The sequence below is a fragment of the Acipenser ruthenus genome, chromosome 3 (genome assembly GCF_902713425.1).
Source record: "Acipenser ruthenus chromosome 3, fAciRut3.2 maternal haplotype, whole genome shotgun sequence".
NCBI classification, from domain to species: domain Eukaryota; kingdom Metazoa; phylum Chordata; class Actinopteri; order Acipenseriformes; family Acipenseridae; genus Acipenser; species Acipenser ruthenus.
In genome coordinates this window covers 76560706-76632794 of record NC_081191.1, presented here as the reverse complement: position 1 = coordinate 76632794, position 72089 = coordinate 76560706, and the positions used below count along the sequence as shown (strand labels likewise).

Below are 72089 nucleotides of genomic sequence, written 5' to 3'. Positions count from 1 at the left end.
AATAATTGCTTGGTATGGCCTTTAGTTATAGTAGAAAGTTGTGTGAGGTCACAAATGGACATCTCGTGAACATAAGGTACAGCTTTCAGACATGTTTCCATGCAAAAAAAAGTTTTTTGTCAATTTGCACAGCTTTTTAACACAAAAATGCGATTTACCCACCCTTTTTTGGCCGTACCATGTTGTGTCCACGCACTTCCTATAGCGTGAGGAATATGTGTGATATGTGTGTTTGCTACGTCATAGAAACCCCGCCATAGTGTTTGTTGTGCTATATAGTGTCAGTATTAGAAAATAGTATACATTTTATTAACCATAGGAAGATGGTTTGGAGTGTGGCTAAGAAATGTATTATTATTATTATTATTATTATTATTATTATTATTATTATTATTATTATTATTATTATTATTATTATTATTACTACTACTACTACTACTACTACTACTACTACTACTAATAATATATATTTAAAATCTTGAATTTTATATAATTAATAAATCCCACTGCAGATTCATTGTTTTCTTCCTCTGTCATTTTGTTTTAAATATCTATAAATCATTCTAGTAATGTGGTTGAAACAGGTGAATTATTTTGTTGTGGAACTGTTTTCATGTGTTTATTTTTTTTTTTTTACTGCTCTCAGGGTTCTCAGAGCAAACTACAGGTTTTTGCTAATTAAAATTCTGATGACCCTACATGGAAATAGATTGGGGGCAGGTTTAATTTTAAAAAAAAACAACATACTGTACTTAAAAGGGAGCAAAAGACAGTGATGATGTGTCACTTGAATTGAAATTGACATTGAAGCTCATTCACTGTGTTAATTGAATGTGATTTTCATTTTCCTAATGTTTATTCCCAGTGAAAAAGTTAATTGAATTGGCCCCTAATGTATCTAATTGTAGTACTTTAATACACAATCTGTCTGAAGTAGCTTTCCTCCTTCTCACATTGATTGTCTTGTTCCTAGATTTGAGATTGACAGCCATCACTGCCAAATTGCAACTGGGATCTGATTTAATGCACTTTATATTCTCAGCAAAGGGACATAATCCTAATGGATTTTACTAGAACAAAATGAAAAGACCATGTTTTATTAAAGATAATACCTAGTGAACTTTATTTTACTTTTATCTTGAACCAGAGCAGGAGAATAAATACATCACTTAAAGATAAAAAGTGTGTTTGTGTTTGTTAGTCAATCACAGCAGCCACACATTCTTGTTGTCAACTGAAAAATCCTCAATGTTACAGCATGTGATAAAATTGACACCACATGTCGTTCTCAGCATGCAATGTAACAACCACATACAAGAACATAAGAACATAAGAAAGTTTACAAACGAGAGGAGGCCATTCGGCACATATTGCTCGTTTGGTTGTTAGTAGCTCATTGATCCCAGAATCTCATCAAGCAGCTTCTTGAAGGATCCCAGGGTGTTGGCTTCAACAACATTACAGGGGAGTTGATTCCAGACTCCAAGAATTCTCTGTGTAAAAAAGGGCCTCCTATTTTCTGTTCTGAATGTCCTTTATCTAATCTCCATTTGTGACCCCTGGTGCTTGTTTCTTTTTCCAGGTTGAAAAAGTCCCTTGGGTCGACAATGTCAATACCTTTTATAATTTTTAATGCTTGAATCAGATCACCGCGTAGTCTTCTTTGTTCATGATTGAACAGATTCAAGTCTTTTAGCCTGTCTGCATATGGCTTGCCTTTTAAACCCGGGATAATTCTGGTCGCTCTTCTTTGCACTCTTTCTAGAGCAGCAATATCTTTTTTGTAGCGAGGTGACCAGAACTGAACACAATATTCTAGATGAGGTCTTACTAATGCATTGTAAAGTTTTAACATTACTTCCCTTGATTTAAATTCCACACTTTTCACTATATATCCGAGCATTTTGTTGGCCTTTTTTATCGCTTCCCCACATTGTCTAAGTGAAGACATTTCTGAGTTAACATATACTTCTAGGTCTTTTTCATTGATTCCTTCTTCAATTTCAGTACCTCCTATATGGTATTTATAATGTACATTTTTATTGCCTGCATGCAGTATCTTATACTTTTCTCTATTAAAATGTAATTTGCCATGTGTCTGCCCGGTTCTGAATACTGTCTAGATCACTTTGAATGACCTTTGCTGCTGCAACAGTGTTTGCCACTCCTCCTATTTTTCTGCAAATATAACAAGTTTGCTTACTATACCAGAATCTAAATCATTAATGTAGATTAGGAACAGCCTCTAGACTTCTTAGTTTTAGCCACTAAAACAAGAAAGTTTAAATGGGGATTACATATGAACCACCAATCTAACTAACCACCAAGACTTTTCAGTTCTTGCCAAAACTGTAACATCAAACACAAACAATATTGTTCTGGGCCACTGTGGGGTTTCAATCTAGCAAGTGCTTACCTGACTACTTTCTCTCAGTTTAAAAATGATTCACATAATATAGTTATTACTGTTGATGAGCAAAATGTGGAAAGAGACAGAGGAGGGGTTATATGCACATAAAGTATAAGGTTGGTTGTACACATCTGTTGTCTTCTTAGTGATTTTACAAAATTTCTGACAAATGTAGTCATATAATAGACATACAGTGCTCCCCCTTTATAACACTGTAGTCGGGAGCCATAATTAAGAGACTGTGCTGTTTGTGTTCTGCCTTATAACAAGAATACTAGTTTAGTATAATGGAATTATGGGGCAAATGGGAGTATATAAAAAAACAGTCTATCAACTTATTATTTTTAGGTGTGTACTAATACTGTATGTGGTCTGGAATTTCTTTGTTGGGTTTCACTAAGCTCTTAGTAAAAAATATTCCCCTTATCTGAAGGACAAGTAAAGCACTTAAAATGGTGTGGGTTTTGATAATTTTATTTAATAATGGAAAATTATGTAAATATAAAATGTGACACCTTTCTAAATCCAGGTGTGGCAGGCCCTGCACATGAACAGTTTTGACAGGAATTAAGACACAGATGAAAATGCACTAGCAAATCAAGAACACACAATCACAGAGCAGGTACTATTGCCTCCAACCACAACAATATATTATAGTATGTGGCATAAACAGGAAATAAAATGTGTTTTCATGTGAAATGGTATTGACTCAACATGTTATTGAAGCCATACATTACTTTCTTGCAGAATTAGCAGGAAAATCTGGTTCCATCTAAGCAGGTGCACCCCCAGAACTCTTTCACATGGTACGCACAACTGAACCACCCCGACATCCCAGGCAGGATTTTCTAAAACCAGTGTTATTGTTTCGAACTCGTGGTATAGTAACGAGAGCTTTAGTAGCAAGTGATTTTCAAATGAAATGTGTTCATTAAATGAATCTGTTCATGCTTTGAAATTGAGTCGATGAAGTCATTGATGAAAGCATTTCTCATTCAAAAGCTTAATTGTCGCAGGTCACATACATCACTTCCTGTCTCAACGACTAGATAAGGGGAACTCGATAATCAAAATGCATGTTAAAGAGATCACGAAAAATGAATGGAAGCAGAATTCGCTGTTATAGAAACTACTAGCATACAGGGAGCCGGCTCTCTCGCCAGCAGCTCTTTTGTACAGCGGTATCGGTGTTATGCTTTAGTGCGAGAGGTCCCGGGTTCATGCCCGCCCTCTGCCTGTGTGTGGATTGCCTCGCCCTGTGTGATGCGCCTGCCTCCATTAACCGAGGTTCGCTACATTGGTGTCAGAGGTGGACGCAGGTACTCCGGCATGCACTCGTTGGATTGTAGCCTGGTGAGCAAGTCCGGGGGGGACTTGAGGCTGGCAGGGGAGAGTGTAGCGTGCACGGGGGAAGGCAGCATCAGGATTGTTAGGTGATGTAATCACACATGAAGACATGAGCTCAATATACACTTCTTGCAAAGGAGCTGGCTCTTTTGTACAGCGGTATCGGTGCTATGCTTTAGTGCGAGAGGTCCTGGGTTCGCACCCGCCCTCCGCCTGTATGTGGATTACCTCGCCCTGTGTGATGCGCCTGCCTGCGTTAACCAAAGTTCGCTACAATACGTTATAAAACATTTTTTTTAGCAGTTGCCTCAGACGATGGTTCCAGTTGGATTTGCAGGTGGACTGGGGTGTTTACACTACAACCTGTGCAGCTTCTAAATTTTCTTTTTCTTACTGTGATTGGCTGCAAAGACAACAGGGCTAGCCAGTGATTGAATAATGTTTTGTTGGGCGGGTTTTAATTGTGCACAGTTTCCTAGTAACTGAAGACATTGTATTCTGGGAGATGTAGTTGTTAGTGGAAGTTTTAGAGTAGGCAGACAAGCTATGCAGCAAAATTGCTATGCACATTTTTACACAAATTAAAATTGATTGCGTATTTGGGATTTTTTAATGCGTAAAAACGCCAGGTACGCAGCTTATCTGAGCAGCTGCATGTGAGTCCACCCTTATGAAGATGACATTTTGCAAATCAAAGGTACACACAGTGCGTAACATGCGTACGGCTGCAGGTGATAATGCATCATAAGTATTAAAAAAATGTTAATTTATTGAAACAGTAAACAGATAACTTTTTCTAATTTACTCAAGGTTCTTGGCAAATCCTTCAAACCACATGGCATACAAATAAAAATGAAACTATGTATGACAATAGCAATCATTATTAAAAGGTACAAAAAAAATTGTTGAGCAACAGTTCTGTTTTGTACTACAGCCAACTGTGAACAGTAGATAAGAAGCCTTAGACCAACAGGAAGATCAATAGTTGATAGTAAAAGCTAATAAATGTAATATTGTATTGAATAATGTGTTATGTCAGATCAGAGATTGTTCTTGTTTCTATCCTTTGTGTTTTTTGAGATGTTGTTTCTGTCTTTTAACTTTGTACACAACATTGGTGGTATTTTAGACACTGGTGTAGCTATTTAAATAGTCAACATAATAAAACCTCTGCTATGGTTAACCCATTGCTGAACCTGCTATTACAAGCTCAGAATGACATCTGAAGTGCCATTTCAAGCATTTCTACAGCATGTCTACCAAATGCATTTCTTGAAGTTAGGCCAGCGCAGTTTCTGGCAATAAACAATAAAGTGACACTTACTGTTTATGTCTATTTAAAATGTTAGTTCATACTTGCATATTATAAATGCATCCAATCAAGTGACAGTTCAGTGTATTGTATGCCACTATATGTCTCAAACAAATCCCATTCGTGATATCAACTGTACCATATTGAGTTGCTACCTTACTTAATTTTCAATATCACTGGGGTTTTGTCACCTGCATGAAAAAAATCATACCTTAGGCACATCTCGGAATTCCTTTCAACTGCAAAGTCAATTCAAAACTAGTAAAGGTTAAACAATTTAATAAAGGTTAAACAATTAAAACAATAATAGGTTTGTGTAACGTATACATTGCCAGTAAAGCTGCATATGAGTTACAGGATGACACTCAAGGCCTAACAGTTCACTTCTACTTCTACTTGAGATGACATTCTCTCTTACAAAGACATCAGTCATCCTAAAATGCTATAATACATCCAGCAAACAGTCTCCTAATTTCAAAATAACTGCCAGGACCTGGACCTGGTGCATCACAGGTGAATTTACGCTGAGTGGATGTGGATGCACTACAAATAATAAACAGCTTCACCAACCAAATACTGTATTTATTGGAAACAATAAAGGCAAGCTACTGTCCTCTTTTTAATTGCAGTATTACCTCTGTAGACCAACCAAGCCGTCATTCAGCTAAAAGTTCTTTTTTTTTTGGTTTTCGTTATCAATTTTCAAACATATTGCCTCAATAATTTGCCCTTTTAAATGCCTTCAAAACTTTATAATTCCAGATCAAGCATTTCTTCTACCAAATTGCACTTGGTAAGTATGTTCAATATGAAAGAAAGTAGGTCGTTTTGACAAAGATAAAATGGTGATTGGCAGGCATATATTCTAATAACATAGACCTTCCCAAAGTACCTTAATAAAAATATATTTTATAACTGTAACATACTGTAACATAGATTTTGTAAAAAGAAAGAAACAAAGTGCAAGATTTGCTTGAAAGACTGCAACTGTATTAAAAAAAAAAAAAAACTATTGATTTTCTAGTTTGTATAGTACACTGGAAACCAATGAAGTTATTAGTAGTGCAGTATGAAGTAACATACAGCTAAACATACAGCTACCAGTTTTATTTATATTTCCTTGTTTTAATAAGTATATAAGTATACCAACTATATATTAAAACTAAGAATAGCCTAACTTACATTTATACGTGTGTGAAGAGATTAGAAGCATTTCGACCTCAAGCTGCAACCCGATTCCTGCACATTCTGCACACTAGTTTTCCACGAGCCCTGCTTGTTTTTCTCCTACAAAAATAGATCCAGATTGACAATTTTCTTTATCTGCATAGCCTCCACTACCATCTGGCATTTAGTTTATTTGTTTATTTTAATTCTGAATTCAGCTCCCCAATGCGTTCTAGATTAAGTGGGTTGAAATACATTTTTTTTTTTTTTTAAACCAAGGTAAACTGTGAACCGTGGTATGTAAAAATGGTCATAGTATGAAAACCATTGCAATGTATATCATGGGATAGTGTGAAACTGGTATGCCATCCCTATGAAAAGGGAACAATATTCTGTATTTCTTTACTGTCTTACTGATATAAGTAAATGGTTAAACTACACATACTGTGGAATGTAGGCAAAAAAAGGTTTTGTAGTGTTTCAGTTGGTAAGCGTTCAGCAGAAGATATATATGCAAAGAGAGCTTAGAATTAGTTTGCAAAATATTGCAGTATTTATAGTGAATATACAATCTCCTTTCATCTGGTGAAATTGTTTAATCAACTTGAGGTGAATTGAAATCCATACATTTCAAACAAGACATTTCTAAAGAGTATGCCAAAGCAATATGTACAAAAGCTATATATTTCTTACACCGTACCATTGGAAATTCAATCTAAAATTGCATTTATATGTGAACTATGAGTATTTTGGGATGAGTGTACTATGTAGTAATAACATTGTTCTTTATCTCCCTAAAAATATACATTGCATTTCTTTACCACTACAACACAGTATGTCTTTCAGCAGTATAACTAACTGATAATAGCAAATAGGTTACCCCCCCTCCTCCCTCCCCCAACACCACTAGTTATCAACTACATGTGTCGCTCCATGTTTTAAGAAAAAGCTCTTGTAAGGTGACACTCATGACGGTGTCTGTGCTACACTTCTCACCCACTGAGGAATTGGCTTTTAACCAACTGAGAAATGGCCCTGAAAATAGCTGTTATATGACCTTAAAAAACAATACAACATTATTTTAAGAAATCAAACCTAAATTCATGGAACACACTGTGGATTTGCCTTGTTCCAATTTAAAATAATGTCATCCCAAGGATGCAAGACACTGTGGGAAAAATTGTTGAATAGACCGTCCTACTTGTATGGGTGCTCGGAAATGGACAGGATTGAAACCTGAAATGTTGTAAAACACTGAAAGTGATTTTCACCATCCTAGTGTGTATTTTTTTCACTGGAAATGGGAGGTGCTAAAAACCAAGTAAAACTTTACTCGTTATACTCGTTACCTGTTGGTTCAAAATGAAAACCATTCCATCCTCTTCATCATGGATTACTGTATTTATATGCCTCGTTTTATTTCGCTAGAACAAATAAATTTACTCCATAAGCATATCTATAAGGTTAAGTGACCTTTGAACCATACTGTTTGCCATGTTAGATGCTCCCTCAGCCGCTCCCTATGTAGCATCTCAGACCCAGCATTTTTAAATTACTTTGACATAATGCACAGCAAGGGTTTGGTGTGACTTGAGTGATGCTCATGGAACTCTCATGGCTAAATTGCAATGCTTTTCCCAATTGTTACAACTTTAATATGCCCTTTGTGGGATAACATGCAATTCCTTTCATTCATAAATAGTCATGCAGTCCACATTGCCATAAGAGTAAATGGATTTAAGTGCACAACATGCACCACTTTTGTTCTAGGACACCGTTTGTAATTACCATTAATTATTTTTTACTTACAAAATAAATACAAAAATGTTGATATGATTCAAGCCTTTCGAAGGACATTCACTCCTTCTCACTGTGATCACCAATTCAATACATTATCACCATCTGGTGTTCAATATGAGTATTTTATATGCAGTAAAATAAGTGAACGTGTTTGTTTTAGGAACAGGTGTGCAATCAAATATAATAGCAGGTGGTCTCAAGGTGAGTAACAGTGTTATGCAGGAAATTATTATTCTGCCAAAGTTTGGCTAATTTTATGATCATGTCTTTTAGTAGTGACAGTTTAAAGAAAGAATTATTAAAGAACTACATTTTCAGAACACAGATTACATATAGAAGGATAATCACCCAACTTCACAGAATAAATATGTATCATTGTTATTATTATTATTATTATTATTATTATTATTAGATGATGATTACAAATCCCACAGAAACGGGATTTCCCCTATACAGTTTAAAAACGGCTAAAACTTTTTTTTTCCACTCTACTAATTCAACCAACTGTGCAATGTCGATGTTTATATAACATCCACGTTGCATATGTATCTCATTGTGTGAATATAGTGGGTGTGTGTGAAAATAACCGTTAGGCAAATATGCCTGGGATTTTAATTGATAAACTAGGTGTTTTACAGGCACTCTCCATTAAGCCCTGGGTTTGGTATACATTTTTTTGTAGATTCTTTTAAATGTTCAGATGATGTTAGCAGATTTAGGTTTCATTTCTTTTTATTAGCCATCAGTGAGCCACAGTTTCATAGTGCTGCACCGGGTCTCATCATATTGGTAATGCTATTTTAGGAATTGTGTCAGGTGGCATTTTTGTGGAAATTTTAGATATAATTTTATTGTGACGCTGTTTGGAATCTAACAGCCTTAGGTTTGCCTACACAGTAGTTTGATTTTACCCATAGGTGTGGTTAATTGTGATAGTTTACATTGTCTGCAAAACACATGTAGGAAAAAAAAAACTGACCAAAGCCATTAGAGAACATCTGTTTCCTGTACAAACCATATCTTTCTTTGTACTCTACTCGGTCTGTAGTTACTTGATTTACAGCAGAGCAATTTACAACAGCATGGTTTTAGTGGTATGGGCTATTGTCAGAAAGGTGAGTGGTGTATGAAAGGAGTGAATGTCCAGTCAGAAGTACAGTTCCAAATACAAGCGCTCTTTAATCATATCCCAACCCCTCTACCAGCAATGCTACAAGGGGTGCACATATCCAGGGTTGCAGTCTGCAAATAAACAGTTAACACACAATAAACACCATTTCCAATTCTTGTAATCCACCCATGCTCCCAGTGCAGGGTACAGTGCTGGTGATGTGCAGGTGAAAGTGAATCAGGGGTTCATGTTGGCTCCACGGCTTCAGCTCCATTAACATCTGCGGAAGGGGCCATACTCACAGAGCTGCATCACCTTTGTACTGCAAAACTTCTCCCTGTAATCAGTGCGGGGGCACGCTTTATCCAATCACTGCACGCACCACAGTTGATCACAATGAGTTGTTCCGAGGTCACACAGCTACGCCCTTTCCCCAAGATGGCCAACTTCTGGTTTTGACCCACCATCGAGTTGACCCATCTTGGAGAAGGCGTACCACCAACCTTACCTAGTGCCCTTCCTGATGGAGAGGTAGACTTGCAGCTCAGATTCCTTCTCTCCCTGTCACAACCCACCCCTTAGAGTGGAGCCGAAGGAACACTCGGCCAACCCTAACTCCCCAGATTGTCCTCCCTCCCGAGAAAAAAATCCATATTTTGGTGCTTTTTCCCGCATAAATCTTCACTTGGAAGTCCAACTGTTGCAGCGCCAGATACCACGAGTAACCCGGGCGTTCAAGGCCCTCATCATATTCAACCACTTAAGAGGGACAATGTCCGTAACTAGAAGAAAGAAACCATCCAATAAATAATACCGAAGAGTGTGCATAGCCCATTTAATGTCCAAACACTCTGGTGTAATTAGGGTAGGGGCTTGGCACAGTTTCCTCTTTATCTTATCAAAGGCAGCCTGTCATCACCTCTCCAGTTCACTAACTTTGTGGCACATTTCCGTGTGAGATGGACCAAGGGGTTAATTATGGTAGAATAACCGGGGATAAAGCGGCGATAATAGCCTGCTAATCCCAGTAGTGATCTCACCTGAGATTTGGTCTTCGGGATAGCCGCCTCCACTAAAGCCTGGACTTTAGCAGTGACTGGGTTCACCTGTCCATTACCCATAATATTGCCCAAATATTGGGTTTCTTTCTTGGCGAATGCACACTTACCCAGATTAGACGTTAACCTTGCTTCCCTCAGAGACTGTAGGACGGCCAAAAGTCTAACAACATGCTCCCTCCAGGTAGAGCTAAAAACCACCATATCATAAATACAGATGGCTGCATATTTCTGATGGGGGTACAGGATCTGGTCCATCAGTCTCTGGAAGGTTGCAGGGGCACCATGCAGTCCGAATGGCATGGTCAGAAACTGGAACAAATCTGGGGTAGAGAAAGCAGTTTTCTCGTGCAAGCTGGGAGACCTGAAGTTGAGATGAACCTCACCTTTCCCAGTCAACGAGGAGCTCGTCCGCTCTGTGAATAGGGTATGCATCAAACTTGGAGGTTGCATTCACCTTATGAAAATCCACACAGAAACAAGTGGAGCCGTCCTTCTTAGGAACCATCACTATAGGACTGCACCACTCGTGCCGGGAAGGCTGAATGACTCCCAGCTCGAGCACTGCCCTCAGCTCCTTGCGGACTGCATCCCACTGACTCCGGGATCCGGTACGGTCTCTCCCATACTCTGACTCCTGGCGGAGTAATAATAGCATGTTCGATAACATTAGTTCTACTGGGCACATCAGAAAAAATTTCACCATACCTTTTCACCAACTCCTGCAACTCCTGTTTCTGGTTAAGGAGTAATTGTTCCCCCATCGGAATGTTACCTACCCCCTAAGTGGTTGACACCAGGGCCAAAATACTTTTCTGGTTCGTCTGTAGCTATGAACTCGTTCTTTATGGGGTTTCAATAAATTAATATGATAAATTTTAAGTTTATTTCCGTGATCGGGTGGCCTAATTTCATAATTTACCTTGCCAATGGCCCGAATCACCTCATAAGGACCCTGCCACTAGCAAATAACTTGGATTCCGATGTGGGAAGTAGCAACAGTACTTTGTCTCCAGGCTAAAAGGTCCTAAATAGTTTTTTTTTTATTGTACTCTTGCTCCTGGTTATGCTGATTTGGCAGCTTGGTGCCTGTGCTTTTTTGACTTTTCCTAAATATATGTATTAAACATCTCAAAGCATCAGTAGACCCAGGGTTGCAGAAACTTATGAAGATATAATATGTTATACCTTGAACTACCGGAGCTGTCATTTTGACCGTCATAGTAAAACCAGTGGGTATGGCTTAGTGTGCGTGATCAAGCTGTTGAACGTGAAAGCTTCATATTTATTTTGAATTGGTACAACAGGATACTTTTTCAGACAAGTGATTTATTTATCAACAACTGTAAAAATATATATTGTCTAGTGAAAACGAATAGACTGCACAGCAAGTCTTGCAGTACTTTCAGGAATTATTAGAAGATTAATCTGGATACGAAAATGCGCCAGACCAACAGACAGTGATGAAACTTACTGTGATCACAATGAGGTTACTAATAGTGACAGTGAAAGTGATAACAAAGTTGCAGAAATTTTGGGACAGAGACAAAAACAGCCACAGCTGCATACTCAAGTTAGATTTTTGTTACCACCCGGAAGGCAGCAATTACCTTCTTTAGATAGAGGTCGATCGACGGGCCGTGTATCAACTTGTGGATGCAGAAGGGCTGCACTCTAACAGTCTACAAGTGCAAACCAAGAAAACATGTAATTTTGCTGAGCACGCTTCATCCTTCCATTGCCATTGGGAATGATGCAAAGAAGATCCCAGAGACTGTACGGTTTTATAATTCCACGAAGTTTGGACACATGACAGCTGTGCCGTGTGCAATAAGGCCGTGTGTGGCAGGCACTGCACATGTCTGTGTTGATTGCACAAACTAGACTCCACAAGGTACTTTTTTTACATTCTATATTTTGAACAGTTATATGTTTCCTTTCTTTTTAACAGTTGTATGTTCCATCTTTTCAACATTTGAACAATGCACATTTTTAACAGTTTTACCTTCTACATCTTTTGAACAGTTGAACAATCCACATTTTAAACAGTTGTAAGTTACATCCTTTGTAGAGTTGTAAGTGCCATCCTTTGAGCTTTTGAACACTTTTTTAATGTAGTCATGTTGTGCATCTTGCCTGTGATATTTGCGCTCTAAATATCACAGGCAAGACGGGGGAATGTCTGATTATAGCAGTGCAGCAATATCCTGTTCTTTATGATAAGCAGCACAAGAAATACCTTGATAAAGAATACAAAGAAATCATGGAAAAATATAAGTCAGGAAATCACAATTCCAGGTAAGCACTATGTTTGATATGTTAAAATAAACACATTGTTTTGACTATAATAAAGTTTTTAACATGTAGTACTTTGTATTTAAACACATCCTGATGTAACTATCACTATTTAATCATATCCTGATGTAACTATCACTATTACCTGCTGTATTATTGAATTGTGGTTTGTCAAACTTGTACTTTACTTGAACAAAAGTTATTGTATTTCTTGCTCTTCTTGTATTACTTGTATTGTAACGCTTGAAATGTTTTTGCCTACGATTGTAAGTCGCCCTGGATAAGGGCGTCTGCTAAGAAATAAATAATAATAATAATAATAATAATAATGTAAAACTGTCTATGCTGTCTGATGTCTGATCTGCATTTACTGGGTTGTTTTAAAATAAATAAATAAATAAAACATCAGGATGCATCAAAATGATTGCGTTTGGTAGTCCTGTCTGTACTCCTAATTTTGTTTAACACAGGACAGTTTCGTAGCGTGCGACGCTGCTGTAGTTTTATACACATTTTAATATAGCAGTTAAAAAGGCTACTGTGGTAGTTCTAGGTATATATGTACGTCCAGTAGTTCTAGTGTTATAGGCTTGAAATGCAGTGTGACACATGCAGTTTTCCATTATTTTAAATGTATTTTACTTGCTTAGCAATGTTGCATTTATTATACTCTACTTCCACATTCAGGGTTGCACACTGGCTCCAGTTTCTATAGTAACTGTGTATAATGCTAGGGAACATTGGGGGGAGGTGAATACACATTAAATGACCCATCTGCTGCTGAAAAAATATGTAGGACTGTAAAGACTGTCATTTTAAGGACTGTTTTTAGAAGAGTAAACACTCACTTAGGTTAACCAGGGTTATGACAAATGAGAATGAACTTTTATCCCTTGCTAAAACTGTTGAAAAGGGTTTCATGTACTGATATAATTAACCATAATAGTCCTTAACAAAACATTCCTTAAAATAGTCCTTAACATTTTGTAAATAGGGTACAATATCCATAACAATTTATTGGACTTACATGGAAATCTTTGAGTGAACCATCCACTTTTTGCAGAACCATATTTTATTTTACATTTTTTTTCTGTTATTAATTCTGGGAATTTGAATTTAAACATAGTCAATCATGGAGGCAAATATTGATTTATTACCTCTTCACAGCACTCTAGTTTCCATTATCAAATGTCCTTTTCTATTTTGAGCACACTGTACAGTATATGCACAACACAACAGGAATGCAATTTAAACTGGTAGATAACAGGGATTATACAAGAACTGGCCAGTCCTGTATTTGGAAAATATATGCCAAGTCAAAGAAGTCAAATATACTGTATAATAATAATAATAATAATAATAATAATAATAATAATAATAATAATCTTGAAAAAAAGGGGATTATTTCAGTCATATGATATCATGTCTTCACATACATGGCTCAAGCCTGGTGCTGTCGGTAGCCTGCAGCAATAATACAGGAGACCACTGAATTTCAGGTTATGCTAATTTAATACATTTTTGTGGTACAAACGTGGCTTTTTTTGTCCTTGGTGGCAGGGGCGTCAGTAGGATTTTAAAAGTATGGGAGGCAAAGGGAGCACATGCACATCAGTGACTTTTGCCAAAGGAGGGGTCTGGGGGGATTTGCCCTCAGAATACATTTGTAAGAATTTGGTGGCAAACGGTGTATTTAAAAGCATTTTCTATTAAATCTGCAGCAGGACAAGCAGCACCCCGACCGGGACTGAAACACCGGAGCACAGCACTGAAGCACCAGCACCCTGACCGGGACTGAAACACCGGAGCACAGCACTGAAGCACCAGCACCCTGACCGGGACTGAAACACCGGAGCACAGCACTGAAGCACCAGCACCCCGACCAGGACTGAAACACCGGAGCACAGCACTGAAGCACCAGCACCCTGACCGGGACTGAAACACCGGAGCACAGCACTGAAGCACCAGCACCCCGACCAGGACTGAAACACCGGAGCACAGCACTGAAGCACCAGCACCCCGACCGGGACTGAAACACCGGAGCACAGCACTGAAGCACCAGCACCCCGACCGGAACTGAAACACCGGAGCACAGCACTGAAGCACCAGCACCCCGACCGGGACTGAAACACCGGAGCACAGCACTGAAGCACCAGCACCCCGACCGGGACTGAAACACCGGAGCACAGCACTGAAGCACCAGCACCCCGACCGGGACTGAAACACCAGAGCACAGCACTGAAGCACCAGCACCCCGACCGGGACTGAAACACCGGAGCACAGCAATGAAGCACCAGCACCCCGACTGGGACTGAAACACCGGAGCACAGCACTGAAGCACCAGCACCCTGACCGGGACTGAAACACCGGAGCACAGCACTGAAGCACCAGCACCCTGACCGGGACTGAAACACCGCAGCACAGCACTGAAGCACCAGCACCCCGACCGGGACTGAAACACCAGAGCACAACACTGAAGCACCAGCACCCTGACCGGGACTGAAACACCGGAGCACAGCACTGAAGCACCAGCACCCCGACCGGGACTGAAACACCGGAGCACAGCACTGAAGCACCAGCACCCCGACCGGGACTGAAACACCAGAGCACAACACTGAAGCACCAGCACCCCGACCGGGACTGAAACACCGGAGCACAGCACTGAAGCACCAGCACCCCGACCGGGACTGAAACACCAAAGCACAGCACTGACGCACCAGCACCCCGACCGGGACTGAAACACCGGAGCACAGCACTGAAGCACCAGCACCCCGACCGGGACTGAAACACTGGAGCACAGCACTGAAGCACCAGCACCCTGACCGGGACTGAAACACTGGAGCACAGCACTGAAGCACCAGCACCCTGACCGGGACTGAAACACCGGAGCACAGCACTGAAGCACTAGCACCCTGACCGGGACTGAAACACCGGAGCACAGCACTGAAGCACCAGCACCCTGACCGGGACTGAAACACCGGAGCACAGCACTGAAGCACCAGCACCCCGACCGGGACTGAAACACCGGAGCACAGCACTGAAGCACCAGCACCCCGACCGGGACTGAAACACCAGAGCACAACACTGAAGCACCAGCACCCCGACTGGGACTGAAACACCGGAGCACAGCACTGACGCACCAGCACCCCGACCGGGACTGAAACACCGGAGCACAGCACTGAAGCACCAGCACCCTGACCGGGACTGAAACACCGGAGCACAGCACTGAAGCACTTTTTCCCGGTGGACGGATTGTTCGGGATATTGTACATTTTGTTTATTTTGGGACATCAACCCACCGTTTTGAAAACCCCCATACCATTGCTGGTATAGGAGTTGGTTTCTTTATTTCATTGACAAATAAAAGAAGGGTTATTTAACCAAACTTGTGATATTGGACATTCAATTATTCCCCACACAACTCACATCCTGTCACATGGTGTCACATAATAAAAAAAAAAAAATACAGAATGAAGAGGTCTTTAAACCCCTCATTTGGTATGCTTATTTGTTTCCCATTTGGTAAAAGAAGTTTGCCAGGGCTACTTCCAGCAGATTTCAGTAGTTATAAGAATTACTTGGTACCATAGGTGCCCGCAGCCATACGCATGTTACGCACTGTGCATACCATTGGTTTACAAAATTCCGGCTTCATAAGTGCGGACTCGCATATAATCTTCTGCGATCGGCTGAAGCGAAACAGACATTGTACTGTTTATTTAGTGGTAGTAATGAGCAAAACGGAAGCAGATAAGCAGTTTGGTTGAAGCCTTGTTTCTGGCAATAATGGTGTTGGTTTTAAGCGCCAAAAATATGTTGGCTGCATTGAATGTTAGTACAGCATTATCTGAAACTCAGGAAGGAATATAAATGCAGCACTCTGAAAGACTTTACAGCATGTTGATGCAGAGTCATTATCAGCATGGTTCAGTTTTGCGTACCATGTGAAAGATTTCTGGGGGCGCTCCTGCTTGGTGCAACCTATAATATACTATAATTTAGTATAGTAGAAGGCTGTGTGCAAAACTAAACTAATCAGCATAGTTACAATAATCATATGGCACAGCAGCTACTAAAAATACAACACAGAGTAAATATGTGGCATGCAGTCTGTGTTACCCCGATCAGAACACAGGCAAGATTTTACCTTTTTTTTAAATTATTTTTAACTCACACATTGGAATCGGTCCTTAGCTGGCCCTTCCTAGTTTTATTCATTGACAAGTTGACTTAAGTGCTTAGTTCCAGCATTCTTATTGGCTAAACTTGGCAAGTCTCCAGTTGATGTCATTAAAAATCAAAAGTGGTTTGATACAGAAAAGTTGCCTCAAACTCGGTCTCCTGGTCCCCTGGAACCAGGTATCAAGCCACTGTTCCTGAGAAAGTGGCTTTGTGTTCCCAGGGCTTTAGATGCCTTGTGTTTGTTACCTATCAAGATGGCTAAACAGTGATGCCAGACCTGAAGTGCTGTGCTTAAATAGAGATGAGCGAAATAATTCACTTTTGGGCACATCAGCAGGCCTAAGCTGTTCAATGGCACTTGGCTTTGCTTTGTGCAGAACAACACCTCAAGGCATGCGGATATTGGACTAATCTGTAGTGTTCTATTACTTTCATAATGGGTAATGGGTTTCAAATGTGTTAAGGGCTCTATAGAAGGCCCACAGGAACTCCTTCAATGCCTTGTGAGATCTGTCCAGAAAAATGCAAAAAAAAAAAACAACAAAAAAAAACACAACAGCAAATAAACATTCAAGAATATTAAAAACCTTAAGACTAAAATTACAATATACTGTATGTCAATATATTTACAAAATATATATTTTCCTTCCATAAGGGCTACCATATGGCTATTCTTTGTATTGCGTTAAGTGCTTACGATTCTTTGTATTTACTAAAACCTTTTCACATGTTTTCTTAAAACAGCACGGTACCTCAGAGTTTTAAATTACTGGAACTGTGTGTTGTTACTGTATATATAAAAATAAGAGACTCCATATTCATACAGCATGAGACCTGTTACGTAATCTTTTCACTTGCAGTTTGCGGTCCTGCCTGTGTCACACACACTGCCTATTTCCTTGTTTATATTGCACATCCTGCAATTACCTCAATGCAACGCGTTGTATGCAATGGCTTTTGTAAAGAAGAAAGAACGATCCAAGGAAAGGTTTGTTTTTGTTTATATTACATTCTTTCTCTCTCGGTATTGTCATATTGATAATCTGTTCAAAATCACTTCAGAGTATCTAAATAAGTTAATCTCCTTACGAGAACCAGCGGATACATCTTCACAGTACTTCCTCAGTCTGGGTGCTTTCAATTCAGACTCATATCAACTCAGCCTCCTGGATTCCGTCTAATGTAGGCCACACAGGGTTCTATAATGAAGCATTTATGACCGAGGGGACTTACCTATTCCCGTGTATTCACTCTTTTCTGCATTAGTTGCAGTTACCTCCATATCAATTGGCTGGCATTGCAGGTGTCTTATCATAATGCATACCAATAATACATCAAAAAGGGGAGAGAAACCAATTTGTTGTGGAAGTCATCTTATTGTTTATTAGACTAGTAAACAATTATTTCACCAGATAGTATATCCGTGATGGAATAAATAAATACAAACCGTGTCTTTGCATTGCAATGTCAAATTCCGGTGGAGTTTATCACAATGCCTGTTACAGAAATTCCAGCAGACCATGAATATGACCAATTTTAGATCATGACAATCCACCACAGAATGTATATCTGTCAATATCGATCTTTCTCACAGGGATAGGAATATAATATGCATTGTTACAGTACAGCACTTCCATTTTCGTAATAATATGCGGCAGTTATTTTCCCTGGCTTTTTTGTTATGATTTTCACCGTGGCCTCTGTCCAAACTCTGTCGACAGCTTTCTCGTACCTTACATTAATTGTGTGCATGGTGCATATTAATTTAGTTGGAATCTGCGCAGACAGCATGCATATAAGAGCCCATGACTGGCTGGACCTTATGTGGCAAGCCAAATGTTCATTTAGTGTATCTCAAATTGCATTTTAAGATATCTGTAAATATACGGTTTTGAAGATATCTTAATTTCATTACGATTTAAAGATATCTGAAATGCATTTAGTTATTTCATGTAAAGCTCCATTTAAATATATCTGAAAATCATTTTCAGATTCATACTTACCAACATTTGGAAACTGTTCAGCGGGACGCTTGTCCCGTGGGCATGACAGTAAACAGACACAATGATGCGTTCTTACCTTTGTATACCGGTAAGTTAGTGATCAGCAGATGTGTCAGCCGCACGAAGAGCACTAACTCTACTGTGCAGAATAAATGATTTTTTTCTATGTGTAAATATCGCGACTTTCTTCCTATGCATCGGGACTGTGCCGACCATAGGGACTGTTGGCATGTATGGATATTTCTAAGTGTATTTTAGGTATCTTAAAATTATTTAGAGATGTCTTCAAATATTTTGAGATATCTGGCAATGATTTAGAGATATCTTTAAATATTTGAAGATATCTTCGCATAGTTTGAGATACTTGAAAATGATTTAGAGATATCTAAATGATCATTTGCCTTGCCATAGGCCCTACACTTGTCAATAAAAAAGTAAGCAAGTTTTGCTGAGCAAGCAAGATGTATGTACAAATAATAATAATAATAATAATAATAATAATAATAATAATAATAACATAAAGGCAGTTTACATTGTACGTTGTGACTAAAATTAACAGTATTTTCAGCACTGCCAGACAAAACATAGATTTACTGTTCATGTGATTGGAACATAGGTTCAAATTCAGGTCAGTTCTTTTTACCACTGCATGAACCTTCCTTAGTTAAAACAATAATAGCCAGGCTTCACAGTGCACTGAAACACATATTCAAAATATTTTAAAATAATTCAAACCTGATCTTCTAGTACTGTAGTTTCACTACAAATAAGGATGCCTCTTTTGTTCAGGAAGCAGGGCATACATGCTGTTTGATACACACAAATAAATAAAGACAAGCTGTTTCTGCTGCGGTGGCATTGTATTTTTGCACAGGTGTTTGTATCAGCATTTGGGGGCTTGTGTGGCATCTTCCATTTTGGGTGTGTCGTAAAAATGTATTTACTTTATGCAGGTTTTCTCTGTTACTACTTGACCTTGAGGAGTATTATTTTGAGCAGCACACAGCCTATCGGGTGATCCACAATAATGAAGCAGAGAAAAGGTACTGTAAATAAAAATGTAAACAGCAGTCATCTGAGATGACATTTCTGCATTTCTGTGGGTATTAGTCTGTAACTTCCTCTAGACATTACAGTTAACAGTTTTGCTCCTGATGATGTAATTATAATAAATAGATGTATGATGCCGACTTCATCACATGTCTGACTGATGGTCAGCAATTTGTACATGTTATTCTTCCTTCCTGTGCTCCTGAATAGCATAGAGTCTCTGTTGCATACATACACACTGAGCCACGCTGCATTCGGAAGTCTGTATGATGTTAGAGGAGCTTAAAATGTACAAATTTACAGTATTGAAGTGTTTCCGTGTTGCATGGTTGTACTGGGACTTCAGTACAGACTTCATGGTAATATGTTAAACTTTTGGTCAAACAGTTTAACAAGAAACACCTGCTATGTTGCAGTAGTGGTATAAAGGAAGGAACTTATTTGCATTATTATTTTTTTCAGCAAAGTCAGAGGCTCCCTAAAGATCTGTTCTAAATCACTTATTTTTGAGCCGGAACCAATAGCAGAACCTATCATAAAGGTGCGTGTGAAATGTAATTCAAACCTACCTCATGTGTTTTATTTCTTATTTTTATATATATTTCATTTTATTTATTCTTGCAATGTTGTTGTTTTTAAGATTCCATTGAGGGACTGCATCAAAATTGAAGAACTAGACCAGAAGGAACAGAATCCTTTTATTGAGTATGTAACATGTAAACTTCTATTTGGTCTGGCGTCATTTAAAAAAGCCCTCTTCAGTTCTCACTTTCTTGTCTTTCAGAAAAAAAGAAGATGAATTCACTGTATTATGTCGTCAGGTAAGACATGCATAATTAAAACACATTTTGGGGTATACTGAGTTGATGTTGTGACGATAGGTAAATGTGTCTGTGCTTGTCTATATATTACTTGTTTTACGTAAACAAAATGATTACGTAACATTGGGATTGTAGGGGCAGGGGTATAAAGCTAGCACCGTTGCAGGACGGGAGAAAAAAAAAGTGTGTTGTAGTGTCGCGGGAGATATGGTTGAGCTGAGCAAGAGAGAGACAGGGAAAGAAGAAAGTTTTGAAAATATGGCTGCACGCTACTGAGGACAACAAGTAGCTGTGTCTTGTTTGTTTTTGCAAGTATAGCTGTTGGATGTTTTACAGAAAATAGTAAAGAAAAATAACGAACTATTCGAGTGAGCTGTGTTGCGGAATTGCGGTGAGAGCGTGTGGAACCTGGGGAGACGTGTTGCTGCCGAATCTACATCGGGTTTGAGAAAATAAACTTTTGTTTATAGTTTTCCTGATATGGACATTTGCATTTTTATCGAACTGTCTTGGCTGTTTCGTGCTGATTCTTTATTGCGGTGGAAGGGGAGAGCGTACTACTAGTTTTATTGCTCTTAAACTAATGGACATTTACTGGGATTTGTTCTAAACACCGATGCACTTTATTTCTGTTTCTTTCATTTCTCCTGCTTCTTTGGAAACGTGCTGGAACTCTTGTGCACCATTTAGTTAATATATTGTTTGTTGGATGATATACTATATAATTGTAAATTGTTTTCCTGTATTGCAATGCATTGTAACCTTACTAGTTATGCTATATAGTTTTATTATTTCTATATTTGCATGCATAAATGGGCCATTGACTCTAGTTTTATCGATTATTGCAAGTTAAGAATAGTGTCAGTTAAGGACAAATTAAACAATATAGCATAATGGATGGTTTAAATCATGATTAATGGATCACTTAATTTTGAAATTTAAATGCTACTTATGTTTTTTAATTGATGATTAACTAATCTATTATTGCTAACTAATCAAAATGCTATGTAATATATTTATTAGTTACATGCTGTGCAATATCTAACAATGCTGTGCAATATCTAACAATGCTGTGCAATATTTAGCCATGCTGTGCAATATATTTGTTGTTGGTGTTCGTATAACCAATTAATAGTGTGATTGGTTAATTGATGTAATTAACTAGTATATTTCTTTGTTAGTTTACGGTCAGTAACCAAGAGGCCTGCTTGATATTTGTAGAGTGTAATAAATGCTTGAGGATTGCATGGTTCCTCAATGCTTCTTCTCCTAGCTGTTTACCTTTTTTCTGTCCTGTTTGTTAATTATTTATTCCAATTACATAGTGTTTCCCTGGGTGTATATATAGGGTGTAGTGGTGTCACATATGGAAAAGTGAATTACTATGTCCTAGTAGCGGTTTGGTGACAATTAAATATGGTAGATTATGCATTTGCCTGGCACCCCAGATAGCCAACCGTTACAGAATTTGGCACCCCAGATGGGACCCTTGAACCTGATGTTTTGAATAATAAAAAATAAAAAAATAAAAATATGTAATTAGTTATATTTGATTGTAATTATGGCAACAGGATATGGTAAATGGTCGGAGAAGGAGCTGACTCTAGTTGGAGGAGAAAAGTTAATTGATTCTGTTAAAGTGGGCGAATCTCTCTCTAGGCTGGATAATAGCGACTCCTTAATTGATAGTGATTTGGATATTTCAGTGAATGCACCACCTTTAGTACCTTTGCCTATGGGTGTCACAGGTATTAGTCAGGTGGAGCTTGTAACTTTAATTCATGCTGTGGAGGGTATAAAAAATGCCATTAAAGAAACTCAAGTGCTTCAGGAGCATTGGGTGCAGTCACAAAATGAAGAGGTTAAAGAAACAGGAAATATAAGAGAGGAATTAAAATGGAATGTGGAGCAATTGCAGCGGGAGTTGCAGGAGGAATATCGCACTGTTTCAAGTACTTTACAGGTATCTGTGCATCAAGTTGCAACAGAGCTGAGTCAGTTAAAAGCTCAGATGGGGGCTGAGATGTTGATTTTAAAACAGGAAGTGTTGGGAAAAATTGATCTTTTGGTTGAGTATATTAACCGGGGTCAGGTTGATTTGAAAAAACAATTAGAAACTTTTAAGCCGTCTCTGCCGATCGTTGCACTCCCCACTCCAAGTACTCTGTCAGAGGTGTCTGGTAACGCTGTATCACCTATTACAAAGAGAGAAAAAAACCTTCCAATTAAGTTGACTTTTCCTACTTATGGATGTCCGGAAGATGATTCCGATCCATTATTGTATCTAGCGAAATGCAAAGATTACTTGGCACTAAGACCTATGGCAGATGGAGAAATTCTTGCAACTCTCCGAAGTGTCCTGCATGGAACTGCGAGAGATTGGTGGGAGATTACCAGAACACAAGTGGTTAGTTGGCAAGAGTTTGAAGAGCGTTTTCGAGCAGCATTTCTTTCTGAAGATTATGAAGATGAGTTAAGTACAATTAGAAAATGAAAATATAAGGGATTTTGCTTTTTCTTATCAGGCCTTGTGCAAAAGATGGAAACCCAGTATAACTGAGATTGAAGTACTGAAGCTGATCCTGAAAAATGCAAATCCATGGCTTGTCAGTCAACTGCGTGGACGGGTGACGAGCGTTGAAGAACTGGTACGGTTGGGGGGACAACTTGAAAAGGATAGACAAAATCAACAGGAATATGAGAAAAAGAAAATGGCTATTTCTATGAGTTCTAATATGAATTCCTCTAAAGTGGATAATAAAGCAGCAGTGAGAGCAAACCAGCCATCCAGTTATTTGTGTTGGAGATGCAATGGATGCCATTCTCCAGGTCAGTGTCCTCAGTATAAGAATCAGACTGCACAGAATTTTCAGAATAAAACTACTGCTTTTCATAAATCAAAAAGTGGTAGTTTTGGAAAGGAGACCACATTGTCAGCTGTGGTTGAAGATTCACAAGTAGCAGGGAAATCTGTTTCTTGGAAGAAGAAAATAGAACAAGGTCATCCTGAAAAAATTACTTTGCGCCAATTGGTTGTACCAGTAACTGTCTCTGGATGGATTGGGAAAGCTATTTTGGATACTGGAGCTACGTATACCCTGATTAATGAAAAACTTTGGAAAGAGCTTAAGCAGCCACATGACATGCTGCAGACTCAAGATAAAGTGACTTTGTTTTTAGCCAATGGTGAAGAAAGCTTACCTTTGGGTTATGTAAACCTTGCATATCAAATGCATGGGTTCAGATGGACTTTACCTACTTTAGTTTTGTCTGAATCACAATTGGCCTATGCTCTTGTATTGGGACTGGATTTTGTTACCCTTACAGGACTTGTGATTGATGTGAGAAGTCAGACATATAGCTTCCCTTATGATGAGAAGCAGCAGATGTTCTCTTTCCAGCCAGGAGGGGGATCTCTAGCAAGTTGGCTTCCTGTCTCGGAAGTTGGGGATGGAATACGAGTTCGTACCTCATTGTACACTACGATTTCACCTTATGGGGGAATTTTTTCTGAGACGCTAAAGACCGAGTCTCTTTCTCTTGAAGATGTTATCAGCCAGGTGATACAAAATGCCGACCTGTTGGGAACTGATGCTGAACAACTGCACCAGTTATTGTGCAATAACACGAAAGTCTGTGAAGTTAAAATTGGTAAAACATCCTTTGTTAAACATAAAATTTGCATAACTAATGAAGCTGCTATTAAACAACGACCTTATCGCTTGTCTATTGCAAAGCAGAGAGTGGTTCAAGAGCATGTCATGGATATGTTGGAGAAGGGTGTAATTGAAGAATCTAGTTCTGCTTGGGCTTCCCTTATTGTCCTTGTGTCAAAGAAAGACGGTTCCCAACGTTTTTGCGTGGATTATCGGAAACTAAATGCCAGAACCATTGATGATGCTTATCCTTTACCAACAATTGGGGAAATCTTGGAATCACTTTCTGGAGCTGGAATCTTTACAACTCTGGACTTAAAGAGTGGTTATTGGCAAGTGGAAATGGATCCAGACAGTAAAGACAAAACTGCTTTTGTGACCCCCTTTGGACTGTATCATTTTAGAGTTATGCCTTTTGGATTAAAAAATGCACCTGCCACCTTCCAAAGATTAATGGAAAGAGTCTTGGGAGATTTAAGAGGGAAAATATGTTTTGTATATCTTGATGATGTTATAATCTACTCGGCAACTGTTGGACAGCATCTTCAAGATATTCAGGCTGTTTTAAATCAATTGGAAGTTGCTGGACTTACTTTAAATTTAAAGAAATGCCAGTTTTGTAAACAGCAAATTAAATTTCTGGGTCACATTGTAACTCGGAGAGGAGTGTGTGCTGACCCTGCTAAAACTGATGCCATTCAGAATTTTCCAATACCAACTAATATAAAGGCCGTTCAAAGATTTCTGGGACTTGCTGGATGGTACCACAGGTTTGTGGCTAATTTTTCTCAAATTGCAGAACCATTGAATGCACTAAAAAAGAAAGGCGCCAAGTTCAGTTGGACTGTTGAATGTCAGACTGCTTTTCAGGCATTAAAAGATTGCTTGACTTCTTCACCAGTGTTAGGGCATCCAGATAATAAGTTACCTTTCATTGTCTACACTGATGCCAGTGCCTATGGACTTGGTGCTATATTGGTACAGCGTGTTTCTCCAGACTCGGAAGTCGTCCTGGCTTATGCCAGTCGTACTTTGACAGTTTCAGAACGGAATTATTCAACAGTGGAACGAGAAGGTTTGGCTGTTGTGTGGGCCCTGGAAAGATGGAGACATTATTTAGAGGGGCGATATTTCACAGTAGTTACTGACCATTCTTCCTTATTATGGATTTTTAATACCAGCAATCCGAACTCTCGGTTAATTCGCTGGGTGTTGCGGTTACAGGAATTTAACTTTACCGTGGAATATCGCAAAGGAAAATTAAATTGCGCTCCTGATGCCTTGTCTCGTGCTCCCATTGAGGCACAAGAAAATACCCTGTTGGGAATGCAGACTCGTAGTTTGGAAGGAAACGAGCGTGTGGATTCATTCCCTTTGAGTGATGAAGATATCTGGAGAGCTCAGAGCGTAGATCCTGAAATAAAAGGAATATACACTGCTCTTCTTTCTGAACAAGAGGCTGGCTCTAATATATCTGACAAATTTGCCATTGTGGAGGATAAGGTTTACCGAACAGTGAAAAACCCGAATGGAGTAAGTCACTATCAGGTTTATGTTCCTGCAGCTTTAAGAAGCAAGGCCCTTGTAGCTTTCCATGACAACCCTCTCAGTGGGCATTTTGGACGTTTTAAAACCTTGAAACGAATTCAGAAACTTGCCTACTGGCCGAAGATGTGGAAGGACGTGGTTACTTATGTACGTAATTGTACAGTTTGTCAAACTTTAAAACCAGAAACTAGACGGTTGGCAGGAAAGATTCAACAAATCGTCCATGGGAGATGCTAGGGATCGATCTCATGGGTCCCCTACCACGGAGTTCAAAAGGAAATACCCAACTTCTTGTGATTGTAGATTATTATTCAAGGTGGGTAGAATTATTCCCTTTAAGAAGAGCCACTGCAGAAGTTATTGGTCAAATTTTAATCAGAGAGATCTTCACTCGGTGGGGAACCCCTGATTATCTTCTTTCTGATCGAGGACCACAGTTTATTTCTCATGTGCTGCAGGCGGTATGTGAGAAATGGCAAGTGGTGCAAAAATTGACAACTGCTTACCATCCTCAGACTAATTTAACTGAGCGTGTGAATCGCACCCTGAAACCTATGATGGCGTCTTATGTGTCGGATCAGCATAAGAAGTGGGATCGATATCTTTGCGAATTTCGATTTGCTATCAACTCAGCAGTACAAGAATCTACTGGTTACACTCCTGCTGAAGTGAATTTGGGACGTACCCTTGGTGGACCCCTGGAGAAAGCTTTCCAACATAATGTGAGGCCTGACGTGCCTAGTTATGAGTTACTGTCTAGGTTAAGTAAGTTACGTGCTGCTGTGCAAGAAAATGTAAGTAAAGCACAAGCACGACAGAAAAGAAATTATAATAAACACCGCAGGGACGTTAGCTTTAACCTCAAGGATCGAGTTTGGGTTCGTAATCATCCCCAATCTAAAGCTGCTACCAGTTATACTGCCAAGTTTGCTCCAAGATGGAAGGGCCCATACCGAATTATCAAACAAGTGGGACCTGTGAACTTCCAGGTAGTTATGGAGGAGACTGGTGAGGATGTCAGAGTTATTCACATTTCCAATCTCAAGCCTTGCTATCCTACTGTAGCTGAACTAGAGGAGCAAGAGAAGCGGAACGTGATGAAGATTTTTAATGAAGATAGTGATGATGAGGAGTTTTTGGGATTTGTAGAAAAAGAGATGGAAGAGTCTGTTCCTCCACGTTCCAGCTCCGTATGGGGGGGGGAGTGTGACGATAGGTAAATGTGTCTGTGCTTGTCTATATATTACTTGTTTTACGTAAACAAAATGATTACGTAACATTGGGATTGTAGGGGCAGGGGTATAAAGCTAGCACCGTTGCAGGACGGGAGAAAAAAAAAGTGTGTTGTAGTGTCGCGGGAGATATGGTTGAGCTGAGCAAGAGAGAGACAGGGAAAGAAGAAAGTTTTGAAAATATGGCTGCACGCTACTGAGGACAACAAGTAGCTGTGTCTTGTTTGTTTTTGCAAGTATAGCTGTTGGATGTTTTACAGAAAATAGTAAAGAAAAATAACGAACTATTCGAGTGAGCTGTGTTGCGGAATTGCGGTGAGAGCGTGTGGAACCTGGGGAGACGTGTTGCTGCCGAATCTACATCGGGTTTGAGAAAATAAACTTTTGTTTATAGTTTTCCTGATATGGACATTTGCATTTTTATCGAACTGTCTTGGCTGTTTCGTGCTGATTCTTTATTGCGGTGGAAGGGGAGAGCGTACTACTAGTTTTATTGCTCTTAAACTAATGGACATTTACTGGGATTTGTTCTAAACACCGATGCACTTTATTTCTGTTTCTTTCATTTCTCCTGCTTCTTTGGAAACGTGCTGGAACTCTTGTGCACCATTTAGTTAATATATTGTTTGTTGGATGATATACTATATAATTGTAAATTGTTTTCCTGTATTGCAATGCATTGTAACCTTACTAGTTATGCTATATAGTTTTATTATTTCTATATTTGCATGCATAAATGGGCCATTGACTCTAGTTTTATCGATTATTGCAAGTTAAGAATAGTGTCAGTTAAGGACAAATTAAACAATATAGCATAATGGATGGTTTAAATCATGATTAATGGATCACTTAATTTTGAAATTTAAATGCTACTTATGTTTTTTAATTGATGATTAACTAATCTATTATTGCTAACTAATCAAAATGCTATGTAATATATTTATTAGTTACATGCTGTGCAATATCTAACAATGCTGTGCAATATCTAACAATGCTGTGCAATATCTAACAATGCTGTGCAATATTTAGCCATGCTGTGCAATATATTTGTTGTTGGTGTTCGTATAACCAATTAATAGTGTGATTGGTTAATTGATGTAATTAACTAGTATATTTCTTTGTTAGTTTACGGTCAGTAACCAAGAGGCCTGCTTGATATTTGTAGAGTGTAATAAATGCTTGAGGATTGCATGGTTCCTCAATGCTTCTTCTCCTAGCTGTTTACCTTTTTTCTGTCCTGTTTGTTAATTATTTATTCCAATTACATAGTGTTTCCCTGGGTGTATATATAGGGTGTAGTGGTGTCACATATGGAAAAGTGAATTACTATGTCCTAGTAGCGGTTTGGTGACAATTAAATATGGTAGATTATGCATTTGCCTGGCACCCCAGATAGCCAACCGTTACAATGTAAACATAGGGGATCTAAAAACTGCCACTGTTATGACAAAAAAAAGTTTCCATTGTCCACAGTCTATACATTAGGGTAGAATAAATAGGGTGTATAAATTAATTTGGCAATTCGTGTTTTTCGATTTTTCAATACATCTTGAAACTTACTAAAAAAAAACAAACAAAAAAAAAACACACATTTGAGCTTGGCATGGTTCATAGCAATATTTTCTCAACTAAAGATCACCACATAATGCTTTAAGTTCCCCACAAGGGCTGCATCGTCAATGTGAGACTAAAGGTAAGATATTGACTAATCTCTTTATTAGTTTCTCCTTCAAGACTTGTGCCAGTTTCCCTGTAATGAAAAAAAAATATATTTCAGAATGATTGCATCTTGTTAGCAGCAGGTAGCAGTACTAGCTCATTACATCACAGTGGTCAGCAGGTAAGCTCGCACAGGTGTAGAAGGTGATACACATCTTGTATTGGTCTTTAATAGAGAACACATTCTTCATGAATCATGATGAGCTCAAACGTTTTAAAAAGTTAATCTGGAGTGTTTGTTGGGTGGATTCAGTGAGCATTAGTAGCAGCTTGTTTTTTTTTGTATTCATATGCTGTTTATTTGCTTAACAGCTGATTGTGAATTATTTACATAGTGATTAATACAGTCTGAATTACATTATATAGATGGTGTTATAGGTTTTATTTATATTATTGATTGCTGGTTTCAGAAATGTAAACATTTTTTTTGTTATAGGTTTGTTATATCAAGGAAAACAATATTGTGGCTCCACATAAAATTCTAAGAGTAAGTTCTATCTTTTGTTGTCATTCAATTTGTAAATAATATATGATGTATGATTTTCTGCTACAATTTAGGCCTATTCCATGTGTCACAGCAACTCCTAATAGTTAAATGGGAAACAAATCTGCTGATTACACATCCACAAAGACAGAAATATAATCATTTTATAACAGGGTCTCTGGTCTACTGTGTCGCTGTAGTGGGTTTAGACTGAAACACACAGTAACTAGTGTACTTTACAGGGGATAGGCTTGGTGTGCTTTACACTTATGAGTGGCTACCATTCAGGTAGATACAGGGGTCTTTTTACAGTAATTCAGTGCTGGGAATTTAAAACCATACAGGTTTTCTGTCAGTTTTTGAACACGCTAGAATAGCCATTCTCTTTTGCTATTTAAAAACAGTACATGTATTACAAATAGTGACTGATGACTTGCATCATGTGTTTTAGATCACTATAAACTGCACTGCATTCAGACAGCTTTAAATCCATGTATTAGATCTCTCTGTTATACCATTTAAGGTGAATACTGTAGCATCAAATGCCATTTTAATACATTCTTTAAAAATATCCATTTGCTATGATTTTTGCAATCATTTTGTTTCCATTTTTCTCTTCTGTCTTTATCTGTCATTACCTGAAAACGCATACTGTATGTGCTGTATATTTTGACTTCATATTCTGGACAATACAAGATTTTTTGGGAGCATTGCCTTTTTTTAAAGACAAACATATAACGCTGTTATGGTCCTTTTTGTGTTGATAAACTTAATCGTTTATGTCAATTTAGGGGGAACATGAGTTTTTCTTTCAACTGGAGGCTTCTGGAAAAACAGAAGATGTTGTTCAAACTTTACTGCAGGTACACATTAATTATGCTATTTGATGAAAAAAAGAATAGCACTTTTACATTAGTACGGACCTGTGAATTCCCATAATTTCTCATTATTGGTTCTTTGAGAAGTTACATTGCCAGGACTAATGACTGTTTTGGGGTTTTAATACATTGTAGCATTTACAAATATCTTTATGTATTATCCCTGTGTAGTGATTTTTGTATTTTAATAAACCTCTTACAGGTTACACTTATTCTTTCTGTATAGGCGAGTGAAATTGTACTCTAATTAATAACAGAACCACTTCTGCTTTTTAGCTTTACAGAGCATCTTGTCTTGATAAGCTGGGGGATCAGACTGCCATGGTAAGTTCTAATTCTTTACATAAACAAAGATTTATACAGCTGTTTTATGTAATTGCTTGGATAGTAATTTTTTCTGTTTCTTTCAACATAGATTGAAGCCAATTTGCAGTCTCGTTTGGCTAGAACATCTTTCGATAAAAACAGGTATGGTTCAAGTTATTAATAATCATCTTAAAGAAATAGCTCAGTATTCTTAATAGCTTTTCAAATAGCAGTATGCCGAATCTGCCTAATAACCTTAAGTAACAGACACTGTTTGATTGATGTATAATACTGAACCCTAATAAAATGAGTTTATATGTTGTTGTTTTTTTTTTTTTTTTTAAGAAACGTACTGGTCACTGTACTAAATGATATTCAACACACATTTAAGGACTACCCAGCATCCTGTGTATTCTAACATGACAGGGATTTAATACAATTCAAAACTGCTTTTTAATCAAAGTTCCAGTGAAGCCCTTATTGAAAGCTGTATTTTCGATCAATGAAAAAGTAACTCAGCATATCGTTGAGGAAGGTTTTATCCTGTTCCATGACAATACTGCAGAGCTTAGTGCTTGATTGGATTTAAAAATGGTCTTGACACGAGAAAAAAAAAGTGACTAACTTGAAATGAACAACAGAGTCTGCAATAGAAAATCATGGTTAAGAAGCACAATGTCAAGAGGAACCTAGCTTTGAAAGGGTTGCAGAAAGAAAGCAGATATATTTGTCTGTCTTATATTTTCTCCAGCTTTCAGTGTGTTTCTGAAAAACCTCACATGGAATGCGAAGCTGAAATGGTGACACCCTTAGTTACCAACCCAGGACATGTGTGCATCACTGACCAGAACCTTTATTTCCAGCCACTGAGTGGGTATCCTGTAAGTAGCTTTACTAGAACATACAGTAGGTATCATGATGATAAGAACTAGCTAGCTTATACACTTTGATATTCAGATAAATACAGTATGTGTCAGTCAGAGTATAGTTTATATTTTTTTGTTATTGCATGCTTGATAATAAACAGATACAGTTGTTGCATTTTTAATTTTAGGAGCCGGTTGTGCAAATCAAGTTACGCAGTATAAGACGCATCTATAAAAGAAGACATGGTCTAAGGCCATTGGTGAGTACTTAAGGCAAAAAATTCTAACACTATACTTTAAACTCATAGAAATGCATGCATAGTGTGTGTGTTTATGTGTGTGTGTATATATATATATACACACACACACACACACACACACTGCTGTGCGAAAGTGTTAGACATGTTGCATTTTTCTACTCTGATGCATTATGAGCATCAACAATTTATTCAAAGCCTCCACTAGTGTTTTCTACTATTATAACAACCTTTACTTGCATAAAGAATGAAAAACATTGAGTGAAATAGCTCACATCACTTGATTTTCAAGGTGTGGTATCTGAAGCAAAAAATAGTAGAAGAGCAAGAAAGGATGACATGGTGAAATTAAGCACCCTTGTAAGAAGGCACTCGTTTGTTTTATACATTTCTCATAATGTATGCGCTGTGATCAAAATTGGGTCCATTGATGTCACATGAATGCAAATAATCATTGACGACTCCATTCCACCTGTGATTTCTCCTTTTTAACAGCAGGTTTGCCCCATCATTGCATGGTAATCCAAGAAATGCTATGACCTTACAAAATATTGAGGGTTTAGCTGGCGATTTTTTATTTATCGATTTGGACTAAAATGTGAAAGTGTGGCAGTCCCAAAACAAACTTATTTTTGAATCTGCATTCTGTAGTAGTAGTTATGGTCCCCATTAACTTGATCTAGATTTGAATCTGCATTTCAAAGACAAATGCATAACCACAAGTAATGGAACATTAGATTCTTTGTCATCTTTCATGTCCTGTTGGACCTCATGAGTTCTTACTCATGAGGTTGCTTACTAATTACTGGTAAACTGCTTGTTCTGTTTCCCAGGGCCTTGAAGTCTTTTGCACGGAAAACGACTTGTGTTCTGATGTGTACTTGAAATTGTACAACTCCAAAGATAGAGATGAGCTGTATTATTACATCGCAACATTTCTAGGTCAGTGTTGGGCAGCTGGCTCTTTGAGCTAATATATATATATATATATATATATATATATATATATATATATATATAATGTATGTGTGTTATTTGCTTGTTTTTTATACTTTAACCTTGGATAAACTTATATTTTACAAGTACAATTTATAAGTATAATCCCTTCCTGGGTTTCAGGTCACTAATTGCAAGTGATTTGGTATCTCGAAGCAGTCGTGTCTTACTTATATACAGGGCTCAAAGTTGACCAAAATTCCAAGAAGCATCTGCTGGCCAAATATAATTTTAGCATCGAGGTGAAGTATTTCTATGATGCCATTAATTTATTTACAGGCATTCTTTATTATATTACCTCTTTCAACACTGCTAACCTATATACAGGTCTAGGAATGATAACAAAAAAATGCACACTGCGATTGTAACCCCTCAAAACAGCAGACCGGCTAACAAATATTTTGAAAAGTAAGCTTAAGTTTCAGAAAAGTATATTGTTATGTGCACTAGACATTGTATTTTCAGTGCATTTCAAATTATTATTTCACATTTACTAAGTCCAACCATATGGACATGTGAAAAGCTGTGCACTCTCAGTTTAATTTTTTTAAATAATTTAGTCTTTATTGTTGTAGCAAAATACTACATTTGAACCTGCTCAGCCTTGCCACAGTATTGTTATGTCCCTGTTAGACCCCATTCATTTACTTACAAATATTTTCATTTTCATATAAGCTATAGAAATAAAATAAGTTAAGCTGGAAATTGATGCATAAAGCCTCAATACAGAGCAGCTGAGGTTAGGCAACAATTAAGTTACAGCGCTTAGCTTGACTTACTGTACCAGAGCACCAGGTCAAATAAATATAAATGATGCAGAGTGATTACACCTGCAAGACTGTTTAGCTTGCATGTAGCCAAAATAAATATAGAAAGTCATACATACATATTACTTTTTTCCCTATATTTAAAATGTTTTATCCTTAACAGAAAACCACATGGCTGAGCACACTGCTGAAAGCTACATGCTGCAGTGGCAGAGGGGGCATATAACCAACTACCAGTACCTCCTTCACCTTAATAATCTGGCGGACAGGAGCTGCAATGACCTTTCACAATATCCTGTCTTTCCCTGGGTAATAGCTGATTATAGCAGTGCAGAATTGGGTAAGTAAACAAAATACTACTACTATTACGTGACTCCATTGAGGGTTTGGGTTGTCGTATACATTATGAAATAGCTAGCCTTTTTATGAACAGTTGTGGTGTATTTTATTTGAGTAACTAGACCGAACTTGTAGTTTATTTTTAACAACTGAAGAACAGATGTTGAGAATAACATTTAAATAACTGTCAAGTATGTGTTTTTTGTCCACACTGCCTAAAGATACCAAAGAGGGTATGTGGTTCATTCAGACCCTTAGTTGCTTCACTGCCAGAATTAAATTACCTACATGGGTCAAACAGCAAACAACTTATTTATGGTAAATTCTTATTAAATTAATGTTTCTCTTTGCTTGCCAAATCCAACTGATTACTAATGCATTAATGAAGGAAGGAAATGTCATGAAATAAGGAACTAAAACTGTTATGACGATGAGTAGGGCCCTACCGATTTCACAGACCGTGAAATTCATTCTGCACTGTGAAATCTGGTCTGTTTTGTTTATTTGTTTATTTAGCAGACGCCTTTATCCAAGGCAACTTACAGAGGCTAGGGTGTGTGAACTATGCATCAGCTGCAGTGTCACTTACAATTACGTCTCACCCGAAAGACGGAGCACAAGGAGGTTAAGTGACTTGCTCAGGGTCACACAATGAGTCAGTGGCTGAGGTGGGATTTGAACCGGGGACCTCTTGGTTACAAGCCCTTGTCTTTAACCACTGGACCACACAGCCTCCCTTTTGTGTACTTTCACACTGCATTAAAATTTAAAAAAGAAAGCTCATCATGAACTGGACAGGATTTATTGATTGACACTTGACAACAGCCAATAACTGGGCTCTACTCAATGATTGGTAGACACGGGAATCCGGGGCGGGTTTAGTATGACCTACAGATCTCAACTGGTAGTACCGTCAGGTGAGTCAAGTTTGACATACATTTTAAAATGAGCATCCAAAATAAATCAGAAGGTGCTACAATCATTAATGCAGCGGATCATGTAAAAGAATTTGGAAGTCAAATATATAAGTAGTAGTATGAGCAGAAAAATACATTAAAGCACCGCAGGACCAAAAAATGAATAAAATAAATATGTTAGTAATTTCAGAGACTTCACATTAATATTTTCTAGCATCTGGATATATTGTCCAGCTACAGACCCGTCCCTAGCTCTGCGCAGTCTGTCAATTCCAACAAACTCCGTGGATGCAGAGAGAGCTGTGTCTAAATATGGACTGGTATTTACACTGCAGAAACAGGGAATGAAGAAAAACAGCATTTCAGAATAGTTTTTGAGTTACTGTTGCATATAATGATGTTTAAATAATAACAGTAACAGAAACGCAGCAATCATAGAGCGATCCTCTGGATTTCAGTTTCATTTTCTTTTAGCGTTTCTACTTTGTTAGTAACATGCTTTTGTTAACTTCAGGGCTTTAAATGTTTATATTTTGCCATTTTTAACTACATGTTCATACTTTGTTACACCACTGTGAAATTTAAGATTGAAATAGCTGAAACCGTGAAATCTAAGATTTTTAATATGTTATGACCGTGAAATTTACGAAAATGTACTGTGAATGTGGTAGGGCCCTAAGTATGAGTAGTCAAATGTTGCACTTCTCTTCAATGGGTTTGCATTACATGTGTGCACTCTCCGGAGAAACATTGTGGCCATTGGTAATCTCTGGTTTGGTAAAACAGGCTTCCACTGTACTGAAAAACTCATTTTAAGAGCATTCAGACACAGCTCAGTGATTTATTTAATTACTGGTTTTATCTGATATAGACTCCAGACCATTAGGACTCTAAAACAATTTTAAATTCCTGGGCACCTGACTCTCCAGAAGGCTGATTCAAATTGTGCAGGCACAGACCAGGGCTCAGTGCTGTGCGATGCTTTCGAATAAAGCATCCTCTCTCAGGATTATAACAGTTAATCCAGGTTTTTCCATTTTTCCATTTTTATTGTGGATATAAAAATTGTTTGAATCTGAATCAGAGGCCAGATTCTGGGTATCTAGGGGGTAGTTCATTCTGATTTGTAATGTTTGTGTTCTATCCTTCACTTTAACTCTTGACAGTTTCATTCCCTTTTAATGCTTTTTATTTGGTTTTTATGCAGTGGGATGGATGTGTTCTGTAAGAGGAAGGTAGCAGCTTGCATTGCTACTCACGACAGTCCAGGACCTTGAGGCAATAACAACAGCCTATACCTATAAAAATTCAGAATTTCTGTTGTTGTTGATCGTGAGAAGACCCCTAATGTTCAGAGTTGATATTTGAGCCGATCTAAATGTTTTCTTTCTTATCACTGAAAATGTATTACTTCCAACTATTTGCTGCAGTCTGCATTTGACAGATGATTACCAGTGCAAATGCAGTTCATTACACTTGAAATGTATTTGCTTATGATTGTAAGTCGCCCTGGATAAGGGCGTCTGCTAAGAAATAAATAATAATAATAATAACATACACATTAGCTGACATTTGACAGATGAAGTCTGTTTTGCAATGCAAGTGTTAAAGTAAATATGGACTGGAGAGGAGGCTATAGGGAAGAACTATAGTTACCTAGTTTCCCCACTATGAGCCAAGGTCTGCAGTCCGTATTTGTTTTATGAATCACTTAATAAAGTAATGTTTTTGGAGTACATAGCGCATAGTTATTAAAGTTTTTTTTTTACCTAGAACTGTCCATCTGACTTTCTCAGTGCGACATAAAATTCAGTCCATTGAGTTTGTGAAGGTCGTATTTATTTACATTGTCGAGTTTGATTTGTGTGAATTTTATGAAGTCAGGAAACACTGAAAGTTTTTATGACGATTTTAGTGTTTGCAGCAGCTTTGCTTTTTAGTGCGTTTTGTAATTCAGCATGATGATGTAATTTGAGGGAGTTTGTGAAAATCTATTGACCGTAAACAGCGTCACAGGAGCAATAGTTGGATCTATTTGTGGTTATGTGATGAGGTTTTAACCAATCACATGTCAGAATTTCTAAGGACTGATTCATATTTATATATATATATATATATATATATATATATATATATATATATATAATTACAGGCAAACCCCCGAAACAGTCAAAGTCTGAAATGAATCTCAAAGATCTTTCATTTTATGTTTTCAGGGGACAGACAGAGCTACAATTGAAGAGCTTGTTTGACCTGCCTACTTGAGTAGCGTCATTCACTCACTCACTCACTCACTCACTCACCTCATCATATTCATAAAAACAACACAGGAAGTCTGGTTTCAGAAAATAGGCATATATTTAAAAATGTATTTAAAAATGTTTTTTTTTATTGATGAAATGACTATATAAAATATTTAAAGAGATATATAAGACAAATTTATTTTAAACAAATTATTAATATATAAATATATATATATATATATATATATATATATATATATATATATATATATATATATATATATATATATATATATATATATATATTACATACTTAACCTACACTCTCAGTCACTCCGCTGAGTAGGTTATCTAACTCTTTAGATTGCTTATTATAAACACTGTCAAATGTGAATCAGCTTATCATTTATGTTCCACCCAGTAACTGCATCCATCTCTCTGATTGGACAGTTAACACTGCCCTTTTTATAATGGAACTTGAAGCAGCCAATTATAGCACTAGAGGTAGGGACTTCACAATTACATTTAAGCATCTAGGGTAGGGATTTAGCTTTGTTCAGCAACAAATCTCCAAACAACCGGAGACTTCACGACAGAACCCAGATCCTGAGCGAATGGAAAAGCCGGCGTCTTTGGGGAAAACCCGGAGTTTAGGCAGGTCTGCCTGTCACTCAGAACAGGAATGAAAGAACAGAGGGAGTGATTCTGACTCTGCCCGAGAAGCAGTGGGCAGACCGCGGTCCATACAAACACACTGAGAGAAACAGCCCACATTATTAATTCCCCAAACTTATAACTGTATGAATTCTGTCTTTTTTATATGCTGAACATTTTCAGGACTGTTTTATATTAGTTCTGAGTATGTCTGCTATTTTTGTTAACAGACTTGATGAACCCTGAAACATTCCGGAACTTGAGCAAACCAGTCGGTGCACTAAATGAAGAAAGGCTGGAAAGGCTGTTGGTAAGGCATTAACTTATTTAAAAAAGAATAAAAAAATAACTAAATAAATAAATAAAAGAAGGTACTCGCACAACTTATAACAAAATATATTGCATTTGGCAAGTCGATGCTTTATTCCATTTGTTATGTGTAAATTAAGTGAAGAACTGATACATATACATATGAATTATTTTTTGTGATTGAATTTCATAGGAACGTTACAGAGACATGCCAGACCCCAAATTCATATATGGAAGCCATTATTCGTCTCCAGGATATGTTTTGTTCTACCTTGTAAGAGTTGGTACGTTGGTAACTTTCTAATTATAAAATACAAAGACACTAGAAATCTTAATTTGACAAGTAAGGATGCTAATCATTTAGACAAAAATATTCTTACATGTGTAGTTTTTTTTTTAATATTCAATGTTTATTCAAATGTTTCCATATACACAAAAATATTGTACATGTGTATTCATCTACACAAAAATGTTTTGTAGCACTGTACTTTCCTAGAGACAAGTATTACTACAGTAATTTTCTGCATACTATCAATACAGAAGCTTTTCTGTTATGAAAATAACAAATTGTGCTGTTGATTTTTTATTCATAGCCCCAGAGTATATGCTGTGTTTACAGAATGGGCGGTATGACCATGCTGACAGAATGTTTAACAGGTACATTATATTTTTGTTTGTTTATATATCATTACACAATAGCATGCATTTTAGATTAGCAAGATCTACATTTAATTGAAATTATTTCCAATGGCAATGAATATTATGATAATTGATTTTTACAATTTGAACTTATTTTGACCTATTGTCTATTTTTTATATACATCACCAATATGCCTGTTGTTTTACTCACTTTGAACATCAAAATAACTTGTACTCAGTTAGACCATAAGAAAATATAGGAACGATAGGAGACCATTGGCCCATCTAAGCTTGTCTGGTTCCTAGAAGCCGACTGATCTCAAAACTTTGTTAAATTGGGTCTTAAAGGATCCCAGTGATTCAGCATCAACACATGATGAGGTAACCTATTACATGCCCTCACCACTGTTTCCTTCCTCCGGTCCTAAGTCTATCTTAATTTCCAGCTGTGTCCTCTGGTCCTGGATATTGTGTTGTGCCTAAAGTATTGGTTAGGGTTAACTTGTTCGACTCCTTTTACGATTTTGCACGTAACACATTATTAAATAAATAAATAAAAAAAAAACTTGGATCTGCCAGAGATTTAAATTAACAAGCCACCAGGTCGAAATTGTGTTTTCTTCTGAAAACATGGGTTCTACCTACTGTAATACTTATAATAGTATTGGCCATTTTTATATTCTATTGCACTCATTTAGTTAGTAACATTTCAATGTATTTATGTTTTTACTTAGCATTGCAGAGACCTGGAAAAACTGTTTAGACGGTGCAACAGATTTCAAAGAGGTAAGAAACCTTATTGTTAAATATAGTCCATGCACTATTAATTATCATTAACGTTATCGACCTGGGTAAATAGTCTAATCAACTGATGTAGTATTTGCTCTTCGGTTTGATTTTTTACTTATAAAAGTTACAAACTGTTGTTCACTTATATAATTTAAAATAAAATGTTAAAAATTACACATCAGCCACCTGTCAAAATACGTTTTGACTAAGTGTCTACTTTAATACTGATGAATCTCTAAACATGAAAGGAAAGTGTTCAGCATATGTGGCTACGGCAGGCTATTCTATCACTGTCCAGCAGATGGCAATATTATTTCAACAATAGTACATTCTGCATGCATTCTGGTTGAACCATTTTTATATTGCAAATCCTCACAGTTGATTCCAGAGTTTTATGGAAGTGATCCCAGCTTTATAGTGAACAGCCTGAAACTGGACCTGGGGAAGAAACAAGGAGGGAAGATGGTGCAAGATGTTCACCTTCCTCCATGGGCAAATGGTAAATGTCTTGTTGAATGTTTCTATTAGATTCGAAGGCAAGCCATGAAGTTAGTATGTTTGTTGAGAGTGATGGTTTATCATATTAGATTGAAACTTCCACGCTGTCCTTAGAAAAATGGCTATGTGTACAAATGAAATACAGTACTTAGTAGTATATAGCCTTTCCCGTCTATGATAAGACTATCCATACTTAAATGATCTTGTCTAGGTAACCAGCATACTACAACACAGTGCCATTGTGTTACACGCATGCCAATCTGTCCAATACGTGCAATATTATGAAATCTTGCATTCTGAATATTGCTTGTGATTTTTACAATATTTTCAAATGTTTTCAATTTGGTTTGAGTGTTACAATGTCAGGATTATTTCAGTATGTATTGGCCTGTTTCAGGCTTAATCTGTGTGAACTGACCTTTAACATACTGCTCTCCTGTGTTCATATTTTTAGTTATTAATGACCCTATTTTGGGATTTGAATTGTATCACAAGATGTTTGGTAGGCTTGATATGGTACTTTGAGTAAGGATCTGTAATTGATGAGTTATAGATTTGGCAATGAATAGTGACATACCTCCCAGATTTCAGACCCATTGAAATAGGTTGAGATTTGGGATATTGTGGGTGTGTTTCTATTAGTGTTTGCACTATTGAGATAGCTGTCATGGCTCGAATAATATTGCTCAACTAATACTGTTCCCCATGGATGCATGTCTTTTTCTAACTGACACACAGATGGAGCTTTTTCCCAAGTGGATCAAGTAGCAATGCATTTACCTGCATTTAAGTGGCTACAGTGCTGCCAAAGTTAAATCACAACTGTAAACTGTATTTGCAGATTCTGGCACACCAACACATTAAAAAATAAATTAAAAAATACTTGTGAATTTAGTGTTCTAGTCGGGCACAGTGCATGAGAACACTATGTAAAACTTACAAACCTTTATTTTCGTCGGTGGCCATTATAACAGCCTTTTTTTCAGTGTGTCTCTTTGAATCATGCAATTCACAGTGACCTAGTGTTACAATTAAATGGATATTATTGGGGGACAAAAGTTATGTCTGGCATATCCGAATGTACGGCATAATGTGGTGTCTGTATTAGCGAGGGATTTCTGTAATTAAAAACCTCTTGGGTAACATTAGGTGATATGAATTGTATTAATTTGTTTCAAGAATTTAACAAATGGCTGCAACAGAAACTAGACTGATGTAGCAATTCCTTTCTGACATTTACCATTCAATTATAAAATGTAACAAAATAAGTAGTATTATTGGGCTCTTGCTCTATCAGGGGCCTTGGACAATGTAATAATGATATATGGCTTATTTAGATCCAGAGGGTTTTCTTCAGAAAAACAGAGAAGCCTTGGAGAGTCAGTATGTCTCGGAGCATCTTCATGAGTGGATCGATTTGATCTTTGGCTTCAAACAAAAAGGAAGTGAAGCCATTGCTGCACACAATGGTATGCCTATTGCAAGTGTTTTTTTTCTTCTGATGCTTAACACTTAACTTTGTTCAAAGGTAGCAGTGTGCTGACAATTGACTGTTGTATTCAGCAACAGAAACTGAAACATTGCAAATGTAACATGATGTATGTAAGAAATGTACATTAAGATCATTTGTTATGTATTTGTTACTAATTGTTTATTATGAGACATAATAACTATGACGACATTTGCCCAGTTTACCCCGGTATTGTTGCATGGTAATATTGCAGTTTTCCTATGCTTTCACAATGTCTTTACTATGGTAAACTTTTATAAGGGTCTATACTCTCCATTATATTGTGCAAGATAATTCTACCTAATGGGAAAACACACCACATTGTTGCATGGTTGATTTGTTATTTCATTCTGGACACCTTGGGGGAAATGCCATAAAAGACTATTATGCTGTGTGAATGCTATTTGTTTATTTAATCCTGTCATTTTAACAGTTTTTGTGAAGTGCACTTGATCACAAATGATTTACACTTGTGGCTATCTGCTTTTGAAAGAAACACTAATTTGTTCTACTGGGTTCTTTTTTTCAGTATTTCATCCTTTGACATATGAAGGAAGCATAGACTGTGACAGGTAAACCATTTATTTTTTCTTTAAAGCAGCGGCTTAACACACAAATCACTATCTACAATCTGGACGAGCAATCATGCTACTTTTTACAATGACAAATCACTATCTACTATCTGGACGAGCAATCATGCTACTTTTTTACAACGACAGTGCTCTAGATTGTAATAGATGACAGAGGTTTGTTTTGGTGTGCAGTATATCTGTATCTTACAATACTGACATATTCCAGGACTAGTATATAGCATCTATAGGCAAAACAATGATACCAGTAAGTCAGCTTCATCCTAAAGGTTTAAGAATTTAACATGAATCAGTTCAGTGAGATCAGTAGAACTACACCACTCAAACCTGAAATGTTGCGTATCGTGTCTATATCATTGTTGTACCACATAGAATTATTGCAGTACAGAAAAGCAGATCGGAACTGTTTATAGACTAATGATCTTTAATGACAATCTCACCACGCTGTCTAGTATTGAAGATCCGGATCAGAAAATTGCAATGTTGACACAGATCTTGGAGTTTGGGCAGACACCTACGCAGCTGTTTACCTCGCCTCATCCCCAAAGAATAACACCAAAGTTTCAAAACCAGTCCAGGACACCCAGCCGGAGCACCTCCTTCCATGAATTATCACCAGGTAATTTAAGTTAAACATCAATCTAGTTACTAGTGAACATAGGGCAAGTTGTCTGTATCTTGCACTACTCACGGGACACATATTCAAATATTCCACCCAACGCTGCTTGAGATGTATTGAGAGGCAAACATGACAATGTGTGTATTTGTTCCCATAACATAATTTATAAATGACTATGAAAAATATATTATCCAAAGGGAACCAATGCATGAATGACAACTGAAATAAATAACACATTCTACCGTGTTTAAAAGGTCATTTAATGGTGTACCGGGTTTAATTTACTCTCACTTTTGTTTACTGCACTAATTATGCATTTTTCATACGGTTGAAGTTGGAAGAATATTTGATTATTTGTTTGAATTTTTAAAGAATATTACAAAACCTAAAAAATGTTTTCGTCCCAGAAGATTTACCTCAAAAATCATAAATTCTCATTTTTGTGTAACGTGAGTTGTCACTTTGTCGTACACTTCATTGTTTAATTGTTCTGAAGCCTCTACAAGCCAAGATTCCTCCTTTGAGGATTTGACAGAAGAAAGCAAAAAACTTTCATGGAGCAACATCAGGAAATTAAAAATGGTGTCCAAGAACAAAATCCACAAAGAGTGAGTTTTTACTTTTTCAATAACTAACTTCTTTCAACCTGTTATAAAGCAGTAGAATGCAGAGTGGTGTGTCTGCCTAGCCCTGGAAACACATCTAAAAAAGTAAGATTTGTTTTGAGATAATGTTTTCAGAAACAGACATTGTGAGGGAATGCGTACGCAGAAAATACACAAAAATAACACCTGGTTGAGAAATTGACAAACCATGGTTCAGCCTTTCTGCTTACGTGCTGCGGGTTTTCTTATCACTTAGACCTGCAGAACTGTATGAAGTTATGTGTCTTAAAGCAGGTCATTTATGAGGTGATGACTCAGGTACTTCCCAGCTCTTTATTTTCTAGACCCAGCAGTTTCTGGAAATAGCTACAAAACAAGTACAAACATTCAGAAATTGAGTGATCAAACTCTACATTTTAGATATTGTTCCTACATTTTGCAAGCCATATTTACAATAATAAAATATAATAAGGAATCAAATAAATACTTTAGTGAATGCATTTGCTGGTAAATTTCATGTTGGGTACCCTTAATGTAAAGTGTTGTTTTATAGCTGTTGAATATAACCAGTGTAACGGGCATTGGGCTAAATTATTTGTGCAAAAGACCTATGTATGGCACACACTAATGCTGGGTATTTTTTGTGACATTTGTAATCTTAGGGCAGTTACAGGAGTGGCTGTTACTTGCAATGGTTCTTCAGTTTTTACAACTTCTCAAGGTTGGTCGGACACTTTATTTACAGTACTGTACTTTGTATCTCTTGTACTTTGTTTGATTCACAATTTGCTATCTGAATTGTTACAAATTGTTATCTGTCAGGTGGCTTTATTTTCTGCCATTTGATTCTTTTCAATGGTTTCTGTCATTTAATTTTTGAAAGTGTAATAATGCATTAACTGGAATTCAGAACTCTAATAGTTGCTGATATTTTTCCCTTTTAGATTCAACCCTGAAGATGTTTTCCAAAGAATCGAATGCATTGAAAAGAAGCATGTCTTTTTCTAATATGGTAATTAAAGGGCTTATTAAATTATAAGACCATTCAGGACTTAGTCACAACTGATTAATCAAATTCAATAATTAATTTCTGTGTTTATTGTACTGTATTTAAACCTAACACTGTTAGTGAGAATTGTTTAAATATTGCGAAACTATATATAGAGAGAGAGAGAGAGAGAGAGAGAGAGAGAGAGAGAGAGAGAGAGAGAGAGAGAGAATAATAGATGGGCTTCAGTGAGTTACAGGAAAATCATTTCATCTAGGGTTTCTGTGACGTCATAAATTATGAGACCGAAACCCGAGATGGAATTGTTTTCCTGTAACTCACTGAAGAGGCCCATCTATTATTTTTTCATAATACATGGATACCCTTGTGATGCTAATATTAAAGAAGAGAAGGTTCAGCAGTACAGTTCGTTTTTTTAAACGTAGTGTTTCAGTGCTGTACAGATGTTCTGTGTCGTTATCCGTTTCTCCAGTTTCAGTGAGATATGAATGTACCAGCTTTACATTTTTTTTTTTTTTTTTTACGTATTCTCATTTTGTTGATCATTAATGAACATTTCTGTACTGTGGGTGTTGTCGAGTGATTGAAAACGAGACATTTTGTGTTTGAATTGAAAGTGATGGTCTCGAGGAGTCTAATGGGTCAAAGTTCAAGTATATTTTCCTCTAGAGGAATTATCACTTTTTGACGTCACTACTGTGGTATTATGCCTTTTTTTTTTTTTTAGAATGGTGCAGGATGCAAATATAGCCTTCATCCATATATATACATATATATATATATACATATATATACAGTGGAACTCTGTTTATCCGTGCACTTGGGGGGACATAGGTCCATGGATGTGTGAAATAAATCCGTGGATAAATGAGGTGTCATTGCGTGTGACTAGAATATGCACTAATAAAATACAGAAACTAGTAATGTAAACCAAATTAGCATTTACTGGAGATGTGTGCAATACAATGTATTACAAAGACTCACATGGTAAAAGCACAGCCGTGTGATGTGCAGGGTGAGCCAATCATAGCAGGTTTGTATATATATATATATATATATATATATATATATATATATATATATATATATATATATATATATATATATGTATATATATGTATATATATATAAAATGACAGTAAATAAATAAATAGTGGCTTTCTCAATTTTTTTAGGCTCTATCATCTTGCTTGATGCTTCCAGAAGATACAACAGTTGTATGTTCATCATGGGATAATAACGTGTAAGTATATGGTTTTCTAAAAATATTAATATATATTAGAATTAGGGCTTCTGATTTTTCGGTTTTCAACCGATAAAAACCAATGTAACACTCCCGATACAAAAAAATTGAAATCTGGGTATAACCAATAAACACAGGAAAAACAGTGGAAATGGTTACTCAATTCCTGTTGACCACCCCTTCCCCATTAAAATAAATAAATAAAAATACCTTTCCCAGTGCAGCTGGGCAATGTCTCCTTCTACTTCCTGACTTGTATCTGTCATTGATTTGATCTGAATACTTTGTTTGCGGGATTTAAAGCTGTATTACAGTTAAAATGCAGAGCATTTAAAACAGAATTGCAAATTGTGGCAAAATGTAAAAAAATGCCTACACACAAAAACCCCAGAAGAATGTGCCCGTGACCATAAGGATTTCGTTGTGGAAGACAGTAAAGGAAAGAAGGTACAACTTAAGTGTGCAAGTGCTGTCAAGTTACTACTACACATATTTTGACAGAAAAAACTGCCCAAGCGTTTCGGAAATTAACCGAAAACAATAATTTCATATAGTGTATAAAAAGCGAAAGACCTGAAAAAAAGAAATGATTTACATAAAACTCGAAAATAGCTAAAAAATAAGCACTGAAAAATGAAATTAATAAAAACCAAAAAACAGAAGCCCTAATTTATAATGGAATTTTCTTCTCTCACCGTTAGCTAAGAAAAAAGCACTGTAAATGAATTAACTTGCTATTCAAATTAAACCATGACTGTACAGCAAAATTCATGTGTATAGACATGTTTATTTCTTCCAAATAAAAGTGAAAGACAAGCAATTGGATAGGTTATTCAGTTACAAATACATGACACTATTGTTCTACACATAAATGCTTAATGTTGCCTTTTTAATTTCCAGATATTTTTATTCAGTTGCTTATGGAAGAAGACAGGGTACTATCATGGGACATGATGACGCTGTGAGCAAAATCTGTTGGCGTGACAATCGATTGTACACAGCATCCTGGGACTCTACTGTTAAGGTGTGTCAGTCTTCCTGTCCTCCTTGTATTGTAGATTCTATTAACTCACTATTCTAACTGCCCTTGTCCATTACGAAACTTGGAACACACGTACACTGTACTTTCCATTGACATGTACAGTTTATCATGCTTTTCCAATACTTAAGCTATGCATATAGTATTGTTAAATTGTTAACCATGCTTTCACTATGATACTGTATGTCTTTATTATGTTATAGTATACCACAGTTAGTTTATAAGAGGTATTCCTTCTCCTTAAATTAGTATTTAGTTTATTTAACAGGTGCACTTAAGAGATAGAACCAGTTAAAGCCATGGCTTCAAATCATAGGAGCTCAGTTATAGTAATGATCAGGAAAAGCAAAAATGACACACAAGTACTTACCCATATTAATCCCCCATGTTGGTAATTGACTAAAAATTAAAGCTAGAACTACTAGATTCTGCAGTAGTGGTAATAGTAATGTTAAAGTGTCCTTTGGTGTTATACAAAATTAGAGAGCATCTGATTTAATTGCACATTATGTCCTATAGTTATGTCTTTCAAAATGTGGTATACGCCAGAGATCACATAACTTTACGAGTCTCATGCCCCCAACTTAACTACATTCCTATGATGAAGATTATGCAGATAGATCTACAAGGACAGTAATGGAATTCATATTGAAACTAAATCTGTCCTAAAGGATGAAACATATCTTTATGTGCATTAAAAAGGAAAAACGTAAAAAGCATACAAAAAATAACATTGAATCAGGAAATTGTACTTAATTATTACTAAAAATACATTAAAAGATGTGGAGAACAGATATGCAGGAAACAATACAACCCTTTTTCATGTTTGTGGTATAGGTGTGGAGCTGCACTCCTGACGATATTTCAAGCAACAACAGAAATCAATTTCAACTTTTGGCTGAGCTCGAACATGAAGCTGGTGTAAGTTTTATAAGAAACAAATACTGGTACATCTACAATAATTGTGCCTAATGTAAATTACAAGGCCCAACAAGATATACATTTAGCTTGCATTTATTACATTTTAATGGTTTGTTATTATTTTTGTAAGCTGAATTTGAATACCAGAGCTTAGAATAAAACACAGAGTCATTTACAAAAGACTACAAGGCATTCATTTTAAAGAAAACTGCCTTACAAAACATAATGCTACCCTTACACGAATGTTCATGGCATTTTAACTGTGAAAGATGCTTTACATTAAATTGAGCAAACATTTCTAGATAACTTGAAGAGAATATTTATGTAATTTAGTCTACATCGATCATGTGTAAAACACAGTGGATTATTACATAAATAATTCAGTTATTTGTATTGTTTTCTAAACCTTAGCCCTGTTTTAATGCTGTTTAGATTTAAGGAGTGTTTCGTTAATTGTAATTAAGACAGTTATTACTGGGCATCAAGGCTTTACTAAAAGCACACAAGCATGTGTAAATGATGTTGTAATTATGTGCACAATCCTATTCTCCATCTTTCAGGTAAATGCAATGCATTTGAACCCTGCAGGAACGATGTTGGTATCTGCAACCAAGGAAGGGTCTGTTAGCATATGGGACATCACTACGTTCGGGTTGCTTCATCAGGTTTCATGCCATTCAGGGACAGTCTATGATATTGCTTTTAGCCCTGGTATGTTCATGTATTGTATGATTTATTATTTCTCTTTTTTTCCTACCCGGGATAATCCTGGGTTTACCCCTAAAAATAGGTGGTCATGGCAATTCAGTGGGATTCCGCCCCCGGTATAAAATACCAAGGGTGGCTTATCCCAGCTGATGTATCCAAATGTTCAATAAATGTATTTCAAACATTAAGCTTTTTAATGATACTGATAACTTTATTTTGTATTTAGAATCATGACAAGGAATGTAAGTTACGTTTATTAACGTACTTGTTTAATTTAGAAGACAGTAACCAGATATGTAAATAAGCAGCTCCTATTTTTTTTAAATTAATTGCATGGTACTCTTGTGTCAGTCTCTGAACCAATGCTATCGCAGCACTGTCACAAAACCTACAATTTATTAGCCCTTGCATAACAAATGCAAAATGGTTTGGCAAGATACACGCACAAAAAACCTAAAGTAAATTAGATTTGAAAGATAAAAATGAGGATTATATTTTTGTTACTATTTGGAATTGCTGTAATGTTGACTTTTTTCTTATTGTGACTCTGGTTTCTTTTCTGACAGATAGCAGACATATCCTCAGTGTCGGAGAAAACAGATGCTTGAAAGTGATTGATGTGCAAACAGGGATGCTCATTTCCTCTGTAGTTTCAGAGGAGCAACAAAGGTAAACCGTCACTGCATCACTGTTGAGCCTGAAGTGTTGTTGGCTAGTTGGCGAAAGACAGAAGATGGGAGGTTCCCACCTGATGACTCCTGCGAAGTGCCCTACCCAGTCTGTTCCAGACGGTTGTCATGCTAAGGCACTAGGGAGGCTGCACTTTGGTTGATCCCTGGAGCCAGCATCACTGCTGTTTATGTGTGCTGATGCGCCAAAGAGGCTGCAAATAGGTTGATCCCTGTAGCCAGTATTGCACTTCAGCCATCAACACCGGGTCAGTAGGAAATCCATGTTACCTGGCAGAGGTAAAGCAATAAAGGCTCATATTTCAGCGAAGCTATGTCTTGGTTGGTCCACAACACGACTATCTCATTTTGTCTTGGCGAAAGCAGAGTCCAGTATTAGCATGACGTAGATATCAGCTACTCTCATGTAATGAAAATCAAAAAGTGTTATATTCACAGATGCCTCTGCTACTTGTGCACTGTCAGGTTTATTCACAGTATTATGTTACACTGTCCTCAGGAAGTATTAATTGAACTGACCTGTGTTAACAGGTGCTTCTGCTGGGATGGGTACACTGTTCTGTCAGGTAGTCAGTCTGGAGAGCTGATGATATGGGACTTAATAGCTGGGAAGTTTACAGAAAGAATTCCTGGGCATTCAGGTTTGTATAAAATAAAATACTTTAAATATACTATTATAATGTGTCTAATCAGGCAGCTTTGTCTTTATTTAAAACAGTATCAAGAACTAACCATCTACCTAGAACTACCTTTTAGCTGTTATATGTTTACATGCAGCCTTAAAATATTTACACTATTTATATATTATAATCACTGCACATAATAATCTTGATCCCCCAGCCATGGTGACCAAGCCTAAAGTTTTATCAACCCGAGAGTGTATAAACAGCTTAAAGTTGTCATCCTCTATATATTATAAAACAATCTAATAATTACTACAATCCTTTACAACTTTCTAAACATCAGTATTTCTTACAAAAGCCGTAAAACAGAGACTTTGCTAATCTAGTCTGTTACATGTGTCTATAAAATAATCTGGCATCTTGAAGAGCTGCTCCTGAACTCTGGTCAAAGTACAAAAAAAATCATATATATATATATATATATATATATATATATATATATATATATGATTTTTTTTTTTTTTAATATGCAAACTGAAGACCCCACCCTGCAAAACCACTAAAACATACGACAGCTTTGAAAATTATGTTTAAACCTGTATGGAGCACTGCATCTTCAAACTAAACTGTTTTTTTTTTTTTTTTTCTTGGATTGTAGGCCCTGTTACAACCATGTGGATGAATGAACAGTGTAGCAGCGTCATAACGGGTGGAGAAGACAAACAAATAATTTTCTGGAAACTGCAATTTTAATACTTCTTCAAGTGCCTTTAGTTTTGAAAGCTTAAAATATTTAACAAGAATGCTCATATATTTTAAAATAACTACATATCACTCTTATTTTTCCAATGTGTAATTGTGACTTGAGAGATATGTCATGGAGAATAGTCTGCACTAGTTTACAGTTGTTGTTTTAATGTTTTATGACATTATAGGGTACGATTCTCCACTGTGGTCAAGTTGCACATTCAGTTAATTCAGAGTGGGCAGTATGATCACAGTGGGCAGTATATCCCTTACTAGTATGCACTAAAATGCAATATTATGCTGACATAAAGGTGTGTGCACAGTGAAGAGATTGCTGTGTCTCAGTAAGAAAGACATTTTTCTTATTATTTGTTGTCTATTATTCTTTTTTTTTGTTCTCCTCTGTAAGAATATTGTTTTGAAGCTTATGACGTGCCTTCGATAATTTAGGGCATTCTTGTTTTTTAAATAGTCATGTCTGACAATGATGCAAACCGAGTACCGTATATAAATGAAATACAGTGGAACCCCAGAGTTACGAACACCAAACCTATGACCTGACCGGTCTAATGAACACCCCGCTTTCAGCCGGAAGTATGCAATCACTAACCATGAGTGCAATGCAACCAGATAGCCGCTCCTAATAAGATAATTACTGTATCAACAAATGTATTTTCAAGCCAAAGGAGCTAAGCTGCACGAATGCATTTTGTTTAAAACACGCACTACGTTAACCCAGGTTTTCATGGACGTTTCAATGTGTGCTTTTGTTAGTTACAATTTTAATGGTAACTTAAATGTAGCCTTTTTTCCATTTATAGTACTGTTTTAAAGACTTTAGAGCCATAACAATACGAGTATTGTATTACTGTAGTGTATCCTTGTTTATTCACCAGATTGAGGGTGTAGATAGCAGGTGTCCACATTTAATAAAACCATTGAAAATTCATATTTAATTTACAACCATTTCAGTCTTAAGAACATCCTCCATTCTCAAGGTGTTCGTAACTCTGAGGTTCTACTGTATACAACTATTTTAAGCTAATAATGTAGCCGATTTTAGACTATCCTAGTAGATGACCCTGTATTGCAGATACATCTGTCTGAATTTTACAGGTGACTCCAAAAATGGTGAGTAGGTTCATGTGGCAAAACTGCTTTGATCTCTTTAGATTCAATGAATTAGTATGTCTGTAATATACCTGCATGAACACTTTATACTACATACTGTTAATATTCATGACGTTACAAAGTGGTGTATATGCAATCAAACACCAAGGGCTTTATTTCAAAGACAAGGCAAATGCTTCAACAGGTTTGAAATAAAAAAAAAGCCTAGAACATGTGTATTAACCTGCATCATACAAACGTCATTGATTTACCCCACCCATCATCCAGTTTTATGTAGCCCTTAGCCTGATGCTGTCCCACCCTAGTCTCCAGCAGTAAACTGTGTATTTTTGTCAGTCAACTCATCAACAACGCTGCTATGTAGAGTATCATAAATTTGAATATACAATAAAATGATGCATGCAAATGTTATTTTAAATGCAGATTTAACATTGTAACATATTGCACTATTATTTATATTGTACACAACTTAAGGTGTATTATATTTACAGTATGGATCTGAAGCTCAAATTTAGAAAGGTTGTCATTTCGTAAATATTAGGAGATGCCATTTACACCATGTAGGGTTGTTTTGTTTTTGTTTGTTTTTTAAATCAGACACGTGCTGTCAAAGCCATTCAAACTAAGTTGACTTGCATGACCACATTTCATTGAGGATAAGATCTAGTGTCTGTTGACAATCATTCTTGTGTGGATAGGAAATGGGATAAAAGATGAGTAACCTTCTTGATTATAATATTATCATTCCAGTAGCATGTGTATTTATATTTTTCTCAACATCCAATTATTTTTTCTCATTCCAAATTCAGTGGTGTAGAACTGGAAAGACAGGTATGAATTCTATTCTGTAGTAAAGAACTACTAAATTTCAACAACATAGTGAGGAATAAAAATAATTTCTGTTGAAAAACTATGTATGTCGCCATGAAATAAAAAAAATCAAGAAAAATAAAATAATTTCGGATTTGATAGCAATTTCTGAAATAATAAGAACACAAAAACTGAACATTTCCTTAGTGGGGGAATGGCCCGTTACTTCAAAGGTACACTAGCAGTGGCCTGTACTATTTAAAAATAGTTTAAATGACAATAATAAATTTGGTCTATGGTATTAAGATTATTTAATTTAACTTATACTGGTTTTACCTTATACTGCCAAGTTTAAAAAACATGTATTCCTGATCTTTTTGTTTAGTTTTGTTTTATCATGTGTATACATCTTTGAAAGCAATGCTTGGGGCTGGAGTGTTTTTGGAATTTTGCCTACTCAAGTAATAAAACTATTGCACAGTACAAACCATTATTGACAGTTCTGTGTTTTGTGACATTAATGTTCATTTTTAAAGTTAACAACAAAATAATGTAGGTACTGTGTATAGGTCTGGAGTAATATGAAGTTGCCAGCTTCAATGGTTTATGAAATATTAGCAGTAATAGATGCTGCGGTGGTGGGTTTGCACACATACTGTACAAGCTCTCCTTGCAGCGATACTTAAATATTATGACATTGATTAGGCTTTTGTTACTGCATTACTGCTGTAGGTTTCTTTTTTAATATCATTATATATTTGTCTATTTCCTTCCTTGACCTGCAGCAAATTACAATCATCAATTTGTCAGTTTGGGTTTATATTTGCTCTAGAAACAGCAACCCCCCCCCTATAAACAAATTACTTTGTCACACAAGGCACAAGTATTTGGATGAGCCTCCGTTTAGAGGAATTGAATCGACTCCTCTACCTTCAAACTACCTCTGGCCATGTCAATGATACAGACCACATGCTTTGACATACAGTCTTTATACTTGGTACACAGCTGAATTCTAAGATTCTCTCAAAAAAGTGTAATTATAGGTGGTGTCCAGTGAACATTAACCATTTCAGTGCCATGTTATTTTAACCTCTGGCCATATTAATGATACAGACAGCTTGCTGTCAGACAGTGTTACAGTTGGTATACTGTGTATTCTATGTTTCTCTCAGTTCCATTAGAGAGGCCATACAGTAGAAATTTCACCACCACATAGTTTTAACCTCTGGACGTTCCAAATTATATGACATTCCCCTTAGTGTATGTCTGTTCACATTTCAAAGAATACATTTATGCACTCAAAAGCATTTTTCAAATATTTATTTAACTTGCTTATAATACTTTAAGGGAAAAGACAGTTAATTCCATTCTACATAAGTTTTACACAATACCAAAAACAACTGTAAACAGAATAAAAAAAAAAAAAAAAAAACTATTTTGAGTTCCCTTTTGATATTCATGAAATACTGTAATTATCTATTTAAGAATCTTTTAAGAATTAAGGCAGAAGCTGATAGTTTTTTAAAGAGAAAAAAAAGCTTTCCTTACTATCTTTAATAGCGTGCATACTCTACTGTACATGGGCATCCTCAGTAAGGCTTGCACCAGACATTTAATAGATTTGTAAACAAGCAAAATGATCTGCAGAAGATGGTGACAGTATAGTTAAATATTCAGATCTGTGCGTGGATCAGTGCAATACATAATGCCACTGCCTCCATGCAGTAGCTGCCTAATGTTACATTTCCTTCCTGAATATCAAATGGCTCATATATAGTGACTTCAAGGCAGCGCCCTGGAAAAGCAGGAAAATAGGACAGCCTAAGCCCAGCTAAAAGGCTGATCCTTCATGACCTTTATAGCTATTGTCTGGAATTACACTTCAGGAACAGAGTGATCCATTAGACTCTTCACAATGCTGGAAGACATTCTGAAATTAAAACAAAGTGTTAAAATTTAAATTATAAAAAACACAGCATGTCCTACATTGTGAGATGGTTGCATTTACTATCAGACACTATATGCAGCAGATTTAACAGTGCTGTATTATACCACCCGCAAGTCCTGATGTATTTGTTCATATTACAGAGCCATGCTAAGAAGTGCCTCCTCTTTTCTCATAAACATTCAATTTCATACATTCAATTTCATACATGTACAGCGTTCCTGGGCCATCAGCAGCCCAGGGACCCAATGTAAATTGGATAACATTTCAAAATACCATCAAATAATAACTTGAAATGGTTTAAAGTAGTGATGGGCACCAATATTGATATGATATCGATATTGTTCGATATCGATCATTTCCATATTGCGATATCGTGGGATTTAAAAATAATTATTGTGTGCTTGCTAATACTACTAGCTAACAACTACTTAATACAAATGCAGTATAATTATGTTTATTTTATATTAAGATACACCCAATACATACCAATCGTCAGTCAGTCTCGTAAGCAAAGAAACACCACAGAGGTATTATTTAACCAGTTTATTCCATTGATTGGTATTTTGGTACCAAACACTACTTGCATGCTGCATTAAGTTTGGCACTATCTGCCGTCCGTAAAGTGTTGTCGGCGTTGTGACGAATTTTACATTTTGTCAGCGTTTCATTGAATCTTGTCTGTGCGATTACTTACGCTATTATTCATTTATTCATCACTGTGGTTTAAATGTAAACTTTTGGTATTATAAATGAGATGTACTTTTTAGACCTAAACACAGTATAAAAACATCTCTCAAAATAATGCAAAAGTCGGCATGACACCGTACTTAATACTTTTAGAGGTGTCGTGAGTCAGCATTTATACGCAGAGCAGCATAAGATTTAATTACTTCCAGAATGGCTAGAAAATTAACAACCTCGAAGTGTGCAGTGAAGTTTGGAAATATTTGGGTTTTGAGGTGGATGATGATGGGAATTGTAAAAAAATATAAGACCTTGATTTTCTCCATGGATATTTATAAAGCAAAGCACCACTAAGTTAAAGCGACTTATTGCTTTTCATATGTAAATTTATACCACAGGAGTGAGTCTAGCGTGGGTGGGATACATTGTTTTTTTTATCTCACTGGAGTGGGATAACAGTAGGGTTGCCACGATATCAAAATTACAGTATATATATATATATATATATATATATATATATATATATATATATATATATATATATATATATATACACACACACACACACATACATGATATATATATATATATATATATAGACAGACACACACACACTTTTGGTATAAACAGAATATGTGGTATTAACAGATACAGAGAATACTGAATGATCATTCGTGGTATACGTTTTTATTCTCCTTAGGAGTTGTTGGGGCTCATGATTTACTAGGACATCCTCCTGTGGTGAATAAAAACCGTATACCATGAATGATCATTCAGTATCCTCTGTATCTGTTAACGTATATATATATAAATAATTGCAATTGTGCGATTACATTTTTCTTTGTTTTGGAAGACTTCGATATTATCGATATCGAAATACATGCACAATATTGATATAAAATGTTCATATTGTTGCCCACCACTAGTTTCAAGTTACCAACTATAACCTTGAGAATCTGAGATGTGGGAAAAATCAGTAATGCACGAGTCTGTCATGCTTGCTTATAAATCCAAACTTACTTTTTCATCATGTGTTCACAGATGAATGAAGGCATGACAGTTATTGTTATGACACTCTCAGCTGAATTCAGAATGTCAGAGATCTGAGGGTCCTATAAAAACACATATATAAGCAAACACGTTGATATTGAGTAAATTCAGTTTACTTTAGTATCTCTTGTGCAAATCTGCAATAGATCCTTAAAATTTACCAATAACAGTATGTAGTTGAAATAAAAAGTGTAAAATACTATAACAACTAAAAATGCCTCCATTGGGGGTGTTAAGTCTCCTGTTTAAACTTTAACACATTGGGAATGTTTATATGCAATCAGAAAAGCCATCATAAGAACTCCTTCGTCGCTATTGTATTAGTAACTGCAACATGCATTTGTGTTTAAGGCAGTATGTGTTCAGCATTTAATTGAATGGAAATATAAAATAAGTTGGCCTGCACTGTACCCTTAGGTAAACACTAAGGGTCATAACAAAGCATTTACCACAAAACCAAAAACAAAAAAAGCTTCAAACAAATAACTCTGAAGGTTAACTTCAGTGTTCCTACATGTACAGTACCTTAGTCATTTCTTGCTGTCGACAACATTAGTAATTGTAAAACTCAGTTGTAAAAACGGTGGTAAATGCTTTGTAAATATCGCAAAATGAAACACTAAACTATTATCACCCCTAATCTCCATCTTAAAAGATTTATACATCTTAAAAGATGTATACATCTAAAAGTGTTGCAACTTGTAATTAAAAATACTAAGACTGATGTTTTAATTACCTTAATTCCAATTACATTTTGCCCATTAACTTCACAAATGTTATGCTCAGTCAGAAGCCCATTTCGTGCTGCAGAACTGTCCTTCACGATGAAGGTTATCTTTCCCTTTTTGAAAACAAAGCCCAGATGTCCATTACTGTCTTTGTGCATAGTGACAGTGCGTTCAAAAGGTCTGCCAGAAAGAGAAGAGGAAGGTAAGGTAAGTAATGAATATTTCAGCAGAGTAATTGTGTATGAACGTATGAATAATAGAAGATGAGAATTCTACCTGTCCCGAACAATAAACACAATCCTTCCTGCAGCAGCTTGCTTGAGCACTTTGTGGGCTTTGTCAGTACTCCACCCAGCACAGTTCTCGCCATTGATCTGAAGCACCTGGTCCCCAAAGCGCATGCCACCAAGGGAAGCCGGGGAATTGGCTTGTACAAGTTGTACAAAAACACCCTGTAGGGCAGAGAAAACTGTTTTAATATTGCATTTGTTTTGCATATTGGGCGGGATGGAAATAGGGGACGAGGACTTTGAAAACGATCTTGGGGTTATAGTGGAGTAATTAAAAGTATCTTGTCAATGTGGTGAGGCATTTAAAAAGGCCAATAGAATGTTAGGCTATATTGCAAAAAGCGTGGAATACAAGTCTAGAGAGGTTATGCTAAGATTATACAATGCCCTAATTAGACCCCACCTAGAATACTGCGTGCATGTTTGGTCACTTCGCTACAAAAGAGACACAATTGTACTTGAAGGTACAGAGAAGGGCATCTAGGCTGATCCCAGGACTTAATGATTTGAGCTATGCGGACAGATTAAAATAATTAAATCTCTTCAGCCTAGAAAAAAGAAGGGAAAGAGGGGACTTGATTGAAGTCTTAAATCATAAATGATATAGATAAAGTTAACCCAAGACACTACTTCAAATTTAGCACAGCGAGAACAATAAGAGAGCAAAAGTGGAAGCAGAATAAAAGTAAGTTTAGAACATAAGGTAGGAAGCACTTTTTTTAAGCAGTTATATAAATACATGAAATAGCAGGTGAAGTAGTAGGATATAAAACACTGGAAACAGATACATAAATAAATAAATACATTGTTGAAATAAATACATAAAAAATCTGGACAGATGCCAGGGTTACTCACATTATCAATAGATTTCAGTCGTAATCCTATCTTTCCATCCATGTCTTTGCAGAGAATTACTTCACGAATACCCTGCTTGATTTCTGCTCTACGGATCCCAAAATCACTTCCCGATATTGGTGCAGTCATGTAATTTAATGCGGAAGGTCTTGTAGCTATTTGCTTTAAAATAAAAGAAAAAATTTACCATTATTAAAAGTGTTTTAATAAAACAGAAGATACCAGAAAACATTCAACAAAGTAATTTGAGTTCTTGATTTGCACTTTCAAATTATTCATGCAAAACAGTTAAAATTAATTTATTTTAAATCAATTGTAACAACATGACATGGTCAACAAGTTTATAACACAAATAAAATACGTAATATCTTGTATTACTGTAGCTACCATATTATATACTAATTTTAAGGGCAGAAACATACCCCGGGACAATCTGCTACAGAAAACACTGAGAGATTATGCTGTATTTCTTCTTCATTGAGGTTTAGACCCATGAACTGAGAGAGTTCAGGATACAACTTTGGGTAAAGGCCTATAAAACATAGAGAATACAAGAATAAAGACTTTAGCATAATGAAAGAAAATACCTGAACATTACATAACACAATACTGTATTGGAATGTGTTTTCTGTTATTATGCCCCAAGTACAGTTTAAAAGCAACCAATGCAAATGCCATACAAGAGTGTTCTTGATGCTTTAAAATGCACGTCGATCCAGCATACAACACTTCAATATATCCTGGAACATTTATAGAACAGCAGATCATGAAATAACTATATTTGAATATGTGTTGGCCATCAAAAGCATACATGATTTACATTAATGGATTCAATTCATAACTAATTAAACAATTCTAGTTTACCACCACCAGCCTCAGCAGGGACAGCATTTGAAGGTTCAGGCAGTGCAGCTGGCAATGGTGGGCTAGATTCATAGGCTGCCTGAGCCTGAAAAACAGAAGAGACAATTTGACAATATATTATTATTATTATTATTATTATTTATTTCTTAGCAGATACCATTATCCAGGGTGACGTACAGTATCGCATTACAGATAACAGCAGTTATAAAATACAATAAAATCAGTGGTAAGAACAGATTCAAATACAGTAAATGATTACGTTTGAGAGTGATTACGACTAAGAGCAGTTAAACTTCAATATTTGGTTATAAGAGTAAATTCCATTAAGAACAAGTAGCAAGTACAACAAATGGATAAGAACGATTTCAAATAAGAGCAATTACAAAAGACGTGAATACGGATAACTTTAAGACTAAAATCAAGTACAACATACAGAAAATATAATTATGATTGAGAGCAGTAGTAGAATACAGCAAAGTGTGGAGCAGTTAAGTGCAAGTACAAGATGATGCAAGTACTGATACAACTGGGTGCCATATAGTCCAGTATAGTTGAGAGTCGTGAGGATTACAGATGCTATCTGAACAGATGTATCATTATATATATATATATATATATATATATATAATGTTTTGTGTGATTTCAAACCTAACATTCATTAACTCTACTTTTCATCTGAATGACACTTCTGATACAAACACTGAAATGATACAAATGACTGTAGTAAGTGTTCCTGACAGGAGACTTTTGCAAATGTTGACTTTAAACAATGAGAAACAGTAGTAGTTTATGGTATCAAATTGAACTGACAGTTCATTTGTTTCTGTACTTTTCTACACAAAGCCCATAAAACAAAAGGCAACTTTTCTGGCTACTGCTGAAGCAACTAGTTTTAAAGCAATTTTCACCAAGGTGATCAAATTAAGACTTTCCCGACATATCTGGCTTAATCAAATCATCACGATGTCTTTGCTTGAACTATTCGTGTGAGGGGAAACTGCTTACCTGGATAAACTTATCCACCTTCATGTCTTCTAATGATGGATACAACGACATGGTGCAACAGGTCCTTAACAAAAGCTTTAAAAAAAGTGTGTTACTTGGAAAATAGTTCCCAAAATGTTCATAAATTAACACAAAATTAGAGAAAAATAAATTACTTCATTAAACAAGTAACTTTTGTATTTGTCAGATCTGCTTATAGTTTATCTGAACAGCGCCAGATGTATGAATAGAGCAATATTACTGAACTGTCAGTGTCTCGGTTTGTTGTTGTTTAACGATGCTGTGTCTGAGCGCCAGTAGAGCTCAGGCTGTGATTAAAAGTTGCAGGTACAGGGCTGGTTGCTTTCGTCGATGCAAAGTATTGATTGGCTGGTTTAGGTGTTTAATAATATAAATTTTGACCAGTTGTGTCTTTGTTTAGTATTTAATGTGCAATAGGTGTGAACTAAGCTTAAAAATATAGCAAGTCAAAATGAAAACGCCAGTCCTTGCGCGGATTGATTTTAAATTTGATTCACAGGTGATGCGGTGACGTTCCTGTAACAAAGTTGTTGTTGTTGTTGTTTTTCCCCCTTAAGTTTTAATCTCTGGGGGGTTTTTTGGTGACAGGTATAAACAACTTTTTTTTGGTGACAGGTATAAACAACTCAATTTTCCCCTCTTGTTATTATTTTTTTATTATTATTTATATTAAGATGGACAATCCTATGGCCACACAATCACGAAAATGAAACTGCACTACTTAATAATACATATACTGTAGTCAGTAACGCAATGCACAATTTGAGACATGAGAAAACAGGCTTAGGAAGGTCAAAAATCATGGATTTGGAAGCTTTGTCCTGGGACCAAAAATGTTACTGTTTTTGTTTAGGAGATACTAATCACACAGCTTAGAAATTGTAAAAACATTTCCACATAACTATTAAATGTAAGGTATGATTACATGTGTAGAGCTGATGTTACCTTAAATTGTATTTGGGTGGGGAAATAGAAACAGATGTAATTACCACTGTAATCATATGTATCATCATCAACAACAAACCTGGCTCTCTGGCTATATACATTTCGTTAACCTGCTGTACCGCTATTTGAATTTTAATTTGCTTTGGTAGATTTTGAAATATGTTTTAATAACTCAATATTTTATTTTACACTCACCTTGTGGAAGATAAATAAGACTGCAAACCGTTATAAAAAAAAAATATTGATGCAGCTATACACCCTTTCCCTACACAGCTTCTTCCAGATTCTCTTTCCGGTTTCAATGGAAGTAATCACATAACACCGCCAAGGAGAAGGAAAAAAACGCCGCATCTGCGCAGTCTGACATAATGAGTTTATGACGCAGGTAGGTGGACATGAGACTGGGGAGGTTTCTGTGACTGCGAACCACATGTTTAGAAAGTATGAGGTACTGTAAGCAAATAATCTGGAATGTCACCTTTCTAGGAACATGATGTTCGTCTTTTCTGCTGTTCGAGGAAATGTTATTTTAATGCTACCTCACGTTGAGTAAGCGGCATTCTATAATATGTCAATGCAAAACAACATTTAAGTATTGAGCTGTTACTTAATTTCCTCATACGAGGTCATTTAGATTGATGTACAGAGGTAGTGTAAATCCAAGTCATAAAGTGTTTTTTAGTTCGTATTTGAACAGAACATCCTGTTTTGGCTGTAGTATTCCAAGACCAGCTCGAGAGTTGTCCAGACGCAGGGCTTCTTCACCTTGCAGCTCCATTTTCATAGTAACAAAAAACCAAAGCCAGAAACTGATTTATGTTGTTTATTGCAAAAAAGCAGCCTGGGCAGTCGCTGATGCCAGATCCAAATGGCATGAGGTAACTCCTGAATTTTCTACCGTTTTTGTAGAAAGTAGTTTCCTTCTGTCCATTTTCAACCAGGAATCTTGAATTCCTTAAAAAAAAAAAAAAAAAAAAATTAACTGGTCAACAGGGCCTGCTGTCTAGAAAAAGTAGAGTGCCCAGCAGTTTAAACAATTTAAGAATATAATAAACAGACATCAAGGAATAGCATTTTAGAGTAAAACTCATTCTGGAAAATATTTTACCACAAAACTTCCATGAAATCAACCAAAAAGCAGATAAAATAAACCATTCCTGCCAAATGCAGAAACAACTAACGTGTAAAACTGTCAACTACTGAGACTACCATTGCTGCAAAATGCAAAATCATTGAACTGTAAATTACCTGAATTGAGTCTGCTGCTTAAAGAGCTGGTTCACTAAGTTTAAATTCATACCTCAGGATCTTCATATATGTCAGAATCCAGCGCACCATCTGAGGATACAGGGCAACCCTTTCTCCTTAGCAAATCTTTGAACCAAATCCAAGGTCAAAGTAAAGTTTTCAGTAGCAATACGGATCATAATGGAGGCACTGGACAGGTGCAAAGCTTCAGCTATTATACTGCCTACAAAAGTCCACCAGTACAAGTACAAGAAATTGACTACAAGTCATGAAAATGTAGAGGGAAGATAGTTTAGTACAAGGACGGCAGAGTATAGTTAAATATCTAAGAAGTAAAGAACTTCACTGTCCCTATATTGCTTAATTTCCCCACTAAACAACATCTTCCCTGAGGCATAGAAAGCTGTCAGGAAATAAAAAAAACCAAAAAAACCCTTAAACAAATGTCCTTCATTTGATATAACTTCAGTTGTTAGCTGAAAAACCTGACCATCATTTTTAATTTATATGTTTGGAATGGGTTTGTGCATATTTGCAACAACTGGCTTGTCTATTACAATAGCTGATTTATTAATACAGTGCTACCCTGTTATAGTGTGGAATCGGTTATAGCACGGTAAGGTTGTGGCTCCCATTTCCTTTTATTGTTATTTTTACATTACCGTATTTAAACCCATTTAAGTTTAAACTGGGACATGCAGTACTCATAAAGCTCCCGTGCTTGCACTGTATTTTATTTTTTCGAAAAGCAAAACAAGTAGGAAACAATACAAGTGTGTATACGTCCTTGGATTCTGTGTTATTTATTTACAGTTCACAACATTTATTATAAACAATATACAATTTAAATAAGAGTGGTGTAAACTTTAAACTGGTGGAATAGCAGTTTCTATTATATTGTATACAGTGTAACAACCTGGGATTTATACTGTTACACGACTGGTCTATGGACCCTGTGTGTGTGTGTAAGCAGGGAAGCAGTAAGCTTGCCTCAGCTGGGATTGATTGAAGTCCGGGTAGGTGGGGACATGAAAGCACACATCGACGCCATCAGAGCTGACAGCTGAGTCAGACAAGCTGCTGTGTGAATGTGCAAGAGTGTTTGTTGTTTTTGGTGTGGCCCAGCCTGACAGGGGCCAGGAATAATCGTCCCAATAAACCGCTGATTCGAGTACCTGCAAATTGTGGGTGTCTCGCCCCTGTGTGTATTTTGTTAATTTTCAATGGTTTGGGTTATGTAGCATGGGTGATTTAAAATGTATATTTGTATGTGGGTATGGGTAATGCACACGTGTAGACTGTGCCTGGACTCAATTGAATGATTGATTAGCAATCGAGACCTGGCACAGCTGCATAAAAGAGGCGCTCATTTCTCACTCGGGGTTGGGTGTGTTCAGGGTGAAAGAATGAGAAACGTGAGGTAAGAGACTAGAAAGAGCTGAATAATCTCAGCATGATACTTGTTTGGATTCATTGTTTTGTCTGTGTGTTTGTTTTGGCCATTGTGTCATTTTGCTTTAGAAAAATGTTTTGTTTTGTTTAACCTTTTTATTTATTATTAAAACGTGCAGCAGTGCTTCACTCACAGTACTGTGTCCTGTCTCTTCCTGGTCTGACGTCACCATCAAGCCATCCCTGTCACATAGCCCTACTAATGTTATCAAGCTTAAAATGAAAAAGAAGCAGTCCAGTGGTCAGAAGATTACACAGTGTACTGTATCACTACTACTGGCTATACGCCATTGGAGTGCCAGAAATAAACTTTGTCCTTCAGATCATATTTGGATGGATTTCTAGTTGGTTTGGTTTTGTAGCAAAAATGACAGGGATGATAGTCTCATGCAATTACCCACCATGTCTTTTTTTTTTTTTTTTTTTTTTTTTTTAACTTTGGCAGCATCAGCATACAGATTTGGCACTTCAGCTCAATAGCTAGAGTACATCAGGAGATTCTGCTTCTGCAGCCGTGAGAGCCTTGCTCTAAATTCTTATGTGTTAAACTCACTCCCACTGCATTTCATTTAGTACCTATTCTGCTTATTGCCTAAACCTACTTGGAAGGATCAATCAAGTGTATCAATTAATCATATTCCCTTTACATAATACATGTATATCAGGGAATAAAAACCTGTTCCTTTTACATAACTACAGTAGAACCAAAAAATGTAGTAATCATCCCTGTGACATTCAGATGGACAGTTTTACAGTAAGATAGTGTAACGGGGGAAGTGTTACATGTGTGGGTCATTACTGAACAATACTGAAGCAGACACAGAGCATTGGGTGTTGACACGCTGCACAGGCGTACAGATTTAATAAGCACAAGTGCTGACACTAGGGTGCCTGCTCAATTAGTTGCTTAGCAACACGTCTCCTGTTGCGCGTCCCAGCTGCTTCCATAAAGGCACACATGCACTCATGTCACAGACTGTATATCCACATAATTCAATATTCAACAATTTATACAAAATAATATTAAAACCAAATTTTATCACAGCCAGATGAACAGTTTTCCCGATATACAGAAAAATGTAAAGTGAGATATATGTATGACTGCCTCAAATATATCCACATTGGCTGGGATTTCTTCAAATTTCTTTGTAATGAAATCAACATGCAGAGTAGCTCAGTGGGTGTTAAGCTTTTAGCAGAATTCTTTGATTACTACATAAATACAGGAATTAGCCAACACAGTAGGATACACAACTGCTTGGAAATCAGAAAAATGAACCATATAAGCCAATGAATCAGTAATAACCCCTTAAGTGAAAATTACCGAGACAGCTATGAATGTTTGGAACACTTACCATAGATATTAAAGGTTCTGCAGCTACTATTGTACCAACAGGCATTTTAAAATGATCAGTTCGGACTAGCAGGGTTCAGCTTAGCAAGGTTGTATTCTGTAAGAGGTACTGTGTAAACTAAGCAATCTGTGCTTTACTTTAACAGTGATATACTACTGCACAGTATTTTAATCCGACATATTATTCCATCTTATTAGAAAGTCGATTTTGTTGCTGTCCCAACTTTTGTACATTGACTAAAGGTTGAGAAAACATACTCGTCAGCTCTTAATTTAATATTCATGGTTTGTAAAAATGTTGATACAGACATGTAGGCTACTTATGTTTGAGATATATATATATATATATATATATATATATATATATATATATATATATATATATATGCACACTGGGGGTGTGCTCTGGATGTGGGGATAAGTAAGGTGCTGCTGAGAGGAGAGAGATGACCAGGCTGCTGCTGAACCGAGAGAAAGCTTGGAGAACAGACAGGAAAGAAACCAGAGACTGCACTTAGTTGGTTGTAGCACACGGCCGCAACAGTGTGCCTTGGACTGAGTACAAGGCGGCGGGCTTGACGGAGGAGGCCTTGCCATGTCTATTGACACTGGCACTGGGGCAGAGGCTGGACTATGGGGCATTGCAGCACAGTTTCAGGAGCAGTCTACAGCCCGGGCTGCTCCGCAGCTGAAGCAGGAAGCCGGGGGAGCCACTGAGGGTACTAGCGGCAGTGGTAGAGGGACTAACCATGAAGGCCTATGCACACATGCCGCTACCAGTTTTTGGAGGCCAGGGGGTTCCAATTCACTAAAAAGTCCATCCCTGCTAGTGCTATCATTGACTGCTTCAAGGTTTAAAAAAAAAAATGTAGAGCGGTGGAATCAGTCTAGTTCATAATCATAACATCAATCATTTTCTTTTAATGGAGACTTGAAACAACCAGTGATAGCAGGGGTCTCGATTTAGCTGTCCATTCAGAAAGAGGGATGTAGTTATGGGGAGTGGCATTAAGCTTGCTTCCCAAGCGTAGATGAGAGGAGGTGTCGATGTTTGAGAGCCATTACATTTAAACGTGACTTTAAAAAAATACATTTACTTAAGCATTTTACTTAAAATAATATTTCTAAACTTCTATATATAATGTTGTGCTGTCAAGCCAACATGTTCAACAAGTGAAGAAGTGTTTTGTTTTTTGCTTTTGAATCCCCAGGCCTGGAATTTGGTTGTAGGCTATTGAATTAAATAGAGAATGAGTGATGTTTTGTTACACATCGTAATAACCAACATGTGTGTAAGATGACCACTGGAACCTTTTATCCTGAGCTCAACATCCTTGACGGGTGCAAATCGTTTTTAAAAATAGTGCTTATCTGTTTTGAAAGTTTAGCACCAGAGCCTACTGGTGCTAAATTATTAAATACCGCCCTAATCAGGGGGCTCCCGAGTGGCGCATCCAGTAAAGGCGTTCCGCGCGGAGTGCAGGATGTGCCCTATAGCCTGGAGATCGCAAGTTCGAATCCAGGCTATGTCACAGCCGACCATGACCGGGAGTTCCTAGGGGGCGGCGCACAATTGGCCGAGCGCTGCCCGGGTAGGGAGAGCTTAGGTCGGCAGGGGAAGCCACGGCTCACCTCGTATCAGCGACCTCTGTGGCCGATAGGGCGCCTGTGGTTCTGCAATGGAGCCACCAGATCTGTGTTGTCCTCTGCACTATAGGTCTGGTGGCATCGCTGTGGATCCACAGTGCGAAAAATGACAGCTTGGCAGGAGCATGTTTCGGAGGACGCGTGCTCCAGCCGCGGGGAGAAAACCGAGGTAAAAAAAATTGCTGACGACTGAATTAAAAAAAAAATACCACCCTAATCAAGCCTCCCTTACACTTCTCACACAACACAAACCTCTCCTGTGTATGTGGATGTGTGTGGGTGGGTCATTTGAGTAGTCCAGACCCAATGAGAAACTATCATCTATGGTTGCTAACGAATAAAAAAATAAAAAAATAATAATAACAATAAATTAAACCTGTCTACTGGTGCCAGAATTTAATGTCGCTCGCACTACAGGAGGTACCCTAGCGCGAGAATCTAGCTCCAGATTTGCACCCTTGTCCCTTGACATCTCAATTGTTTCACCTGTCCGAGGAGGAGGTGGAGCTAGACAGCGATTTGGATGATGACCCCTAATTTTTTACCAAACCATTTTTGCTGGTATTCATGTGAGAACCTAATGATAAAAGTTATGTAAACCCCTGATTATAATCTCTCATTATAATCATCTTTTCATCATTGTAAACCACGAGAAATGCAGTAAACATTCTGAATTGACATTTTCATGTAATCAATGCTAACACAAAAAAGACAGATTCTCCTCATTCTTTTAATTAACTTTTAATCAGTCAAGTAGTGTAATAGAACACCCTTGATGCCAGTCATTTCAGGAAATGCAATTTTAGGCAATTGTGCAAAATGCCTGATTTCACAATATGCCTGTAGTATATATACAATGCCCTGCAAAAGTATTCAGACCCCTGACCAATTCTCTCATATTACTGAATTACAAATGGTACATTGAAATTTCATTCTGTTTGATATTTTATTTTAAAACACTGAAACTCAAAATCAGTCATTGTAAGGTGACATTGGTTTTATGTTCGGAAATATTTTTAAGAAAAATAAAAAACTGAAATATCTTGCTTGCATAAGTATTCAACCCCCACACATTAATATTTGGTAGAGCCACCTTTTGTTGCAATAACAGCTTTAAGTCTTTTGGGGTAAGTATGTACCAGCTTTGCACACAGTGTCAGAGTGATTTTGGCCCATTCTTCTTGGTAGATTTGCTCCAGGTTGTTCAGGTTGGTTGGACGACGCTTGTGGACCGCAATTTTCAAATAGTGCCACAGATTCTCAATGGGATTGAGATCAGGACTTTGACTGGGCCACTGTAGGACATTCACCTTTTTGTTCTTGAGCCACTCCAATGTTGCTTTGGCCTTGTGCTTGGATCATTGTCCTGCTGAAAGGTGAATTTCCTCCCAAGCTTCAGTTTTTTAGCAGACTGAAACAGGTTCTCTTGCAGTATTTCCCTGTATTTTGCTCAATCCATTCTTCCTTCAATTTTAACAAGATGCCCAGTCCCTGCTGATGAGAAGCATCCCCACAGCATGATGCTGCCACCACCATACTTAACTGTAGGGATGGTGTGTCTTGAGGCATGGGCAGTGTTAGGTTTGCACCACACATAGCGCTTTGAGTTTTGACCAACAAGCTCTATCTTGGTCTCATCTGACCACAAAACCTTTTCCCACATCGCAGCTGGGTCACTCTCATGCTTTCTGGCAAACTCCAGACGTGCTTTCAGATGGTACTTTTTGAGTAACGGCTTCTTTCTTGCCACTCTTCCATACAGACCAGTGTTATGCAGAGCTCTTGATATGGTTGACCGGTGCACCATTACTCCACTCCCAGCCACTGAACTGTGTAGCTCCTTCAACGTGATTGTTGGCCTCTCTGTGGCTTCTCTCACAAGTCTCCTTCTTGTTTGAGCGCTGAGTTTTGAGAGACGGACTTTTCTTGGCAGTGCCTGGGTGGTGTGATGCAGCTTCCACTTCCTGATTATTGATCCAACTGTGCTCACTGGGTTATCCAAACCCTTGGATATTATTTTGTACCCTTTCCCTAATCTATGCATTTGTATTACTTTATCTCTAACTTCTGTAGAATGCTCTTTGGTCTTCATTTTCCTTCAGATTCACAGCCTGACCAATGATCCTTCAACAGTGGGGATTTTATCCAGAAAATGTGACAGCAACTTTAATGGTTCACAGGTGGAGGCCAATGGTAAGGTAATTGTGTCCTCATTAGGGCAATTTCTTTCATCGGTGTAAACTGGGAGCTTCCATAGCACAGGGGTTGAATACTTATGCAAGCAAGATATTTCAGTTTTTTATTTTTCTTAAAAATATTTCCCAACATAAAACCAATGTCATCTTACAATAATTGATTTTGAGTTTCAGTGTTTTAAAATAAAATATCAAACAGAACGAAATTTCAATGTACCATTTGTAATTCAGTAATATGAGAGAATTGGTCCGGGTTCTGAATACTTTTGCAAGGCATTGTATATATATATATATATATATATATATATATATATATATATATATATATTAGGGCTGTCAGTTAATCACAGTTAATTTCTTTTTTTAAACAATTTTTAACAAGCGTTAATCGCCCTCTGTCTTGATCCTCTCAATATACCGTCACTATTTTAATATACTCAAGTGCATGCAACGCAATAAGTGCAGTCGACGTTTGAACAGAAAGTTAGTCACAAAATTGTATTATGGAGCAGAGCACTAAAAGTGAAGGTCTTATGAAAGGGAAGTTTATTTAAAATAAAAATGTTGATAGTTCATTGGATAGAAAGACTGTTACTTGTATCTGTTAGTTCCACTAAGTACCACAGAATGCATCTCGTCTGCTGTACGACCTCCGTGCTGTAAACACGCATTCGCTTCTCAAAATACACTGACAGTTATAACACATGCTGGCAAACTGAAGGTTATAGTTTCAAATTTTTTATAGTTTCAAATCTCACGCATGCCAGACCATTTTTTTTTATATTTATATGAAAAAATATATTTTTTGCGGGCAAATGTTCCATTTTAAAACAGAAATAAATAATTTAATATAAATGATATACATGTCACAGTAAGTGTGTTCCCTAGTATATTTCCATGTTGACAAAATAAGTTAATTGTCATTAAACTCGGATGTCCTGTAATATACATATGCCTGGATAAAACTCCTTGGGGTCTTCAAAATGCTTTTGGCTGATTTACTTTTGCTGCACCAATACACTACCTTGAAAACACGTAAACTATCCTTGCTGTATAGAGAGTCTCTGGCAATTCTCCCTGATAACTTGGCATGAGGAACTATCGTTCCTCTCAATATGCGTGAGTAAAAGTGCCCGGTGTCTGCAAAAATATCTGCAAAAAAACAGTGGGAGAAAAAGTAGGAGAGTCTTCCGCAGTTCTCGTCCTTCGCTGATAACAATTTATTCGCTCCTGCAGCCTTCAGGACCAGCACTACTATAAACGAATGAAATGTAAAGGCACGTTTCAAAACATGTATTAAGCACCAACATAAAAAAGGTAAACAAAAACATTACGATAGGATAAACAAGTAAAAAATTAATTTATAAAAACATGCAATAAACAGCCCTTAAAATTCACCATCCTGAACTACAAGATGTTAAACGTGGTACCAGTAAATTTAGAACAGATGACCCCCCCCCCATAAAAAAAGTTTATTTGATAATTACGTTGCTCTTACAATGCGTTAAAATATGTATGTATAAAGGAACACAAAATCTAGTTATTTGTAATGACCTTATTTTTTTGTTGAGGATAAGAGATTGAATTCCCTCTGCCCAGTGCAGGCATTGTGATGTTACATGGATAGAACAAGAGCTCTGTGTCACTCTGACCAGCTCTTTGTTTGTCACAGGACACGGACCCTCGGACAGCCCCTCTCGAAGCAGCGTCTGTCGCATTGGATTGCCGACACAGTGTCGACTGCGTACGATGGCGCTGACTTGACCCCTCCACTGGGAGGGTAGCCGCACATTCCACTAGAGGGCTAGCTACATCTTGGGCCCTCTTAAGAGGGGCCTCGCTGTCCGATATATGTACTGCGGCTAGCTGGGCTAACCCCTGGGTTAGACAGTGCTTGTGCGTCCCTCATATGCTGCCGTTCCTTCTCCCTCGCAACGGCTCTGGTATACATTATCCCATGCGAATGTCATTGGTGGTCGTCTTCGCATTGAAAGGGAACGTTAGGTTACTCACGTAACCCTGGTTCCCTGAAAGAGAAGACCACCAACCACAAGGTCGCTTTGGTCGCGCTCACCGGCTTGACAGAAACAGAGAAATGGCTTCCTCAGGATGACGGTCTTAACCCCACGGTAGGTGGGACCGAGTGCGTCACTCTAGGAAGGGGCCTATCGGCAGCGATGGTATAGAGAGCTCAGCGATACCTACCCAATGGGCAGGATATCCCATACGAATGTCATTGGTGGTCGTCTTCTCTTTCAGGGAACCAGGGTTACGTGAGTAACCTAACGTTTTAACTGTGTACAGCAACACTGCTAAAATTCCACAAATGCGTGCAGTTACTGATCAACTTTTCATCTGATCAGAAAAAAGAAAACAATGTAATCCTTCCTTTTTATAAGCACATATTGTGGAGTCAAAAACTAAACTCCAGACCTGACTAACAAAAAATGACCATATGTAAAATAAAGTCATTATCATTGATTGGCACTGAAAATGCGAGGATTGAATATAATCGTAGAGGCAGGGAATCTAACCTTGCAGTTAACACATTTTAACAAGTTCCTTTCCGTTTTAAGTAATATCTTGTTCTCTTCAAAAAATGCCTAAGTATGACTCTGTGCCACTGTACCAAACTGTAGCTTCGTCTAAACCAGGGTGTACACAGGGTACATTACAATACTACTCCGGTCGACAAAGACCCTATCTGTATTAATTAGTGGCTAATGTTCACTATATGTTTGTTTGTCTTGAATCATACTAAGTGCAGGGTGTGAATACATGTGTCTGTGACTGTATGTGAAGTCAAGAAAACAGGTAATATTCCTGACATTCAGAATGGTAAGTTAAAGCTTATGTGCTATTGGACTACTGTATCTAAAACCAACTTCAACAGCAATGTATGTAAATAGCACCAAATATGGTTTTGCTGGAGCTTTTTGGAAAAAAATGAACAGTCTGAAAGCACTCTTCCCCACAGTTTTTACATTTTGAACAAACTTTCAAATAAGCATAGGAGGCTGATAGATGACGCTTACCATTAAACTAAGCTGAAAGTAAATAAACATAAAAATCTATTTGGAAGACAGAAAATGGCAAATTGTTTGAGAAATACAATATCAGTATACTTAAATAAAAAGAACAACTGCTGTAGCTCATTCATCATTTTATCAAAATGTTGTTGTGCAACATAGCTATTTATTTTATTACTCAATAAAACAATAACTTGCCAAGTGTATAGACTATTAGCATTCAATGCAAAGATTTTGATAACTTTGCAGTTTCTGTGCGCACACAATACAGTCTCAGAATATTGCATGTGGGATTTCCTAGAAATGGGTGATAAGGTTATGTAAACTGCTTCTGTACAACAGATAGTAACCTTGATTTTTTTTTTCTGTATGGACCTTGATCCTAGTGCCATACTACTGAGGCGGTTCTGTATTAAAACAATTACCAATGCAATTGATAATAATTTCATAATTTTACCTTATTTCATACTGTTTATCTTTGCAAAAAAAAAAAAAAACCCAAAAAAACAGAATATAGCCTATTAAAATTTAACTTTTAAACAAAAACTTTTCATTGGGTAGACATTTTGTCTTGGGTTAGGATTTTTTATATTTATATATGTGGGGTAAAATACTTCAATTTATTCAATACTGTTTCTACTTCTTTACAAGATATCTGCCACCTGTATAATAAAGCCATTTTTTAAATAATTGAACTTCTGTAAACCTAATAAAAGAGCTGAGAGGCTGGTATTACTTAAAGTTTCACACAATGAGAGGTCGTTTTAATAATCCGTGCAACTAATGGCTCAGAATAGAACTTATAGAAAACATCCATACACCCATTGCATCTCTTTTGAATATCTTGCTCTTTCGTGTCCTAACTCAACAATTTTAT

General features: G+C 36.9%; 2 protein-coding genes across 2 annotated transcripts; one reads left to right on the top strand and one right to left on the bottom strand.

The window, feature by feature from the left end:
• Window positions 1-17525: 17525 nt before the first annotated feature.
• nsmaf (neutral sphingomyelinase (N-SMase) activation associated factor) lies at window positions 17526-52390 on the top strand. Its single transcript, XM_034921102.2, has 31 exons — window positions 17526-17670; window positions 19639-19728; window positions 20198-20276; window positions 20376-20440; window positions 20520-20556; window positions 29148-29198; window positions 29987-30058; window positions 30350-30397; window positions 30489-30541; window positions 31131-31260; window positions 31434-31505; window positions 32336-32444; window positions 33429-33605; window positions 37649-37728; window positions 37921-38011; window positions 38321-38384; window positions 39101-39152; window positions 39534-39654; window positions 40991-41122; window positions 41693-41735; window positions 42206-42372; window positions 42869-42980; window positions 43640-43698; window positions 43922-43989; window positions 45162-45229; window positions 46130-46253; window positions 47106-47189; window positions 47750-47900; window positions 48464-48566; window positions 49118-49227; window positions 49868-52390. Exons 1-31 carry the CDS (start codon window positions 17633-17635, stop codon window positions 49960-49962), a joined length of 2745 nt encoding a protein of 914 aa, XP_034776993.2. The 5' UTR covers window positions 17526-17632; the 3' UTR covers window positions 49963-52390.
• An 812-nt stretch (window positions 52391-53202) lies between these two features.
• sdcbp (syndecan binding protein (syntenin)) lies at window positions 53203-60634 on the bottom strand. Its single transcript, XM_034058959.3, has 9 exons — window positions 60483-60634; window positions 59322-59396; window positions 58317-58401; window positions 57875-57984; window positions 57453-57614; window positions 56584-56759; window positions 56316-56487; window positions 55550-55641; window positions 53203-53827 (listed from the first exon to the last, which is right to left on the bottom strand). Exons 2-9 carry the CDS (start codon window positions 59370-59372, stop codon window positions 53773-53775), a joined length of 903 nt encoding a protein of 300 aa, XP_033914850.3. The 5' UTR covers window positions 59373-59396; window positions 60483-60634; the 3' UTR covers window positions 53203-53772.
• Between the last annotated feature and the right edge of the window lie 11455 nt (window positions 60635-72089).

What these genes read in the sequence shown, in the direction of transcription:
- nsmaf (XM_034921102.2), top strand. Translation starts at nt 17,633, where the DNA reads ATGGCTTTTGTAAAGAAGAAAGAACGATCCAAGGAAAG. An exon ending in TGGGGGATCAGACTGCCATG is followed by an intron (nt 30,398 to 30,488) that starts GTAAGTTCTAAT and finishes CTTTCAACATAG; the next exon opens with ATTGAAGCCAATTTGCAGTC. An exon ending in AGCTCGAACATGAAGCTGGT is followed by an intron (nt 47,190 to 47,749) that starts GTAAGTTTTATA and finishes TCCATCTTTCAG; the next exon opens with GTAAATGCAATGCATTTGAA.
- sdcbp (XM_034058959.3), bottom strand. Translation starts at nt 59,372, where the DNA reads ATGTCGTTGTATCCATCATTAGAAGACATGAAGGTGGATAAGTTTATC. An exon ending in GACTGAAATCTATTGATAAT is followed by an intron (nt 56,760 to 57,452) that starts GTGAGTAACCCT and finishes TCTGCCCTACAG; the next exon opens with GGTGTTTTTGTACAACTTGT. An exon ending in GTGTTTATTGTTCGGGACAG is followed by an intron (nt 56,488 to 56,583) that starts GTAGAATTCTCA and finishes TCTTTCTGGCAG; the next exon opens with ACCTTTTGAACGCACTGTCA.